General features: G+C 34.1%; 1 protein-coding gene across 1 annotated transcript; it reads left to right on the forward strand.

Annotated features, from left to right (window-relative positions):
• The first annotated feature begins 17,876 nt into the window (after nt 1–17,876).
• Nucleotides 17,877–33,951, forward strand: LOC112693015 (protein yellow-like). The gene is made up of 2 exons (XM_025567883.1): nt 17,877–18,386; nt 32,152–33,951. The coding sequence occupies exons 1-2, from the start codon at nt 17,895–17,897 to the stop codon at nt 32,800–32,802; spliced, it is 1,143 nt and encodes a 380-aa protein (XP_025423668.1). The 5' UTR covers nt 17,877–17,894; the 3' UTR covers nt 32,803–33,951.
• Nucleotides 33,952–72,089: the final 38,138 nt, after the last annotated feature.

Raw genomic sequence — 72,089 nt, forward strand, 5'->3', positions numbered from 1 at the left:
ACTAATCGTTTCGAAACACTACGTATCCGATACTTTTGTCTTATTCGATTTATCACTACCGACGAAGATAATGGTCGTATTATTTTCCTATCCCGTCACGGTTCACGGTTATTTACTGTTATAATATTTGGCTCGTAAGCGGTGCTCGCTGGAATAAATGATGTACATTGTTCAATCTAGTGCGTTTCACATTAAACGTTCGGCAGTACGGGTTTTTTTCGTTTATTTTTTCTTGTCATCGCGTATTGAATCATCGTCGACGACCGGCTTGAAATGTATTACGAATCATTTCAGCTGGATCTTCGTGAACGATCCGTCGTGTTCTATCGTTAATGAGATCTACGACGTCTGAATATCTTTACCGCAGTCTAACCATCGGTTATAATAAATTAATAGCGACTTAACTGTAATGGGCCGATCCAGTATGAATATTGCCGTCTGCAGCGTTGTACGGTTTAAAAAAGAAAACACTATTATACGGAAAAGACAAAAGACGTTTCCATCAATAATATGTCTATTGAATTTTAAAATTTTCTAATTCTTTCGAGTTATTGTTCGAAATAGGACAAATACCGTTTATTCGTTAAATCAATTTAGCTGTGTACAAAGAGGTTCATCGTGATATCCCAACGGTGATATCTCCGTAGAAATTAATTTTTTTGATTTCAGTACTGTTCAAATATAATCGGTTTACATTGAACACTTGTAGTCAAATTTATATTCTTATTCCTTGATGGACTGAGAAAAATAACTTTTCGCTGTCCGTCGCGTGCTTCGCGGTTCAAACATTTTGAATTTTTTAAACTTTTTTTTTTTTTGTAATCAAATCCCGAGGCTATTTAAATTCGTTCATTTTACTGATGATTTCATGCGTACGCGCGTTCGACTTCGGTTAAGCCCCATTGTTATCTGAAACGACAGGCAGGTTCTCTATGCAACCAACCAATAACAATTTTAACAAAATCTTAAGTCGAATAAAAAAAAAAACAAAACTGTTATTTTCCATTCATAAACGTAGGATTTTCATTGCTTAACAATTATTACGTGACAGAAGTTAATCGCTAGTTATACACCGTGTTTTCGTCCGGGCCTTTTTTAGGTAATCGTGGACGGACGCTTGCCCGCGTTCTACGCGTCTTTCCGATCGATTAAAACGTACACACGGTCTGTTATTATAGCAACTGCACAATGACGTTAATTTGAACAACGGACCGTATCGGTATTTATTCATGTTGATAAATCGTAACCATCGAAAACGCGGTGCGTTTCGTTCGGGAAATAGTCCTGTACAAACACGCATGTGGACGCTGAACAATAAAAATAATATATTTTTCGTACAGCGTTCAAATGAGCAGCGCCGCCGAGTTGTTTGCGACGTGTTAAATGGAATTGTTCAGACCAATTATTAACGATTTACCGTTTGAATGCTTAACATCGCGTCACGAATCAATTAGGTAATTGTTCGCAAATCTTGTTATAGCGTTAACAGTTTTCGTAGGTTTTCTCGTTTCGTCGAGGTTCGTCCGACTCGGCGTTTCCACATGCACGTAACACTAGTTGCCTAACCGTGTCCCCGTGTCTCGCGCTCTGAACTGGTCGAAAGAGTGTGCGAGTTGTTTTACTCCCAAGACTATTTCACCATACCAACAAGTCGACGTTTGTGGTAAAAGTGTTAACAAACACTCGCGTCGGCCGGTGTCCACTTGCAACATCGAATCGTTAGCCAAATCCGTCAGTGCCGAGACATCGATTTACTTGGTCGAGACTGTTCTTTTTCCGCAGGTCGTTTTTCACGAGCATTTGTATCCAAGAGTCGATTCGAGGGAAGAACATTTCTGTTGCGGTACAAACTACGATTGATTTCAATACATTCGATCAAATTTGAAATTGTTTAACTTTTACAATTGTGACGAAACGATTTCTGTACCATTCCAGTAATGAATAATTTTTCTAGATGTGAATGAGGATCGACGACAAACCATTCACATGCTATTTAAATCACGGTTCGATGATTATTATTATTATTTTTTTTTTTTATCATTTATTGCCTAATTCCGAAACGAGTCGATTAAATAAATCAAATTCTAAATTTTCCCGCCATCATCCATTTTTTTTCGAGTACCCACAAGGGTGCGCGCGTACCGCAGGGTAGGATATGCTGGAACAGAGGATAACTACATCTATATTGCATAACGCAGTGCTTCTCAAACCGAGAACCGCTACTCTTTAGGAGGCCGTGACTATAATACCGGAGGACCGTAACTATTTTCATTAGGCTTTAATATTTTATTTGTGTTTATACGTATATAAAGCTTAATATTATAATACAATTTTTTCAAAACCTATATTAAAAAACATTACTTCGACATACATGTTAATAGTTATACTGTGTAAAATAGTATGGGAATTTGAATTTATAATTAAGAAAAAATTATTTATTATTTTGATTAAAGGAGCCTTGACAGTTTTACAATAAATTTAGGGGGCCTCATGACAAAAAAGTTTGAGAAGCACTGCCATAACCGATCAGTATCAGTTCGCTACCTTACTCGTTGTCGTCCAAACGTGTCACGCTGTTTTTCCTCAAAACCGCCTGCACTCCGCTCGTCTATCTATTTCTAGTGATAATCATGGGTAGGCAATAACTTGTACACTTTTGAACCGGTTCATTTTCTCACGCGTCACGTCCCTGCCGGTGAGATAATTATCTATAACTCGTCCTCTTTCTTCGAGTAGTACACGTAACGGGAAAATTGCAATGTTGACCAAATCTATACTAACATAATAACAAACCTAATCCGTTGCCTTTGCAATCATTTTTCGATAAGCGTTAACACTTGGCAGCGTTTGTAATTTCGTTGCGCCCCGATGTTCATCGAGTTTTCGTCGTTCACTTCAAATCGGCGACAACGGTAACAGCGTAATTTTTTCGCTGTGCTACGATGCCCGAAACGAATGTTACGACCACAGTAAATTTCTCGGCAACTCGTCCACCCCTAGACGGGACAACGCGTTGTACAGCGTCAGTTCGACACCCCTATATTCCAGACGAACGCGGCAATCGGTATACAACCAAGTACCGTTCCGACTGGTTCGACAACGACCTAGTCGGACATCCTGCGCAGGTTAAGTTGAAGGTACCCGGTGCGCACGGCGAACGCGTTACCTTCTAACAGGTACGTGACGATTAGTGTCGAGTTAGTATGCACTTTGTCCGGACCGGCGCCACGCAGACATAGACGCAACTAGGTGGGCGCAATAGGATTTTTAGCAACCCTGAGCTCAAATGTAGTACTCCTGTTTTTTTTTTTTTAAGATCTTCATAATTTTTAATAGTTACAGTTAAATACCATTTAGTTTTATTTTCAGTAATTTCAGCTCCCTCGATAATTGAGCTCTAGTTGCATGCAGAGCACGTTTCGCCCGCCGCAAACGCTTTCGGCAACAGCACCCGCACGTCCTTGGGCCCAACCTCGTCGTCCGCAATCCGCACCAGTTTGGCCGCGTACTACCACGCGCGGTCGCCGTCCATCACCGTGTCGCGGTCCACGTTCGGGTGGTCGGCCACAACAGGTCGACCGGTCTTCTTTTTCTAGTCAAAACAATACCGGTCGTTATGGAATAGTTTGACGGTACGTATCATCTCGTCTGTGGAAACAATGCCGCACCGAATGGATGTCTATAGAAACGCTTCAACGCGCAGCCGAAAAATACTTGAAAAATTCAATTTTTCTACGATAATTTTACGATAAATCCGAAACCGTAGTTACTTGATCTTAATCGTCCAGTCATTCGAATAATTAGTACGAAAATATTTGAATCAAATAGAACATTTATAATAGTCTTATCCGTACAGTGTAACACTGCACTGTGTATAGAAAATATAATTTCGTTACGAATACAATCTAAATAAATAAAAACTAAATTTAACTGGTAAATGGATAGATTAACTTGGAAATTATATATTATTATATAAACATATATTTTTAAAAAAAATTCTAATTCTAAAAACACCGCCACAAGCTGTGATGTGTAATAGTTTTTACTTATCGTTAATATTTAATAAGCACGTTTTTAATTAATTTTATATAATCAAATGTTAATGTATGAACAATTTTATTTATTAATTCAATTTATACTGTCCACTTCTAGTCCCGGTCTCTAATTAGTATATTTAATTTCAATATGAATAAATGCGTATCGTAATTTCAAATATTAAATAAATAATAAGGACTTTATTGATGTTTTTGCTGTGAATATCGATGGTGTTTTGTTAAAAGGGCGTATACCACAGAAAATCGAAAAATTAGTTTTTGGTATTTAAATTTTCAGAAAAAATAGCCGTATAATCTATAAAAATGGTGATTACAAATATTGAGGATTATTCACTGTATATCAGTAATGAGAAATCCAAAAGCTCTAAAATAAAAAAAAATATTCATACAGAAAATGTTAAAATGGCGTTTGTCACAGGAACTAATGGTGATTTTCTCAAATATTTCTTGGATAATATACTTGAATTTCCGTGTTTTTTAAAATTTAAAATTGTTTTTTATTATTAAATATATTATTAAGTAACAGTTAACTAAACGGCAGTTGATCGATATTTGATAAAAGTTCGTTTCATTATTTAATTGATAATTTAAGTTATTATTATAATAATATAATATATATAATATTAATTTGGATATTTGGAACGAAAATCATACAAAATAATCACTGTTAATCATTATCAATAATACATTGCTTTTAAATAATAATTATGATACTACCGATTATGTAAATATTAATATAATATTATTTATTTATTGAAATGATATACGGGTTATGACCCAATTACATGAATTAAATTTAAATAGCATTCGAAAATATTATTATTATACTTGTATTTTGTTTAAGTTTTTAGATTTTAACATACTAAACTGGTAAATGGGAGTATAGGTACCACACGAGTAAACATTCGCTAAAGTAAAGGGCGCATACCACGGCTATTATTGGCTAGAACCTATTTGTGCCTCAGAGTAGTACATTTGCAGGGATGTGGATAGATGCGCCTGAAAGATAAGGTACTACCTGCCGATTTATAGCCCATATGCGCTCATTTCACTTACAACGTTGTCATTGTGATTCATATTATAGATTATTTTTATCTTGATAAATACTTAAATTAAGTAGATTAGTATATTATACTACTATAGTAATTATTAGTAGGCATTTAGCTGTACTCGTATAGTTAAATATTATTAAATTATTTAAGATTAAACTGTTATAAGTAATCATAGAACGTACATTTTCTGGGATCAAGTTTATACGTAGTGACCTAAGATCATTATTGCCATCTGATTTACACAATGAAATTATTATTATTTTATTATTATTATTATTATGAAATTATTATATGAGCATATAAGATGGGTACGAAAATTTAATATTTTTATAAGTATACAATGTATACTTATACACTTATATAATATACAGTGAAAATTATGGAATTCACAGATTAAATTTTTTGTTAATTATTTTAAGTTTTTCAAGTTTTAAATTTGAACTCTGATTAGTATAGAGTGTTTTGTATTTAAATTTTTTTCATGTTAATCAAACTATTATCATTTATTTAATATTTTTAAAATTTTTTATCTATTTTAAAGAAAAAAAAAGATATAAGTATACTTACTTATGTAGTTATGCAGTATTTTATTTTTTTTTGTGTCTATTCTTACCTAAAGTCACATCACAACAACATGCATAAATGGTTTGTTAAGAGTACTTAAGATTTAAGTTCAATAAAAGAAAATCGAGTGTTGAAAAAGAAACGAAAACCCGATTTAAAAGTGATTATCGGTAAGTTTGATGATTTAAAACCGCTTCTAAAAAGATAATCGGTAGCCTCATTTGTTATAGTTATTTTGGTAACCGGGAATCGATTACCGCTATTTCTACAAACCACAGAGACCGGCAACTGGTAACCAATTTTTCCGAGAGCGGTTTCAAAACCTGATTTATTATATTAAAATCCATTTTTACACACTCGCAACTCACGTATCATATTCTAGTTAAGGATTTGTAGTTTGTATAAAGTTGCAATACGCATACAAGAGAGTGTGACGTAAAAATTAAAAATAGTTAAAACTGATAAATAATATGTACAATAGTATTAACTTTAAAAGGTATTGCTTGTATTCCAGAGTACAGTTTAGTAACGTTGTACGGGTTTAATACATTTGTATTGAAAATATTTCGAGTGCAAATGCGTTATAAAAAAGGTGCGATGGGTGCTAATGGTTTGCACCGCTACTATCACTTAGAATAATAACGAATATAATTCATGTACATATCTTCAAAAATTGAAATGATAAACTTAATCAAATTATTAACATACATGTCTTCTATACGAACGTAGGTCCGAGATTTGTCCGATGATTTCAACGACAACATTTTTAAAAATTCTATTTCGTTTCTCCTGAACAATTTCAATTATGCGGTATAGGCACGGTCTTCTAACAAAACATCATCGATATGTATAAATTCCTATTGTGCGAACCCTGTCGTCGGAGTTAACATAATGTATAAATATATTGTGATACGTATAATAATGATAAAAGGGTCGGTTTTTCGTCCGAGTACACGGTACGTACATCCTTTGTCCAACGTAAGTCGCTTACTATTCATATAAGTCCAGATTATACGATATAAAAATATAATATTTATGAAGTTTATATTGTCTTCATCGAGAATATAATATGCATAGAAAGAGCCTGATTTCGCGAAATATGTTCGTACGGGGGACAAAGTCAATATGATCATCACTTTTCCACTCCGTTGATCACAATACAATCAATATACACGCGCGTCTCCGGTAATGTATTTACAAGGGAATAGGTATTATGTTCCGGGGTATTATCTCTCCCAAGAGCCGACATATATCTATAAACAAAATTTACAATATATTTATTCTCCACGTGAGACAAAAATACATTTTTGAAACGACTGCCAGACTAACCTTGCCTTGAAAAATAATTGACACTCTTATTTCGATTTTCTCCCTTTCGGATAACCGTGGACATTTTTTTTTTTTCGCGAAAGAGATATCGTTTATATGTATGGGATTGGCAAACTTTAATTTATTTACAGCTCGGCTCGGAAAGCAAGCCGACAAGTATACGTCGTGATATCAGACGTATCGAAGCAATTTTCGACACTAAACACCATTCCGCCATTTTGTCCCGTCGACTTATCCGATAAATAATAATACGGGTTGTTGGACGTGCGAGGGAACGATTCGCCGATCGATGAGTTGCAGGTGAACCCTCCCTCGCCCCAAAACCAAAAACGTGTTGATGTACACGTATGACGTTCTATCGGCTTTATTATTATTGTTTATTATATATAACGCGCAGATCCGATTATAGGGCAAAATGTCGTTTGTTTTTCGTCTTAACATCACCTATAGCTCCGCATTGACGGATGATTATCGCATCACTCGGTTTTGCTGTCGTGCGCGTGAGACGATAATATAAACGTGCCAAAAATATCGGTGGTTTCGATTATCACGTCACTGCCATCGCTGTCGATATCGACCCTCGATCGATCTACTTTCATATATAGAAAGCTTATATCGCCGGTGTATATAAATATGTTTATTTTTTTTATATTAGTGAGCTTCACATTTAAATATACATAATTTAGAGCGTTAGAATCAAAAACCCGGCGAGAAGCATTAGTTTTGGGCGAGATACTTCTTACCACCAAAAGAAGCGTGTTTTGGGCGAATGAAAATGAATGTTTACGCCAGTGAGGCATGAACGACAGACCACCAGCTCAACATCAAATCCGGACGGATTATGGTTTACGGACGTGTCTGCAAAAAAAAAAAAAATGTCCGATGAATTATTAATAAGTATTCAAGAAAATGTTTAGTTGTAATCGATAAATGTTAATAAATGTTCCTTTTGCGTAGAACTTCCGATTGGATTTTACAAAGATATAAAATATTAATTTTCTTATTATTGACGAGATTGTTCTAAATCTAAAATTAGTTATTGTTTAACAGGATGGTCAGTTAACATTTAAAATATACATGCCGTATTTATTACTTGCTGACTACCATATAATTTTTCTTGCGAATTGTGTTTCGTATAGAAATATTTTAATGATAAAAATTGAATTCGTATTGATAGTTGAATATAGGCAATTGTAGTTGCGAAATCACGCTTCCCGAACAACTGAAATTGTAGTGACTAGAAAAAAACACACGTTTCGCATGCTAGATTAAAATAAATCGAGAAAGAAATTATATCGATTAAGATAAAACCCGCCCAAGTATATGTACGCCATGTAACATTGGGACTACCTGAACACCACGAGTGGTATCGCGTGGACGGTTACTGTTTACAGTAATTAAGTTTAAGGGTTAAGCGTTTTGTAGACGATTTTTCACAAAAAAAGGCTCTTGAAATATAAATGCCAATTTTTACCTATATAATTATAATATTTAAAAAAGTTAGTTTATAGAATTATTTTTAATCTTATGAAATTATTAACGACGGAATGATTTTGATCATCTCATAGGAAGGGAGGAAGCGTTGTACTGTGAATTGTTTGAGACCATTTACATTTTTGGTAACTGGGCTTAATTTTATATTTGTCTTTAGGGTCCCAAGTGTGTAGTTGCGCCACTGCCCGCTCGGTCGTCGGCTCGCGCTGCCCTGCGCCCGGACCGAGTGGTGCACGTCTCCGGGCGCGAGTCTGTCCCACGTTCTATCCGCGAACCGTGAGGCGCGGACAGGAGGGCGTCATCGGCGTCTCGTAAGTTCGGTGTGGTCGACTTGTGGCCACCGTGGTCGGTGTGCACGATGACTTGCTATTCGTTAACACGGAACCCGTCAGTTGTGTGGTCGCAAACGAAACCTGTCTTGGGACGAACTCCCCGTGTTCGGTCTCGCAGTGCCCATTCGTTTTGCACTACAGAACGCTCACCGCGTTTGCTCCGTTAATCTGCATCGATCATTGTCAATATACACGTATAAATATTTCACTAACGTTTACGGAAGTAGAGAAAAATAAGGAATAATTTTTCGAACAACGTTTTCTTTTTCGTGCTCCTTGATCGTTCTGCACTTAACAATCGTTAAGAAACCGTGTCAATACGAATGAAATATATACCCGCTATAGGTGCAAGATTTGTGTGGCTGTAGCCGTAAAATCATCATCTCTAACGCGCTCATTTTTATAGTGTAGCACAGCGCTTCCCAACTTTTTCCACGAGATAAGCCACGAATCAATTTTTTATCGGCTTGGTGACCGCCAAAATTAGATACGTCGGACAATGAATTGGTAAACGCCGTGCGTCGGTTAAAAAAATATTTTTTTTTTCGTACTTTTACGCTGTGTTACGGACGTAATATGTTATTTTAAAATATGTAGGTACCAGTCAGCGTTTCGCAGCAATCACTGGCGGAAAAACGTTCGACCGATTACGATCGAGTCCGTTTAAACTGTTCCGGACGTGTGCTTTAACGGGGCACGTTAGTCTACACAAAACGTACGATTTTCTCAAAACGTGTTATTCGCTCGTATGTACGTTCACATATCGTACTATTATTGTGCCGAATCGAATATGTGTTTACAATTTTTTTTGCGTCCGTCCTTCGTTGCAAAATCAATGAAAATAAGAAAACCATAGAAAAACGAAATTGCACATTTTTCAATAGACCTTCGACTAAACGACCTTTTTGCAACGCATAAGTTGAATTTTCAACACACGTAAAACAGAATTTATTCTTGATAAATATTTAGTCGAATTTTCGTTTCATTTCTATTTGAAAATAAGAAATTTGCGAACTGAAAATTTTTTTTTTTTTTTTTAATAGTACAACGAAATTATGTTTATTATTAAAACTTTTCGCAACACTGCATATATTTTTTAACTCGAACTACGTGTGTTTTTCTTGATTTCTCAGGTCATTTTATTTGCATACCCGAGAAAGGTCAATATCGTCTACAACACGAACTATTTGCAATATGTAAAATTATAGTTTGCTTAACACTCAAAGCCTGAAACTTATACGTAATATTTCACGTGTGGGTGGGTCCTTTGATCATCAGATTACAAACGTCTGGTGCACAGGAGGTATTGTAGCTATATTTCCTAGTCACACGAATATGGATAACTATCAATGGTAAACACGCTATTACCTCGATTAAAGAAACGAGCGATATTTCTAAACGGGTCGGGTGACGGTATGCGGGGAAGGAGAAGTAATGGTAACATTTTTACATGGTCACTATGTAGTGCACACGTGTCCATGTCAATAACGTACCTCATTAAACAGGTAGATAAAAGGATAAATGGGTATGGAGTGCAATGGGATCCAAGCTCGGCGATTCAGGTACAATGCCATGTAATATTGTATGCATAATAAATAACATGTTGAACAATTATGATAATAGCAATAAATAAATTATACCTACGCGCGTGGCTATTATTATTAACAATACGTTTATTATTGCGATTATTATTATTTATACATGTAAAAAAAACCACATTCGCTTTCTTTATCGAGCGCACTTATGTAAATTGTCTAGCACTACGTTTTATTATACCAAACGTAGAGTAATACGCACGTGCCCGAGGGTCAGTTATGAAATGAAACGTTTATCCCGAGCGAAGAGTTATCGGAGATGACACGTGGCAAGTAATAGCGAAAGTTAGTAGTGTCTCTACAACGTTACTAGTGATCTTTATTTGCACATGCATCCGGGTGTTAGGCAATCGGACGGTTGCAGCGGTTATGGAATCGCGAAACCGGTTTCCGAACGGTAACCGAGTGCGGTACACTTATCAAGGTGTCGGGTTAACGTGGTGCCTACGTTTGAACACATGACGTGCAGGACAATAGACGCGAGGATATTGCACTGGGTAAGAGGTCCCACGCGAGAAACGCGTACGCAAAAACTGTTCGAAAACAATAAAATATTACACAATTACACAGATATGTTGACCGTCGGTTTAAAACCTTAGTCGACTTAGATTGGATTCAATTTACGATTTAAAAATTTCGATTTACTAAAAACCGGTCACGTACTACGCGTCTTAGACGCTGGCGTGCGCGTTTTAAAAACGTAACGTTCGAACGCCGAAAAATAATACCGTACCTACGGTTTGAATATAGGCGTATACCGAACCGTACGACGGCGGTCTGCGCTTCTAGATGCTCGTTTTTAATTCTACGCGGTTGAACGCTGCGCTTTAAAAACTCTTACATTAGTGATAGGTTAGGTTAAAACGCTTAGTGTGTAACCAGCTTTGGGAAAATTGTAAGAACCACGGCGGAATTCAATTTGATACGATATTTTTAATATTTTACGGAGTCGAGAAGAAACAGTTTTGTTAGGGGTTTTTTTTTTTTATTATTATTATTTCATTTTTACGTGAAGATTGCTTTTAAACGTTTGTTTGATTTATAGCCCATGGAATAAAACGAAAATCGTGTTCTGACCAAAATAAGTGTAACGTTAAATTTTATTTGTTTCACTGGTATTAATAACAGAAACAATTTCCCGTACACACACACACACACACACGAGTTAGTTTTGATAAAGAACACTGAATTATTTTATCGTTCCTTACGGCTTCGAGGAACAAACATAACGTCCGGTAGAAAACGATCAATGTTGTCACTCTCTTTCACGTTATTTTCTCAGTCCTACAGTACTTATGGATATGATTTTTATTCCACGTAATTAAATATTTATAAAATATTATGTTTATGCACTACACCTATACTAGCGATAGGAGAAATCCGGATTCTTGGAATAAAAAATTCTTATCTTGATTTTACTCTAAATTCAGATTTCAGAGTTTGGAAAAATGAATTAGTATTATTTTATGTAGGACTCATAATAAAATTTTGATAACTACACATATTTTGTAATATATTGATTTTTTATTAAAATACAGAATTCCACAATGTTTATCCACAAATTCGGATATAAGAATTCGGAATAGGGAATCAAGATTAATGAATCAAAATCAACTCGTTGCACTTTCACACAATGACCAAGAAACTTCACAACCACAACCCTTAATCTACCCAACACAAACAATTTGCTATCTAGGTCTCCATCTGGACCGACGGCTGACCCGGGCTCACCATGTCCTTGCCAAACGAATTAATCTTAACAACCGATCCTGATAGGTGCGATTCCTTCTAACTTCCAATGACATAAATTTTAACAATAAAATACTCCTTTATAAACTTGTCTTGAAACATATATGGTCATGTAGTAAATGGGGTTCAATCAAACCTTCGAATATAAACAAAATGCATAAGTTCCAATTTAAATTCCTCCGTAAAATTACAAGTTCCTTTCTTTGTCTCAAATGACACACTCCACAATGACCTCTCCGTTCCAACGGTAAAAGAAGTAACTAAAACTTCTATAAACGCTTCTATTTAGGCCCGTCCAATCACCTCTTATTTCAAATTTATATATGTTCTCAACGTATCAGGTGATCCCAGAAAGCGTTTGACACGCAAATGGTGCCGGGACCTTTTAAATGATTAAAAATTTTCTGCTGTCATGAAGTTCCATCACCGGATGGATTTTTTAATCAAAACTATAATTCGACCACCACTTCCACAACAATTATTGTCATTGTGAAAAATAAATAATTTATAAAAAAGAAGAAAAACCATGTACAATTTGGATTTTTAATTTTGCTTTTTTATATTATCAAGTGTAGAAAAATTGAGAACTGTTGAAAAAATGAAAATAATGGTAAGAATTGTCTGTATTTAAATTTTAATCGAACCTTTCGTTTTAGAGGTGTGCCGTGGCCCAAATACGCTTACGATTTCGCAATAACATTGTGTATATCTGTAGCATTACGATGTTATTAATAAATTCAATTTTTGACAGGCTTGCCGCCACGAGGAATGTTTAGTTTAAATATTTGGAACAATCGTTTTTTCGTAATTGGACATGGTTCGTAACCAAAAGCTATGTACGAAAAATAACTATACGGTACTCGTGATTATAATTACAACCGTATATTTCATTAAAACGCTATCTAATAATTGATAATTTTTATATTCATCGGTTTACATTAGCTTAAGTTTTGATTCTTTCGATGGCTGACTACCGCGGTTTTAGTTGTACATAATACAATAATAAAGTAATTTGTATAATTTGTAGCGGATTCTTGCGCACAAGGTTTATTTAAAACTCGTTGGCCCGTATTGTCGCAGACGCATAGTGACGGATGATAAGCAATCCTTTAGGACCTACGTGGAAGGCATTGCGGCTATCACCACCAAGATTCAGATCTATAGCATTTGCGAATAATAACCGAATACCGATAAAAATTGACAGAGTTAGCTATATATTTATCCTACAGGTCTAGCATTTCAATTCTAAAATTTGATTCTGTTAATTTTTGCATACTCTTAGAAATTCAACAAACTTCAGTTATGTTCTTCTTCCATCTATTAAATTTAGTTTATTTCGTATTTTTCAAAAACCTTGTGAGTAATTTAAATTAATATTATAGAAAACAGTATAGTGACTGGAATAGAAGAATCCTATTTCTTTTTAAAATTTTTATGAATAGATTTCTTTTTAAATCGTTGAAACAGAAGAAGAAAAAAAGTATTTTTTTCGCTATTTTTCATATTTTTTTTTATGGCAATTGATGGCGTTTGTTTTTAAAACAATCTAGGCTCTAAAACATTGCATATTTCGGTACTTTTTAGTGATTTATAAATCCGAGTTCTGATCATCATGGTACGGTATTCATATTTTGCTAATAAATCGTTTGAAGTCAAAAGTGCGCGCAAGGGACCTGGTAATACGCGTTACACGCATACATCAAGTCGTACAAGTTCGTGCGTGCGGTGGTCGACGCGGAACATCGTTGCAGTCCCGTTGAGATTTTACAATCCTTTTTATGGCTTTTAAACGTATCGATAAACAACATATGTGTAATACTTAAAGTATGCCAGTTGCGTGTCGGATGGTCGCGGTCGTAACTTTCGCTGCAGTCGTAGTGGTTACCGACGATTCTCGTTCTAAATGTGCATTGGTGTTTAACATTTACACGGCGTTATGCATTTTTTCGCTTTTTACTTCGAGTTCACACTTACACCGTGTCCGTGTTTCGTGTACTTTTTAAAACAAGCGATATCATCATTACGTTCCACTGAAGTCATGGACTTTATCTGCCGCTAAAAAAAAAAAAAAAAACTAATCCCATTACCAAACATGTTGAACATAGGTTACATCACGGACACGTTTCTCGCGCAGGGAGTAAAAAACGTTGTATTTTCCGCCATGAAAACGCATAAAACGCATTCGCGAATAGTTCGATTGGTCTACGTACGTAATTTATACCAAATATAATCATTTATACGTATTAGTAATTGAACTATAACGTGCACGCCCAATGGATGATTGAATATATCTTCGTGCGCTCACAGTAATTGCATTATTCTTTTTTCGTTATCCTCCCCATTAATAACCCCGTTCTTTAACCGTACGTATGATATGTAAATTATATTTTCCTAACCTATCTAATGTTCGTATAATGTTTCTTCGCTACGTGTATGATTTATTTTTATCAAAGGACTATACGAGGTTGCGCAGATCGGCCAATAGGAAAATGTGGAAAACAGATATTTGTTTAAACGCTTATCACGTCATAACGTTGTCGTTTAACACTCATTAATGATTTTATTTTTAAATTTCGTATAAATTGGAGGCTTTGATCGTCATGGTTTCAGGGCATTTCGATTAATTGTTTTCCTCTTATTGTTAATAATTATAGAATGTAACGATATTGAATTTCTTGAAATCATCAATACCGTTTTAAACGATTCAAACATTCTCCTGTAATTTTAAGCACGAACACGTTTGAAGGCTAAAAGATTGAATACTCGAATACACATGAGCTGCTTTAAATTATCTGAATAGATCGGAGTTTAACAAAACCGTGTTTGGTCGTAATCAAGCATTACAAAAAACTTTGAGTACACGTATAGGTGTATAGGTATGTAGAATGTATAATGATTTGAATAATAATTTTTTTGATTACATTTTTATACATGCTATTTTAAATGCTCGATGGTGTGTACCGAGGGTAATTAATTTTAATGATTAATAAGTAATTAATATTTTCATTCGTTTATATTCATTATACGAACGATGTGAATTCGACAGCCATGCTTTCGAGGGCATTAGTAAAAGCTGGATCGTCTGCGTCCATCTGGTTTCCTTCACGCGTTTTGACCGATTGTTACGTCGAAACGAACTCAGTCGTCATTTCCACAGTCATTAGTCATGTGAGTGTAGTAACAGCGATTGCTACGGAGCTCGTTGGTGTACGTTTCGTGTGTTTTTTAAGTCGCGCGTTTTTTAATATTATACAAGCGAAGGAACCAATATAATAGATTTATCGGTCGACTCTCGTCGAATACGTCATCAAAGTATAACGATATTAAAACATAAAAATACCTGTAGGGCGTGTCCGCGAGGTAACAATAACAGGTGCATTGTTGTTGCGTAAACCAGTCCACGCGCGTGCTCCAAACGCAACGCAATAATATGTCAAACATGGAAAAGTTCAAGAAATGTAAATTTTTAGCGGCTTTGTAAACGGTTTTGCTCGTTCAACACCGCAATCGTTTGATACAGGGGCCTTGCCTTCCAGATACGTACACATACCGATGCACTAATAAGCACGCGCGGTACTTATTATCCATTACCAGTGTCGTGTCGCCGCCGTGAGCTTGACACGATCCACAACACTGATCGAAAACGGTTTCGAGACTCGGTCGCGTATTACACACAGTCGCATATTAGGCGAACGGCTGTCCAAAAATAATATTTTTTACGCGATTTAGATTTATATTTCCCGGGCGACGTGAATTCTCATTATTGTTCTACATGTGTTGTAACAATACGAGTTTGCAACGCCGCGCTAAATTATATATTATTAAATTAATTATACTCCCAGTAGTTTTGCAGCACAATGTCGAACCGGCATCGATCGTACTCTAAAGAATTGTTATGCCGTTGATCTTGCGTAAAAGGAAACAACCGTTCCGATCTGCACGTTTAACTACGTGTAAACTAACCGTGTACCACACAACCGTACGTTTAACTAATGAAGATCGCTATTCGATCGTCATGTCTTACTTGGATAAGATTATACGAATGTTTCGTGTGTACGAACCGCTGCTGTCAACTCGAGCAAAAATGTATGCACACTTCATTTTTATCGAGTTTAATCGTCGCAACGGTCGTGCACTGAAAATTTCGTTTCGTTTTTGCGATTGCAAAAATCGTACGTACATTAATAATACGCTCACGCGTGTGTCCGAAAAATAATATTAAAAAAAAAAAAAAAAAAAAAACAAGGCACTTTTCGAAAGTACGGTTTTCGTCGTGTTATATTGTTTATATTGTTATTGTTCGCGAGAACGTGCAACACACATATAAATATACGCGCACTAGTTGTCATATCCGACTGACTGGTTTAGCCCTTTTCCGTGCGAACGAATGTGTGAAAAACGGTAAAATCGGCGTGTGTGCTTGGTGTGTGTTTGTCGGTGCGTTTATGAAAGTGACAGCGGCGCCAATGGAAAACGGTATGACCGCGGGCATTTATTATTTTATTATTGCGGTTTATATAGTATATCATAACGTGTTCGGCCGGGGTTCGCAACCGCCCTACAAAACATACATATATTATAGCGCAAAAGCTTTATCCTCCGGCGGGGTCGACCGCGGGACACGATACGGCACCGTTTCGGTTTTTCGTCAGCCAACGAGATGTAAACGAGAACGCAACACTTCGGGGGTGTATAACTGAAAATCCTTAAGGCCTACACGTAGACAAAGGACGGTGTACCGGAACGGCTAGGACGTTTAGCGGTCTCGACCGAACTCTCAGAGCGCCTCTGCGTCCTTTGCGTCCCGACAAACACGCGTTATCGGTACCGGTGAAACGACTGTAGCAAGTGAAACGTGGACGATAAGTTAAAGATGAGAAAAATAAAATGCTTTAAAGCGTGGTGATGTAGGATGATTCTTAAAATAAGATGGGTAGATCGTATAACAGATGAGGAAGTTTTTCGTGGAGTAAGAGACTTCTCAAAGCTCTGAAGATTAAACGGAGAGTTAAGCTTATTGGACGTACACTGCCGCGTTATAATCTAGAACAACAGAAGGATCGATAGAAGTGAAGAACGGGGGAGGAAGGCCACCCCACTCGAACCCATAAGTGAAGTGGCTACGGATCTAGGGCGTGAAACATACTACGATCGAAAGCGGAAAGCAGAGAAGCGCGAAGATCGGTGGAACGGTGCCGATCAGCCGGTGGCCGGAGAAAAAGGAACAATAACGATAACGCTTAGGAGGTCCGAACGGAAAAATCCGCTTACACACGTCGAGACCTTGGCCTTCGGTCGACGAGAGGTGTGCGCGCGCGACCGACGGTGTAGTCAATGTCACTGGCGGCCGACGAAATATTTACAAACAGCGGTCGGGCGCGACGAGAGAAAACAACGGAGAAACCAAAACAAAACGCGCGCGCGGAGGGAAAAACCAACAAAAACACGAAACTTCGCGAGACGTACGAGAAAGAAAAAACACATACGTCGACACGTATGTAGCGATAACGGCGTAGCAATGTTTACATACGTTTATCTGTCGTTTGAGTGTCGACGGAGAGCCGTTGCGAAGTTTCGGCATAACGCGAAGCGGTGCCGACACGACCGGACGCGACCGCATAGCCCCGTGGTCGTACGGTGCGGTTCCCGTAGCCGTGCAGCGCCGCGTTCGCGGACGGCTCGGTCGCCGCCGTCTAAGCCCGTTCGAACGCACCGTTGCGCCCGATGTCCGGGTTCACCGCGGCCGCGGCCGTCGCGCTGACCGTGGCCGCGGTGGTCGTGTACGCGGGTGTCGCGAGGCGGGCCGACAGCGGCGCCGACGCCGTGCACATCCTCAACGGCCGGAACGTCGAGTGGCCGTGCGCCGCTGCCGAGAACGTGCACGTGGCCGGCAACGTGATCGGCACGCGGGCCCAGGTGTGGGGCGACCGGGCGTTCGTGCTGACGCCGCGGTTCCGGCCCGGCGTGCCGTTCACCGTGTCCGCGGTACGGTTGGGCTGCGGCGGCGCGGACAGGTGTTGGCCCGCGCTGGTGCCGTACCCGCGCTGGTCGACGCACGTCGAGGGCGACCCGGACGCCGTGCAGAACGCCGTCGACATGCACCTGGACCCGACTGGCGTGCTGTGGCTGCTCGACTCCGGGCTGGTCAACACCATGGAGCGGCCGGTGCGCCGAGCGCGGCCCAGGATCTTCGCCGTGGACGTCAAGACGGACGAGGTACGTGAAGCGCGCGCGATCCGTGTCGGACGTCGGCGTCCCCGGGTGTGTCCCGAACGGAACGTATTTTAAGTAGTTTGCGCTAGAGGTGGAACTTCAGTGGAATCGTCTACCGACGTGGTGGTGTTTTTCTGCGGAGGAACATACAGGGAAAATCGACTCCTGTCACTCCGGTCGTTATCAGAATGTGTTGGTCGGTGATCACCCGCCGCCACTGGGTAGCATTCAATTAGCACTGGGGTCAACTAGCACCACGTATTTTGTATGTTAAAATATGCTCTGTTCCCGAACCTAACGAGCCGCGTGGTGTCCGCGTCCTATCCTCGCCGTATATCCCATACTAGGGTGCGCTGGATATCGGGTGGTGGGTTACCGCAGACGGTTTTCAGCGGTGTTAAAAAATTTTGCTTTCCGTACGGTATCTACTGCAATGCGCACCAAACGCCGAGATCCTCTTTTATGCGCTACTTAGCTTCGGATTGCGTCGTCTAATATTATATTATTTCGCTGGTCAAAACTTTTCAAATTCGTTCCTCACGCAGACACTCGGTGTTGATTTATTCCCTTGCGGGATTTCAATTTTCCAGAAATCAACCGTTTTGGATTTATCCGCGCTCCAACAACGTTTTGCTAGGGATCCACATCCCTTACTTCCGCGAAATAGTTTCGCATTTCGGCTTTCACCCTACCTTCGTTCGGATTAATGTACTCCGGATTGTATTACCCCTTGTACAATTGTATCCATCTGCTACTCCTTCGTTCGGAATTATTCCCGTTTCAATGGGTTTAGTCGTCCATTCGTTAAGACGGCTTTTCGTGTGCAGGACCCTCGAGGGTCTTATACATAGTTCTTGCCATGAACTAAAAGTTTACCCTTATGCTTGGCTATATCGACATTATAAGTATTTGTAACTGTTATACGCACGTGAGCCTGTTGTCGGAAAAAAGGTTATCGAGTTTTTTCTTCTTTTCTTCGCAGTATTTCATTGTCAAGAGATTTTTGAATTATCTTTAGTGTACGGAAAATTTCGAAAGCTCGAACATGATATATTTTCGTGGTCGTATAACTAATTGATCGGGTAATGTAAGTAGCAGAGTTATACAAATGGCTAAGTTAAAAATCAATTGTGTGTATTTTCGATAAAATCGGTAGTTTTAAAAATGTTCTCAATAATTAGTAAATCAAATTTTCAAAAAATTTATGTTGCACAATTTTGGTAATCAGGCAGTACTTTTTTAATGATTCTCCAAAAAAATCATCGAAAATGAAATTTAAATGACATTTTTCGCTTCATTGCCAAGTATTGTTTTTTAAATGAATCGCATACTACAATTTAATGATGTTAGGATAAATTCCCGAGACTTGAGTGGGAAATATTTTGAAACCCATTGAAAATGGAAGATTGCCATTTATAACTTATAAATATGAGAAGCATATCGCAATTGAATCTTGTTAGTTAGCCGGTTGATCGAAATTACATCCCTTCCATCCTTTCAAGAGTACATAATCTGTACAGCTCCAAAAATGATTTTCAGAACCCTTCTCTTTGTCCACAACACCCTCGAGCACGTTCATTGACCTCCCGTCAAGTTCAGACTAACCACGTACGACAATCATGATATCTGCCGCGTCGCCACCCCTGCTGAGTGTTGGAAATTGCATTATTACTAAAGGACACGTATGGCTGGCGCACAAGGGATGGACCCACGAAACTTATGTTATTGTAATTTAGCTCATAATTCTCTCCTTCCATTCTCTCTCTCTCTCTATATATATATATATATATATATATATATAAAATTATGATATTAAACGGAATAACTTAATCGTAGGGGAGTAGGAACAGATTATAAAGGGACTTGTGCCGAATTGTTCTTTGAAAGGTTTAACTGCGTTGATATTCCAATTTCTAAAGCGGTATACATTCGATGGGCACTGACAGATTATAAGGTAACCGTAGTTAACTAAACTACATTCCTATCAATATTTGTGATTATAATCATTTAATAACGGAAGTTAGTTATGACTTATACACGTATCCAATACGATTTAGACAAAAAACAAAAAAAATTAACAACTGATGTTAATTACACTTGCGCATACAAGGTATTTTTCTCTAAAAGTCACGATCAATAATGTAATATTATGCGCTTACATTGAACAGAATATAAATTATTATCTTATAGAAATCTATAAGTATTAATTCCAAATAAACATTATGCAATTCCTGTTATGATTAACGATCACAATTACACATTAGATTGTCTGCAACGTCTTGAAATAATTCAATCGTGCATGTGTGTTAAAAAAATCCGGGTATTTTGACCTTCACAGTAGCAAAATATATTATGAAATAATTTTTAAATTCCGCATATGTAGACTTCTACATAAATATTTGGAAACTAATGTCCATCAAATTATTTTTGATAACTTCGTGATTTTACTATACAAGTAGATTAAACAATATTTATCCATCTGTTAGATCTTATCAGCTACGGTTAAAATAACTGTTAGAGATAACGATTCTGGTAAACAATACTCGTCGTGAATAATAATTTATTCTAAACAAAACTTTTTGTTTTCTATTCGTTTATGGACTGTGTAACAACAGATATTAAATTTTTCTTAATGTTTTTACTAATATAACCGGACTTCTAGAAAAGTAATAGATCCAGAATTCGCCTGAAATAATTATCTAAATGCTTTTTAGGTTTCAAATAGTTTCAACTGCAATATCATTTAATCGATATTCGATTTGGTTTTGTATGTTTTAGTTTCTCTGCTTATACTACCTGATGTTATGGTACAACATAAAACCACATTTTCTCTTTCGTAGATCAAATAAAAATTAACTGTTTAGATAATGTGAGTTGTCTTTTATATATTTTTTTTTTGTACTTGAAACTTTCTTAAAATTGAATTGTTATAATTAAAACAATATATCTATAGATTGTTGCATCAGATTTTACTGGTTTTCTTTAATATAATATTCATGCATGTTATTTAAAAACTTTATATAAAAAAAAAAAAATGTATAAAAATAAAAAAATAAATAAATCGTCTCTATGTTGTATAAGTTATAACCACGGGACCTGATTTATCATTTAAAATAGGGTTGCCATACATCCCGGAAAACCGGGATTATCACCGGTCTTGGACTTCGTATCTTGGTGTCCCGAAAAATGTTTGTGGATGTTTATATGTCCCGGCTTGAATGTTTAGAGGAAATGTTGAATTGTTTAATTTTTAATTTCGATGATTTTATCTCAAAGTACGTTTTTAATAGTAATCGATTAACAGTACATAATAAAACATAATATGTAATTTAGACATAGAAATATATAACTAATATATTTTATTTTACATAAATATTTTTAAATATTATATTGCCGGACATTAATGGTGTCCTCTCAGTATATTAAAAATAATTAAAGCAATAATAATTATATTATTCAATAATGTGTTTGTTTCGTCCCGATTTCGCCATATAAATGTACGGCGACTCTACTCTAAGGCGTGAATAAATTGTTCGTTGAGATTCGAAGTCGGTTGGTCCAATGACGAACATTTTTAATATCAAAAATAATCATATCCCATTGTCCTTGACTATCGATTCTTCGAGCAAACTCAACAACTCCGGAACTTGTATTAAAATATCACATTTTTATCAGTGTAAAATACGAATAATAATACCGACTTGTCGAAAGAAATTAAATATTTTATTCTCAGTTTCTCCTTTCGTTGCGAGAAACTGCTGATAAAAATCAATGCAGTATCTTCGGCGTTTCATTTCCAATACAACGAGATGCGCCTGATGAAAATGTTGGTTTAATTTCACAACACAAAAAAAATCCAGGGAAAAAACATCATTGTTGTCCGTAATAATCATGACTTCTTTAAAGAAAAAAAAAAATAATAATATTAATTCACATTGTTAAAGATCTTTTAGTAACTGTTATTAATCGTTTTGGTTTTTTCGTCGAGGCACGTATGTATAGTTAAGCGTATAGTTACACGCATAAACAGATCGTACGTCCTCGGTTTATTTGATCCGCTAGCCATGACCTATAATGTGGTCACAACAAAAAGCTTAAGGCGATGCACAGATATCCCATGGAAATAATCAACTAATCTATATTTATTCGTAGCCCTGTAACTCCATAAACTATAATAATGTACTTGGTTTACCCACCAAATTTCCTTTTACTTAATTCAATTCAAAACTAAAAATTGGCCAACACACATTATAAATAATTGTACCTATAATAATAATAATAATTATTATTATTACAATAATTGCATTCTAGCTAATAAATTTCCGAATAATTAAATTCATTTCTAAAATTTTATCACAACAACACAGTATTCATTGGGATTTAATTACGTAGTCCATTCCACTTTTTCTTATTTATATAAATACCGTGTTGAAATTTTACTTCAGGTTAAGTATGTTAATATAATAATATGCTTATTTTTTTTTTTTTTTTTTTTTTTTTTTTTTAATTTGTTGTATTAGCTAAGTAGTTTCTATAAATTTCTAAACATAACTATAAATTGTCGTATTTGAAAAAGATTTCGATCGAATATGGACAAAAATAAATATAGCTAGGTGTCCTTTATCATTTAGTAAATAACTCGAAAAATCAATTGGTCTTATCGTATTTTGGTATATAAAATCTTAATAAAAAATTTAACACATTCCATCGATTTCTATTTATTTTTGCGTTTAGTAGGACTACTGAAAAAAATCGAAAAATATCTGTTTCGTATATCATAACGTGTAATTCGTTATTTTTCCGGTTGAAACTTTTGAGTATAAATTTACACATAAGAAAAGAGTGAATTGAAAAAAAAATAAATCAATAAAAAAATATAGGAATATTCAGTTGTGATCTGAATACATAATTCAAATTTTCATGAAAAATATATCTTATGCAAATATTTGGTGTGTGTATCCCAACGGGCCTGATCTAGTTAGTAATAGAATTAATAATATTTTAAGAATTTTTTAAATTCTTTGTTCTTGTTAAAGTATTGTAAGTATTATTCTCCACACGATTTCATTTTCAGTGAGGTCTGGTAAATTATTTTTGATATTAATATAAGAAAATAAAAATAAAAATAAAATATTTTCATTAATTTCATTAGTTTTATATCACAGAATGGTGGTACCCGTTTGCTATGAAATATTTAAATATTAACTTATAACACTGTAAAAAGAAATATTTCTAAAAAAAGTAACATTCTTGTATCATCTAAATCAGTATTTCCCAACCTGGATGGCAAAAGCAATAATCACGAAGTAAATAAATACATTAATCATTAATAATAATAATAATAATAATAATAAAAAAAAATTAGTATTCATTACGTGTTTTGTGTAATTCATTCGCAATGTTTATTTACAAAAAAAATGTCATCAAGCAGTTCAATTTATGATGAGTGAGAGATAGATTGAGATTTTTAAGAATCTACAACATTGTTGTAGAAAGAAAAAAATGTTAAACCCCATTGATTTTAATGGTTTTAAATTTGGCGGGCTTTTATTTAGTTTCAATACATACAAGTAGCTTTAATTCGGTTTTTAACATCGTTTCAACAACTAGAATATCATATGTAAACTATTTACAAAATATCGCTTTATTGTCTATGAATAAAATAAATCCCCCGTTCTTTACCCTGCAGCACTGTAGGCGTTGTCCGATAGAGATATTTTATTATACTTCACCCGTAAGGTCAAAACGTTTTTTAGATCGAAACGCACGTTTTTCGGTCGTGAACGCGTTTATATTTATACTAGACATTAATTTTCCCACATTTTCGTCTAAATATAATTTAACACCAAGCTATGCAATCGGTTAACTTTAAGTGTCTTCAACTAGGTAAGGCTAGACACATAAAGTTCCAGTATCCGTGAATTTGTGGCCGAATAATTTTCTATTACTCGTGGTAATAGTGTGTAGTAAGTTGTGCGGTTGGGATAAATATTGTTAACTTAATATCATTAACTTTTTATTCGAACAAAGTTGAAATGTTTGAAAACTGGAAACTATTAGGACGCACGCGTGTAATAAAATATTTAAGATACAACACAAACGTAAAAAATGAGAATACGACCGAAGAGGAGAATAGCAGTTCACAGACGATGATTTTAATGTTAAACGAACGTTGTACCAGAGAAAAAAATTGTCCGCTGCGAACACGGTCTTGTTGCTCGAGAAAAAAAAAAAAAATTGTGTACGATCTTGTGCAGCGCCGCGTACGTCGATGTAAAATCGTTACGTATCGCTAATAATCCAAACATTGGTGTAGGAAGCGGACAATCAAAGTTAAGAGTTTTGTCCATCGAAATTAATGCGCGGTCAAAGTTGGCGTAACAATACAACGATCGGCGAACGAATAACAAAATAACAAAGTAGCGGTATGTAAATGCGCGTTGGCAATTTCATTGTGGCAAGACCTCGAGCGCACATCGGCATAAATGAACTCGTTGGTGCGCGCGCGTGTATGTGATCCACTTCAACTGGCACTGATTTATCTGTTGGATACGCCACGGTGTCATAGAGCACTCGATTTGAAAGCATATTAATGTCCAACATGATCAAGTAGTTTTTTTTTTTTTTAAACTCGGAACACCAATTAAAAAAATCTCCGAGCGTGACCCGAGTCAAACAGCTCACGCGGAATTATTCTACTGCAGTAATGTACGTTACTCGTTTGTTTGTACGTATTATCGTTTACCATAAATATAATGTATCGAGTGATATATAATATTAATATTAATATTATATATTTCAAAATCGAATAATGTATTATAATTATTTAAGCAAATATTATATTATATTTGATTTTGAAATGTAAAAAATTGATAATTTTTTTTTTTTTCTGTAACTCATTGAATATTGGTCATTGCTAACGTCTGTACAATGCTGTTCAAGACTTTCTGCATGGTATGAGTTGTTGCTGTGATTGTGTTTAGAAAAATTCCGTTACGAGTCGGAGAACGGACGAATATTTTGACATCATTTTTGGTTCACGTTTATCTGAAAATTTTTTGCGCCGTTTATTAACCTTGTGATTAATATTTCTATGTGTGTAATATTGAACTGTTTATTAGGTCTGACGTATAGGGTACGCCGAAATTATAAAGAACAAGAAAATAGTCTAATTCACCAACTACGAACAGGGTATACTGAATTCGAATTCACCCGCATTCAGATATGATGTACCGACACGGTAAAAGGAACCAGTCGGTCTTAATATCCGGTCGGTGCACTAAAAGCCGTCGCAAGAAGGTAGGGGGTAACGGGACCGTTTTCCCCAGGTCCCCGTATAAGAAAATTTAAATGGGACTCCCATAAATTAATTTTCTTTATAAAATATTTAATCGAATTGAATTAAATAAAATTAATTTTTTCTATATAGTTACAACTGTGATTTATTATAGTTATTGCCGGAATGCGAAAAATGACATAATTTTATCCGGATTCACATAGAGATTCGTTATCGCAAGTATCGACGCGACAGAATCCTAGTTCTAATTTTCTATGGCTGTTCAAAAATGATCTAGGAATAAATTAAACTGGTAAAACATTGTTGAGAAGTTATTAAAAATATGATTAACTGTATCGACGCATTTGAACGACCTTGATCGGTCGAGGTTCGGAAAACTACGCTCACCAACACATTTTGCAAACTCGGAGTGGTTTTTCGTTTTCTATGCTCGTACATTATTGTAACGATTGAGGGGCGCCCGGACTGATCCGCCTCGTGCCCTAAACATCCTTAGTACGGCTGCACTATTCCGACTTACGCAACGTCGTAAGTATTGCAAGACATCGTATTCGTATTGCAAGACACGGCGGTGCAGTGAGCGCGCTCGTCCGATGCACGGGGATGGGGAGGGATTCGAAAACGGTGACTGGTAAACGACGACGGGAAAAAAAACAACAATAATGAAGTGTCCAAGCGCAATTATGTGCGCATAAACGCCTCTACGCGGACATCAAACCCGAGGACGGTAGACAATAGCGTACCGCGATTCGGCGACCGTTATCGTCGACGTATCCGTACGATATTGTTTCACGTTGCCGATTGTTGTCGATCACCGGACTTCGAGGGGCCCAACGAAACGGAAGGTTGTTACCGCAATCCGTTGTATCCGGACGCCGAAAACATTACGCCCGCGTGAGTTATAAAACCGACCACGGCCGGGAATCGTGTTCCATCCGGAATATCGTTGTGTACGGCATCGCAACAAGCGCATTCCGCTGTATTATACAATTATTATTCAACGTAACGTTCCGACGGCCTAGATGAACGCGATGTACGTTTTCATACTGTAAATATACACGAGAAACACGGCTGGACAGCTAACGCACCGTTATGGCGGTTTGATCAACGTAACGATATCGACCGCCATCGTTGCGCGGCATCGTTGTCGATCGTCGTCGGGGTCAGCACGTTCTATCCGTCGTCTGCTAAGCTCGTGGAACGGTTTTTCAGCTTTTCAATTTCCTCTCGACCGAACCTTTCACGTACGTTTCGGATTGAATTCGAATCCGTACGGTTCAAACGGTTTTGAATCGTGTCGTGCAACACGCCCGCTTAACGGTTCCGATTGTCACGCGAATCACGTGTTGATCTGGAAACGCTGACTGCTGTGGGGCGCCGGTTTCGGAAAACGACGGTGGTCAGCTGCGTCGCTATAATACGGTTATCATTTTTAGATTGAATTACGAATTCGGAACAACGTTATAATAACAAATAAGTGTTAATATTTATTGCATTAAAATTGTTTTCAAGAAAACTGTTTACTTGTTTTCACATTTTCAAATTAACATTATAAAAATTAACGTTTTACAAAAGTGTATGAAAAAAAAAAAAAAAAAAAAAAACTAGTTATAAAATAAAGTTCATTATTTTTCATAACGATGCAAAGTTTGTTACAATTACAACTGGATCAAATGGTATGTTGTAATGAATCGAAAGGAGAGCTAAATCGAGTAGCCGGGTTTCACTTGTTGTTGACCTCAAGTATGTTTTAATGTTTGTGGCGTAGACTTGAAAAAGTTCGTTCTGCTGTCACAGTTGACACTGGAAGGGCAATCCAAATGTCTAGCATTTTTCTTTTTCGTGTTCGGATAAAATATACCATTACATCAAGAATGCAGCTGTAATGTATTTGATGGTTTTATATTTATATCTAGTTTTGACCAAGTGGTTTTCCAAAGTAAAAATTATTTTTTAACGCACTAGTGTCCGACAAAACAGAACTATAAAAAGTTAAGCATTCTTCCGGCGTTCCTTTGAAACACTTTAAAATGCGATTTAGAATAAGGGTTTCTAAGGAAGACATTATTTCCGTATGATTTATGAATTGTTCTGTTGAGGAGGTAGTTTTTTTGTGTTTCAAAAATGTTATGAATAAGACATTAAATAATACCCCTGAGAAGAAGAAGAATTTGATTTCTATAAATTTGTTATTTAATTCAACTACCTATATTGATGTCACATTCTAGATCGTTAAGTATTTTCAAATCTTTTTTCAAAAATTATGTTGGATTCTTTATGTGAATTTATGCGAATTTCGTTTAAAACGCATATTAAATTTTCAATACGTTCAATTGCCTCCGATTAATCAGAATTAACGAGTATACTTTGTAATTGGTTACAAAGAAGAAGTATGAGTGATCATTCTTTTTCAAATATTTTTAAAGAAACAAAAAATTTACCATTCAAATAAATCGTAAGAGTTAATGAGCCGTAGTTGATGATTTTTATTCATCGATTTTTCTAAGTCTTCTAACAATTGGAATAATCATTTCTTTAAATCTTTTATACTGTTAAGTTTTATAACCTATCGAATTGCACAAATTAATCACATTAAAATTGTTCGATAGTATAGTTTGTGCTTGTATAAATTTGTTCAAACTTCAGTTTGCCGAGCTGAACCCCGAAAAAAGTGCAAACACTCGAAGTACTTCTAATGCAATTTTCAATCGCAGTTCTTTTACACACATCGCTAATCGCTAAATTTAATGAAAGCGTTCCTGAAGTCGATGTCAATGTGTGAGAATATCAATCGTCGGATGTGTATAATAGAGGTGGCCAAATGGTCGATCGCGGATGATTTCAAAGTCGATCATGTTAGAATTTTATTTTTAGGCCACGGGCACTTCAACAATGCCCAGATCATCAAAATAAATATTAATATGTCAATTAGATTTAAGTATTTAGATTTTAGAAATTATTGTATTATTTTTAGTAATTAGTAATTAGTTTATAATACTTTATATATGTTTATATACACTTTAAGCAGGTATGTTTCTTAATAATTATAATTATTTAATAATAAAAATATTTTTCCAAGAAAGTCGATCTTCAAAGGTGAAGTATATTTTTAGTAGATCGTGGCCGAAAAAAGTTTGGCCGCCTCTGGTGTATAACAATACGAAATACGAATATAAATATTTAGGTGTAGTGACATTTGTACTTGGTAATTTGGACTTAGGGGCATTTTAGGACGTCAAAAAAATAAAAATATCCAATAATAAAATACTGAAATTAATGTTAACTATACATAAAACAAATATGATAAAGTATTCTGTCAAATGAAGGGTTTTGACAAATGCGATAAACGGTGAACGATGCGACATTATACGATATATTCGTAGTATACGATTCGATGTAATACCAATAGCATATACAAGGAGGTGATGTGGGGGTTAGACCCTCCCCACCTAGGCCTTTTTTTAAATGTTATAATCTTTTTAATGCGAGGGCGTTAGAAATGTAAAAAAAAAAATGATGATAAAACAAAAATAATGATTTGTTTGCAAATGATCCCCCCCCTGTACAGAAGTAATATATACGTCATTGTGTAATACTATATTTGTTTTTTAACGTCCAAATGACCACGTTCAAATTAGGGATTGGAAATATAATTCAGTTTTTCAAATCGATTCTCCTAATTCGATATAGTTAATTGAATCGACTCAATGATTCACTTCGAATCATTTAAATATAATTTTAATTCAATTGAAATCCTTGTCTTACTGATAATAATACCTACTGATTTAGATTGTTTGCGTGTACACAAGATATATCTTCTATCAAATTTTCTAACGATTTATTTTAAATGTATACATTTTATAAACTTATAAATGTAGGCTCGGTGGTGTATTTAACAGAGGCCTCCAAGGTTGTTAAATCTTCTTGGATTTTTGGTTCTGTAAAATAATCAACGTTACTACCAATTCATTCTTCAACGTTAAATCAACTCAATCGGTTCTAACTGTATCGAATCATTCGTAAATCGCGAACGCACATTCACGTTCGCGGATCTTAACATGGTACGTGATGAGTCGTCGTACACCCCGTCCCCGTCCGCGTGCTACGGTCGCGAAGTGTGTTTAAAATATAATTACGCGCGTTCTCGCTATGGATACGTTAACTTTCCGAACACGTTTAACAATAATAACGACTGTTGTCCACAAACCGATGCTGTAACGTTTCCCGGCGGAGTTTAAGATTTTCGTGTAACGGCAAAGACCCAATTAGTTTCAAAAAATGCCTGAGAAGTAAACCAATATGTAATATGTTCGGGACGTTGAGAAATTAGACCAGTTGCGGTGGATTGTTCGTTATTGTTGTTACGCATGCTGTAGACGGGTGGTACGCGTTGAATAATAGTTATTCACAAGACCCTTGACGTAAACGAAATTTCAAATTTTTAATTGGTTTCGTTTTTTTTTTTTTCTTTTCCACAGCCTACCGGAAAAAAGAATCCTTTTGTTTCTCATGACGCGCGTACCGAAGTTACGAAACGGTATATTTCTCTCTCCGCACGCGCATACCTTAGCGTGCCAGCGTTTCCTGCCTCTCTTTGTCCACGCGCGCATTTCTCCCACTCCGCGCGAACGAAACGCGCGCGCCCTTCGATCGACACCACGTTGTATCGTCTTGATAAAATTATGTCAACGCGCGGCAATGTCCGCGAGAAAAGCGCACCGACGGATCGCCACAGACGCGACTAGCGTAATGTATAATATATAAGGCGGCCGGTTCGACACGCCGAAACGTTGCCAAGATGAAGCCGATGGTTTACCGAAGTTGTACCGATCGATTAAAATTGAGTTCCGTTGTGCGCGCGTACAGGTGAAAGCGATTTTCAACATTTTTTCGTTACCGACGCGTACGCTGATACATACCGTATTTACGAGGGATCGTTATAATACGATGCACAATCGGAATACGCCGTGGGCTGCGTGGCGCACGGCAGTCGTTTCGTGTTCACTCTCCGGTCGGTCGGTTGCACCGCATTAACAACGCACGTGGGCGTCTCATTCGTGGCGTATGTAGGTACGTAGTCCGTCGACCGCGGGTCCGCTTACACCGAACCGTAACCGTAGCGGTGCGGTCGATATTCCGTTTCGAAAACCTAATTTTGAAAAATCGTCGTCACCGTTTCGCGGCAGATTACGCTGAGCGATCGTCGTCGACTAATCAAAACTTCGATCACGTCATAGATACATCATCCCGTTCCCGTGCATGTGCGTGGCCGTGCGCATACGGTATATTTACGACAATCGGCGCAACGGGGGGGGTTGCGCAGAAGGCACCCCCGAAAATATTAAGTCGCGCCTGTACGCACACGACGTGTACGTGTAAAAAATGTTTGTTCCGGACGTAGCGTATTGAATAGGACGCGGAGTCGGCCCGGTGGTGAGCGCGTGCTACTTGCTAACCGCGCGGCGAAGCAATCAACGGAAAAAAAAAAAAAAGAGAGCACTCGTAACCCGGGGTCATAATATTGGATCGTGAGTTGCGGAATCGGTGCACCGCTCGGGAAAAATGAGAGACAATAATCTGCGGCGGGGCATGAGTGTAAGGTGTACGTGCGCGCGTATTGATTGCACTCGAACGGATATTATGTTGTCGGCGGTGGAAACCGAACGAAAAGAAATTTACGTGAAAGTTTCGATACTACTAGAAATTGACGGGCGGGCGCGGCGGGTGGGGTGTGGGCTAGAGGACGAAGCGCCAAGAGCTCTCCGTGCTCGTGAATAGAACTGTGTATAGTGGTTGTACCGTTGTAAAACGTATCGAAAGCCGGATGATCTGAACAAACAGTACACATATGTGCGTGCTTGTGTGTAAAACCGCGTCGCGAGGGAAATGATAATAACGGAAACAATAACAGTTACATAACGTTTCGTGAAATCAGGATCGGTGCGCGTCTTAAAGTTATTCGCGCTATTCAGCGGTGTGCTCACGGGCGCGCGGGGAGGTGGACCGGGGAGGAAGTCGCTATTGTGTGCGGACGGATTTACCGAGCCTCGGGGAACATCTGCGCATGACGAATCGTTAGAAGTCGTAAAATCCGACCGTGTGATTTTATTTGGTTCACGTGTACTTTGATGTTTATCTCTTGTCCAACACGGAGCGATCGTTGAAAACGTTACTGTCGCGTACAGCGTAACACGTGGCAATCGGCTCGTCCGCGAACCGTAAGGATCTCCATGGCCAACAGACCTAACATTTGTATCGCGCTCCCGGATCGTAGTGTTGTTAATAACTTATCGGCGTGAGAAAACCGAAATAGTTGAACGCGTCTTGAATACGACGCGAAACAATCACTAGGTTTTAAGTCCACCGGCACTGCATGCACCCGTCCCTCGCCGACCGTCCGAAATGGTTCCGCGGAAAATGACGTTTCATACGCGTTTGCGTTTTTTTTTTTTTTTTTTTTTCCATCCGCAGGTGGTGAAACGGATCGACCTGTCGGGTCTGGCGTGCCCGGCCAGCCGGCTCGGTTACATCGCGGCCGACTACGGGGACGACGGGCGAGCTTTCGTGTACGTGTCGGACGCGGCCACCCGGGCGGTGATCGTGTGGGACGTGGCGGCCGACTGCGGTTACCGGGCGGTGCTGCCCGAGGCCGTGGCCCGCGACCGCACAGGGCCCGGGGACGCGATGTACGTGGCGCTGGCGCGACCGTCGACGGGCAAGAACGTGCTGTACCTGACGTACCTGACCAGCGACCGGATGTACGCGATCGACACGCGCCACTTGCGGCGGGAACGTCAGCGCGGCAACGTGACCGTAGTGGGCCGCAAGCCCGACAACGTGGTGCTGCTGGGCACGGACGGCCGGACCACGTTGTACTTCCGGTACGGCGGCCGGGGCGACGTGTACGCGTGGGACACGGACCGCGGCGGCTTCGGCCCCGACCGGTTCGCGCTGGTCCGGAAATCCGACGGCCGCGGCCGGCTGGCCACGCAAGTGGCGCCAGGCCACCGGGGCGGCGTGCCGTGGCTGCTGGAGAGCAACTTTCCAGATTACGTTTCCGGCACGGTCGGTTGCCTGGGCGCCGACGTCCGCTTGCAGCCCCTCGTCGAACAACGTCGGTGAACCAACGACACATGAACCGCTGTTGGCCGCGCGCAAATTGGAACCGCGCGTCGCGTTACGGTTTTCCTCTGGCTGTACGCACCCTTCGTCGAACGTTTCACGCTTTACCGCGCGTTGACATTTATCGGAACAACGTTATGCTATGTAACAATTATAAACATACACGTATATTTATAATAAATGCGCTATTTCTGAAGACTGACGACGGGAGCGGGATTTTCCAAAAAGCCGTTCGTACGGTGAATTCGAATCGGGACTCCGTGTTGTGCAGTCGAATTCGAAATGTATAGTTAAAACGTACTAGTGATGGGCGATTCTTGAAGTTAATCGATCTTTTGAATCTGTTTAAATCTGAATGATTAGATCGATCAAAAAAAAAAAAAAAAAAAGACCAATCCACTTTAAATGCTGTTTTTATTTTTAAATCAATACATGACACTTCTTACTGATTTGCTAGTGATCTAGATTATATGAAAATATGAAATGTGTAGTAATTTTTAGTGATTCTTGTAAGCGAATCGATTTTAATCAGAATGAATAGTTCGTGATAAAAGCAAATGGTAGTGTCAGCATTATGAAAATATCAGAAATTGGATCAACGATGATTCGATTCCCATACAATGTCGTATCAACGATTTGAATCGATATTTACAAAAATGATTAGATCTCTTAAAACAGCGGTTTAAATTAGAGGGACGCGCTCCCTTAGAGGCGTGTGATTGAATTTCAGGGGAGGCATGAAAATGTTTAAAATGCAACGAAACATGAAAACGTTATTTTTTATTACAATAAAACCCCATTAAGATGCTCCCTCTTAATACGTGCATTTTTTCCGATGCCTAGTACATGTAGGTCTTTTAGCATTGAAAAAACACGCTTAAAAGGCTCCCGCTTAATACGCAACCCCGCATAATCCGCTCTATTTTCTGGACACTCAGACCTTTTATACATTGAAAAATACCCTATTAATACATCGATAATAAACAATCAATATCTTCATTGAGACAGGCACTTATTTCGATTGATAACTTCGAAAATATGCTTTTATACTTGGGTTGGATGGAAGCGTTATTATTAAATTATTATAGAACAAACTCATTGTAATAACAAACTATTACCACATACATAGTATACCTAATACAAAACCATTACCTCTATTTTTCAAAAAATAATACATAGTATAAATATTATAACTTAACTTAATTTGTATATTTAATGTATATAATACAATATAACAACCTTGTAAATTCTAAATATGTATCATTTTATATTTATATATTCATTTTTATGTTCATTATATGTAATAAATAAAATGTAATACCATTAATTATTATATCTAATTTATTTTGTCTAGTATCCCGTTTAAAATGCTTTAAAAATGTATCAAACGGGATCCCACATAGCACGCGCAAAGAGCGTATTATGCTGGATACCACCTGGGTTATCATACGCGGTTTTACGACTTCCCCTTCGAGAGCGGCTATAGGTGAGTTGCGGCCCGAAATGTCATTAACGTGTTGGAAACTGGTGAATTGTTGCCCGGTCATGTTTTATCACTAATTACGGCCCGGGGTTAATTCGCCATTCCATGTCCATTGGTTTAACGTGCTCTCCTACTGAAGTTGTTTTTAAATTTTGAACAAGCTATCCACAGTGCTGTGGCAGAAGTCTTCCCTAATGCAAAAATAAGAGGATGTCGATTTCACTTAGGGCAAAGTTGGTGGAGGAAAATTCAAAGTTTTGGACTCACGAAAATGTATAACACAAATACAGATAAAAGTTATTATTTCAAATTTTTTTTTTAATTTGCCATTTTTGGGTTCTGACAACGTCATTGATTGTTTCAAGGATGAATTTTTAGCAATACGGCTTGCTAAAGATGATCGGGTTGTACAATTTACCGACTATGTTTTTCGAAAACTATATATCCCCGGACGCCATGTGTCCCCCAAATTCATCGTTCTACTTTAGTCATCCTAATATCTATAATTTTATTGATGTGTTAGTAGAAATGCAATCAAAAACGTATATCAAATGTAGAAGCAATGGAATAAAAACGAAGAAAATATGTGAAAAAGAAGCATTTATAAAACAACAGATGACAAAGTTAGCACAAAAAGAAATATAACGGTTTCATTTCGTTTGATCGTTAAGTTTTAAGCTTTTGCTCAATCAATAATCTAAAAAAATTAATTTTACCATAAATTACTATACATTTCGCCATTTTACATAAATATTAATAAAAAGTAAAAAAAAAAAAAATTTTTGGGTGACGAATCAGCCAACCTCCTTGTGATGTCTTCTGAGTAACGCTGATAAGCTGATATGAAGTGATAAATAAAATGTGGACGCACCTCGTACGTCTGTTTTATAAATACTGTCCGCAACTCGTACTTAATTTAGAGATTGTGCCGCAACTCACCAACACCGTTGAGAGCGTCTTAACGAGGTAATACTGTATTTATATTTAATCGAGACATTAAGTCACAATTGGAACTGACCAGTGCCAACCCTCTCATTCATTTTTATCTACTTAATAATAAATTAAAAACATAGTATTTAAGTAAGTGAATATAACATAATATAATTTTATAATTATAATATTTTAAAATTAAAATAATATTTTTTTCCTAAAAAAGTACATTTATTAAATATTCAAAACAACTTCATTGATTTTCATATTAACATTTATCCAATAACCAATAATGAAGGATTTAAATCGCTAAAAATTAGACCGAATCTGTAGGATTAATATCCAAGCAGGAGATCGGCTGCTTGAAAAAGTGGAATATTTTAAATAATTAAGCAGCTCAATTAACCAAGTCGGTGGCATCATGGAAATAAGATGTAGAATTGCACAGGTAAATTAAGTTTTCTTGAACAAGAAAAATAACGTATGCTTCAACAGTATGGGTATGAGTATTTGGGTGAGGAAACGCTTCATAAAATTATATGTATGGAATGTGGTGCTATACGACTGCCTAAACCTATATACTGAATAAGGCACAATGAAAGCTCCGAGTTGTGGTGCCGGAGAATAATGTTGCAAGTGAGTTGGGTAGAACCAACGGAAGCACAATAAGTGGAATAAATGAACGCGGAGAATGAACTCAGACGATGGAACATAATTGGTCATATATCGAGGCACTAAAAGGAAATCGTTTATAGAAAAATAGAAGGTAAATTTCGAAGGTAAAAGAGACCAAGGACGTCCGAGAACTGCATTTGTCGGCATTGATGCCGGACTGTCAAGCTGAAAACGGGGAAGAGCGGAGAGGGCGTGTCCGACAACAAAACCAACCAGCGTAGGGTGGAATACAAGAAGAATACAAGAATACAAGAATATGTGGACATGTTGCGTTGAGCGTAAACAGTTAAACATGATCATGGTGATCGGGACATTATAAGAAAGGGAGCGTTTAGACCGTTGTTTTGAAAGATTGGACGGGCGGAGATCGGTTCGAATCGTCCACCACCAGTACGTGTGCACGCGCGCAACCGTTGAGCGTTTCGTCGATTGTTTTACCACCCCCGACTTTGTACGCAGTCGTGCCGCGTTGTGCTGCGTTTTGCCGAGATCTCGCAACGGGTCGCGTCGGTTGGAGCGCGGATCGCGTACGGGCGCGGAGTGCGTTTCGATCGTACCGCGAAACAGAACGTTGTTGGTACGCGAAAAACGAACGTACCGCATAACGTCACCGCGCCCCCGAGGCGTTCGGTACGCGCGGCGCACACGGGCGGCGTACGTTTTGTTGTGCCGCCGTCGGCAAATACCGGACCGCGGAGCGTTGAATACGTCCGCGGAGCACGCGGTACCGGTACCGGTCGGGCGCGCGCGTTTATAAGTAAACGAAAAACAAATTAATTATTGATTTGCCCGTGGACGAAATGGGTTGCGGAGCCGCGCGCGTAAGGTCGGAAAACGGGAGGAGCGGCACGACGACAGTTCATTGCCGAACCCGACGCACGTGTACCACGGCTACGGCTGTTACACACCGATGCGGTGCACCACGTTCGCTTTTTGGTCGTCTCGCCCGTTTCTCGGTGCGCGAGCTCGCGTCGTTTTGCAATCGCGGTTTTTTTTTTCTCCCCCTCCCCCTCCCCCGTTTCGACGCAACCCCCGATCGGCGCAATGGGGGCGGGCGTGGGTCGCGCGCGAAGAGTCGTGCGGTTCGCGTCGGCGGCGGTGGCAAAGTCGCCGAAGTCGTTGCGCAGCTCGTCGGGCGGCGCACACGTGCCCCATATACCGTTTTATACGACCGAAGCTCCTCGGGCAAGCTGCGCGTGTGTACGAATCCGTAAGTTACGACCGTAACAGTTTTCAACGGGAAGGCAACGGCGAGGAGCCGTGCAGATCGCCTTGGACCACACACGTATCGTGTGCGTTCAGAAATTCCATACGACCCATATAAATGAACAACGACAACAACAACGATTGACGAAAGCGCTCTATTGGATTCGCACGCGTTCGTCAACGGCCGGTACTCCTTTCGCCCAAAAATGACCTTCCTCTTTTCGACCAAAAATGAAAAAAAACAGTTTCCTCTTTTCGCCCATGGTTTCACGTTTTACATCTTGGAAACCACTGTCTCAAAATTAATAATTTTTAAAAAAATCATATAATAATCAAATAAAAAAATAGAAAAATATATAATTATTAATAATAATTAATAACAATTTAATAAGTGTTAAAAATAAGTATTTAAAATAGTGTTATCGACGTAATATAACTAATAAGTAATTTGATCAGGTTACTACTTAAATAAATAGTGTGTTTTGTAAAAACAAATATTCATATTAATTATGATTTTTTAGTAATTATAACGTTTGTTAAAGTGTTTTAAACTATATATTTCGATAGAAGAGTCGGCACCTTTATACACTTTTCTCGACTGACTATATTAATAACAATAAAAAACGTGATTTTATCGAATATCAAATATGATTTTTTAAAAATTATTAATTTTGAGAAAGTGGTTTCCAAAATGTAAAACGTGAAACCATGGGCGAAAAGAATACAATTATTTTTGGGCGAAGAGAGGAGACTGTTTTTTCATTTTTGGTCTAAAAGAGGACGTGGGCAAAAAGAGGAAGGTCATTTTTGGGCGAAAAGAGTTCCGCCCTCGTCAACAATCATTCATTCGTCCGTTTACCATTCGTTGTTTATCCGTCCGCGTTCGTTTTGTTCCCTCGGCCGTCCCCCCCCCCCACGGCCCAGGAAACGGACCGCGTCGCCCGACAATTATCGTAATTGCCACCGGTGGACACGTTTTATTCGAATCACGCAGGCCCGCCGCTCGACGCGCACGTGCACATTGACTCGACGGCGTGTTTTATTTGGTTTCCGTTTTTTCGGGTCAGTCGATTTTAATTGCACCCTATCGGTACGCAAAGCAGTGCGCCGTTCGCAAAATAATACCGTAACCACTGCGCGTGCAGCAGCATTGTCCGCAAACAATCGGTTGGACGTTTGTACAGCGGTCGGGTTTTTATTTTTTATTTTTATTTTATTCCCCCCCCCCTTCCAGTCGACGAATGACCACTGCAACGGTACACCAACGTTGAGCGGACACCACTCGACGCGTGGGCGTACTGTCGAATCGGTCGTTCTACTAACCGAACCGTCGAAGGATCATGCGATTTTTGCTATCCGCTTGGCCAAATATCTCTATTACGGGCCACTAGACGAACAAAAATAATAAAAAAAAAAAAAACCCTCAAATTTCTTGTGATTTTTTTTTTTTACTTTTATTTACTGTCGGTGGCCGCTGAGTTTATCGATTCATTTCTTACCGTCACGCGTATAAAACAATCCCTTGGATTAAAAGTGCGTTTTATTACAGTATACCATTTTCTGTAAAATGCGTATTCGGAAAATGTTTGCAATTATTATTATTATTTTGTTAATAAAATGCTAAAATGCCGTAAGAGCCAATCGGGATTTTCGCTCTACCTAATATTCGGTCACACGTTTTGCAAAATCAACTACATATGATGTAATCTGATCACTATACAATAATGAACTTCAATGCATCGTATAAGATATAGTTTGGGAATATACTTAATATCAAACATTTCTACGTCTTCGTTTCTATATAGTGCCACAATATTTGAATAGTTTCAGAAGTTCCGCAAAAAATGTGTGTTTCATGAAATCGACGAAAAGCTAAAATGTAAAAAAGTAGTGCTTACACGGTTGTATTACGGCGCATAGTATCCAACTAACCATTATTATGTGGTTAAAATATGAGTTCGCTTATCTGCAATAATAACAAATGAAGTCATTTCGTACAAAATTCAAACTATTTTGTACCCCGTACGGAAATACGTATCATTTTAACATGTAAATGATTTTTTTATTTTATCGACTTGGAGTGTGAAACTTATTCAGATGTAAGACTTGAAAAACTCGACTTAGAATGCTTGAATTCATTCGCATTCGACGAGAGAATGGTTTGTTTCTATATTATAATATTGTTGGTACCTATTATGTCGTAACATGAATGAATTACACGACCAAATAATAAATATTTACTTTTAGAATTTATAAACTCTCGTAGTACTTCGAGTTCGATTATGATCTACATACTATTGTTCGTCACTTGAACTATTCATTTAGATATTTATTTCATAATTTAAGATGACATACATAATATTGATGTTATTGCTAGTCTATCTATATTCAAATACGATTACAGTATATTAATGATTGGTGACAAATATTTTATTCAATATACTCACATGTCTTACTTGAGTTATAAACTACGTTAGGCATATTGCATTGCATCAGATATGTTTGATCGTTAATTGACATATAATATTATTATCTGTGTTCATCTCAATTATATTATTATATTATATTGTTATGAAACAATTGAATGGCTTTCAACGAACAAACTTTTAAGTTATTTAGAAGTTCTACAAACCATTAGAAAAAACTGTGAACATGGCTATAGTTGCATCGTGACGAGCATTTTAACACTTCAACAGGAATTTGAAGAGTAAGTTTTTTTTCTCAACGATTTCGTTCTAATTTTTTATTTATTTACTAATTTATATATTTTTTACCTTCAAAATTAAATAAAATAAAGAAATATTTTTATTTTTTTTGGTATAATTCTCGATCAAAATAATCTATACAAATTACATACCAATATATTATATTTTTCATCTAAACTATTATTTGAAATAATTTCAGGTCGTATAAAGATTCATTTAATAATCGAATTGAAAGTTTTTCTGAATTTTGTCAGAATAACATGGCGTGGTGCTCGAATATTATTATTTTTAACTCCACAAATTCTCAAGTATTTTTTGTTTAGAAAGAACCTGTTGTTCGATATGGGAATTTAACTTGAGTTTTTGCATTTATTCATACGTTTGTATGATGGTCATAATTAGAGTTAAGATTTATAGATCATAAATAACGATAAACATATTATGTTCATTTAGTTTATTAAAAATAAGCAATAAATATAACATTTTTCCAATAATAGGATTAAATATACATAAAAACAATAAAAACGTTTTAAAATTAAAAAAATAGTATTCTAAACTATTAATGGTATTCAAATGTATTACATAAAATTATTACACGGGGTTCTATATTTTTATAAATGTTGATTAATATTAACCCGTCGTTGGTGACGCTAATATTTTGACATCGTTAGTGACGTGTTATCGTTTTGCTCACATATTAAATTAGACCATCTTGAGTGAAATAAAAACTGTTTTGTTGCTTTATTTATAAATATTAATGCTTTGTATGCTTCTAACAAATAATATAACACAAAATACTTATATTTAGATGGTTACTGCGTAAAAATCCAGCAAGATATAAAAGACCAAAAAGCGCGTCGATTTCGTCTTTATCAGTATCTGGTATGATATTTTGTCGTTGATATTTTTTACGTATTTTATCTAAATATTTGTTTGTATATACTACTATTTCATTTATTACGGAATCGGGAAAAAACAACTTCCAACAGTCTATCATACTAACAGCATGTTTCGCTATTGAATTTACACCTGAACGCTGAGTAATTATATTATGGGTTCGTTTTTTGGTATTATTGGCAAGTCGATTTTTTAGCCATTTTGTTTTGTTGTCTTTGCCCAAATAAAAATCAGTTTCAGATGTAGCAACATAATTATCATCAGTATCGTATGAATCATCATCATTTTCTAAATCACTAAGTTGATGGTCACTAGTATGGTCCAGATGTTCAATAAAGTCAGGGTCGTTGACGGAATCATCACTATCACTCAAAATTATATCGTCGTCGAATTCTTCTAACCAAGCATTTACTTGGTTTTTATTAGCCATTTGTATGTCCGAAATCGAAATAACTCGGATAAATGAATAATAATTCAAAAAAATACTGTCTAACTTCCACCACACGACAAAAAAGAAAAAAATGTATGGAGAAAAATAAATACACCAACCGTGACGTGCGAGCGCGACGCTAACAAATACGGTACTGTCAACATTGGACGAAAATATCATGGACAGTTTATTTATAGATTAGCTAATGTTTACGTTATTATCTTCATTAGTAACTTGTATAAGCATATTTATAACATCGATATGATCAAACTAATTTTAAGCCAATGGTTCCCAAAATAACAATAATGTGAGCGAAATGCTCATAGCGTCACCAACGACGGGTTAAAAAGACCTTACTTGATGAAATTGCTAGGTTATAAATATTACAAAATAGTGTTTTTCAATCGGATTTAAAAACTACAGTAACAATTTCCCTGAAAATTTTTCGAAGTTTAGTAATGGTACTTTCAATTATTGTCATTTTATAACAGGACAACGTACACACCACGCACGTAAATTACTAACGACATGATGTCGAAACGCGTCCTAACTTTTATCTAGTAAATTCATTAATCATACAATAGGTAATCTTCAGTTGTATGAATATGCAATAATAAGATAAAAATTATATTTGGAAATGTTTGTACAACATGGCATCTGTAATACTCGTTACGCGATGAAATGTCGTGTAACGAAATATACCATAAAATTTGTGTATTTTTTACGTTTTGCATTTGAAAAATGCCATTATATTCGTGTTATTCAAGATATGCAGAAATATGCATTGTTAATGTTTACCTCATATTGTTCAATATATATTTGGCAAGATTATATGGTTGTTAATATTGAATTATTTTACGTTACTGATTGTATTGGTTTGATTGAATCGTATCCCGAAATTTATCAACTCGACGTATACTAAGTCATAAACATCAATCAAAGGCAATAAGTTGAAATCCGAGGTTTGGAAGAACATTAAGATAAGAAATCCGAGGATCTTGCCTCCCTCGTATTTTCGAATCAAGGTGGGGACGATTTTGCCAATGCAATACATCTAATTCTATTTAGTTACTGAGCAGTCGGTTGGATATTTTCTACTACACTACTCTTTTGGGTTAATTCCTGATATTTTAAGTGATATGGATAAAGGTTTTTAAATTGGCTTATTATCTGATCCTATGAAAAATATGTCATTATAGATTCACTTTGATGCAAATGGATGCAAGTTATATGCAATCCAATTTTATTTATAAAGAAAAATCAAAAATAACTAACTGCCAAGTACCACTATTATATAAGATAAGTATCCTTTTTTTAAGTAAATTGAACTATGCAAACGTATAGAATATATTTAAGAGTGATCGCGAATATAGGTTAAAGTTGAACAAATTCAGTAGTAAACGATTTTTTTGTGACATTCAATTTTAAGAATTATTCCTTCAAAATAACAATATATTTTTTAAATATCTAATAGTCAAAAATAAATGAATAGACATATATTATACAAAAATTTAATTTCTCCAAGTATCTTACTAGACTAACTACCATATACACATACGTTACTAAAAACACCACGATGGCCGATAAGAAACATATTGGTATTAAATAGGGCTGTGAATTTAATGCATTAAAAAAACTATTAAATATGCATCAAAATTTGACGGAATGGACATAGAAATATTGACAATTTTAAATCCTTTATTTTTATTGAGAACGGTTTGTCATTTGCTTTTAATAGCAGTTCCAGTGGTGCTTGAGTTACTTAAGTTCACCGAAATATCTTATATAGATTCAATAGCTTCAGATAATACGTTGAAGTTGTAAGCGTTTTATAGCTATAGGATGATTTGCAAAATTAAAACGAATAAAAGCCAAATTTCCTTTCAAATGAATAATTTTAAAATATTTTTGAGCGTTTTTGATCGAAAGTGTAACATTTTCAACAAAATATTCGACGATTTGTTTTATATTTTCAAAGTTTTCACTATAACATATTATGACAGTTGTTCATATACCCCAATGCGTAACTCTTTTTTTTTTTTACTATTTTTATTACTATTTATTTGTGTGTAGTTCATATTCAATTATTTGACCATGGCGTTAGAGGAATAAAAATTTTTTTTTAACTTTACAATTATTATTCAACCCAAAAAGATATAATATGAAAGTCATTTTTTTAAAACTACAGAAAATTTACATATATTTTACACAGACAGTATTCGTATTATACGGAAACATTCGTATGACGTTTCAAAATACCATTTATACGAATGATTGGTATACAAACGATTCTAATGTACGGAAATCGTTCGTACGCCGTTCAGAATGGGGCCCCTGGAGACTACTACAATGATGTAAGGTAAAGCAATATTACAATAACAACTCATAGTTATATATCTTATAGCCTCGTCCAACTTAATCTAACTTAAAAATAAAAATAAATATATAAAACCTTACAAACAAATTTTTAAGACTCATCAGGTATTTGTCATTCTTTGTTTTTCTACCAGAACATAATAATTGCGAATGGCGTTTTAGAAGTGAAATAAATTGTAATTCGAATTTCTTACAGTTTATTGAGAAGGGTGTGTAATAGTCATATTATTAATGCAAATTTAAAAGTAGTTATAAAGTCTTGCATTTAAAAAGAGAAGGCCAAAGTAAAATGTAAGTATTAAATATTTTAACATAAAATATTAAATTGCTACTCAAGTTTTTAACTTCAATCAAGAAAATTACTTTTCAAAAATAACTTCCGTATTCAGTTTATTGAGATGAAGCTTGTAATTTCTGATTCTATTTTATTGCTTACACAAAATAATATTTCAAAAATCACTCTAAGACTATGTTCATATGAATTCTTAAAATATAAAGTAAAATGATAGCACAATATTAATTATTAAACTATAAGTTTTAAAAATTTCAGTTTTTAATTATTAATATATTTTCGTATTATTTAAAAGTTTTGATTATTACGCTTAAATAAAGACTCGAAAAATCATGAACAATGAATTCCTACAGTATTTGAAACAACATACGAGTATGATGTATTGTTTTTTTGTCAATGTTAACAAAGTTTTATTCTGTTATAGTTCTTAAAAACTCTGGGTATACATTTTTATCATTAATATACCTCTTGAGTATTTATTTCTGTATATCATTGTTGTTAATAATTACTACGCATTAATAAAGTGCAGCATTGAGCGGTTGAGTCCTAACTTAGAAGAGTATCATGAATTCATGACATACTACTTTAGAATTTAGATCATATACTTTTGTACGTTAACTTATATAAATTGTAGGTAGCTGAATGCAGACTTAAGTAAAATACATATTAAAAGTATTTTGAGTACATACTCCAATACTCTATGATGATAGTATTCCACAAGTATTTGGAACACTTCACTTAAAGTGTTCCACATATATTTAGAATTTATAATTTTTTTTTAGTAGATTTTTATAGCAAAAATAGTACTTGAAATTTAATTTAATTATTTTTGCAATTCAATATTTATAAATGAACATAATAATATAATTGATAATATACATGTACTTAATATAAGTTATAAATTATATGAATTTAAATTGTAATATTTTAATTCATTTAATTATTAAGTTTGGCATGCAGGTACATTTTTTTATAAAAAAAATAATGAAGAATAATACTCACAATAAATATTAACATTATTGATTTTTAATACTGTATTTGTATACAGTTATAATACTAACAAATTTTTTAGTATTTGTATGCTTGTATACAAGAAGTAACCGAAAGAACTAATAGATGTTTAACATAAATATGTGATCATTTGTATTTTTATCAAAAATTATAATTTTTATTCTAAATTTAAAATTTAAAAAAAAATCATACAATATCTGAATAAAAAATAAAAATAATCAGAAATATACAAGAATAAAAGTTATTAAATATATATATATATAACTTAACTATGGTTAATTAAAATTATACTTAATTTAAATTATATCGGTCAGATATTTTTGTTATACCATGTATAAAAAACATAAAAAATAATTAAATAGTAGATTTATTTATTTAACGACTTTAATATTAATACATTTAAAATTGTTATCATTCATCATATCTTTTTTTTAAAAAAAAACAGTTTCATCAATGCTAAATATGCATTGAAAAGCAGAACTGCTAGGAAGTGGTGTGTTAAATTTTAAAAATACTTTTTTTAATTTTCATTGTTTTAAATAATGTATTTAGATTTTTTATATAACTTTTTGACAACAAGTAAGAAATGTTTTGCCCTAAGGAGAAATTTACTTCCGATCTGTTTTTAGACAAGCCAAACAAATTACTTGTATCATTATTCATACCTAATACCTCAGTTTCGGCCATATTTTATTGTTCAAACATTTCTAAGCCAGAATCGCTAAAAAATTATAATGCTTTATATTTTTTATCATCATTGGATAATCAGATAGTTTTAAAAAAAAGTTAAAAAACCGTTGAAAACAATAAAAACGGATCAGTCGAAAAGTATTAAAACGTTTTTCCACACTTATTGATTTTTCAAAATTGATCCACAAACATTATTCACCTTAATGTAACTTTAAATGCTTCACCGTTTAAAAATAGTAGAAAAAAAATAATATAATATTACTATAATATAAAGTATTAATAAAATATTTTAGTACTAATATGACTCATACGGCAAAATAAAGAAATTATTTAGGAAATGTGATTGAACATTAAAAAAGTATTCGGAATTCTGTACTTGGACTACTTATAAAATGTATTCAAAATACTGTACTAAATATTTTGAAAAAAAAAATAGTAATAAAATATAATAATAATAATATAAAATTATTCGGAACATTAACCAAGTTTGTCTAAATGCAATGCACTACTATTAACTAGTTAACTAGTATTAATGACCTTGATATCAACTTTTCGTTTGCTGTCTTCTATGGTTACAAAATGTATATCACAGTAAATAGGTCTTAGAAGTCCTTGCGTTCATGTCATTATATTATGCTTATTTAACTAGTTTAATGCCTCTATGCTTTTGTTTTTTTTCTTTACTTTTATTTATTTAATATATACGGAGAAATAGTTGGTAACTTTATTCAAATTGGTGACAAATTATGTATGTATGTATGTATGTGCACAACGAACTTGTGAGTTATATTGCCTTTATTTAGAAAATACATTATTTACCTGGTCTATCAACCTAAGTACCTAATCTAACTTATCTATATATGCCAAGTCATACAACGATAAATTTTCTTAGCAATTGGAAGCAAAAACTAATATAATTTCAGCTTTTCTAAATGAATCTCGGTGCTAATAATTTCCATGCAGTCATTAAATTTTTTCATTTTTGTAATCATCTTCAAATTGTTGTTTTCCAAAATATTTACGAATTGTGCGACGGCTTATCATACACGAACTAATCTATATGATTCGAACTGTTTTTTTTTTTGAAATATAAAAGTTTTACTGACGATGATGTCATCTAAACTTAACGATAATTATAATGTAGTTTAACATTTATAATATTTGCAGCTGTTTATAAAAAAAAAAATAATAAAAGTTAACCAATATTAACATAGTGTAAGTTAACAACTAAACGATCTATTATTAATAACTATTTATTTATTTTTTTACAATTTGTTATAATTATTATTTGATTTTTTTTCACTATCCTCGTATTAAATAAATACAAGTTTATTTTAAATGCTTTTTAGGCATTAATTATATTTTTACAACGCTAATTATTGTTTGTGGAAATTCAGATAAGATTGTTTATTAAAAATATTATTATAACCTTGTCTAAATTCTCTATTTGTTTATTAAATCAAATAGTACAAAATTACAATATATAGATTGTTACAAGGTAAAATTAGTTCATTCCAATAATATATTTACTTTCAAGTCTTTAATCTACAAATTTAACATACACAAAATGGAATACGTGATGCCATTCGGCGATTATAAATATTATAAATTTATTGTAATCAGTTGTGTGCAATGATCGAAAATTGCACTTTTAATAACACTATAATCTTATACTTATGAAAAAAAATGTCTTCAACATTAAACTTGATCATCTCAGTTATCAGTACTGTTGACAGTATGCTATTATAAACTTAAAAAAAAAAAAAAAAAACATAAAACATTCATTGTACGTGTATTATAGAGGCTATAATACCGGATTCATAATTATATATTTAATAGTATGTTTTATGTTAATTTTAAAAGCATTTTTTATTGATTTGGAAATAGTATTCCAATTGTCACTTGTTAACGATTAAGTTAGTATCGTGAATTTAAAATTAATTTCACAATATCGATATCGATATTCTTGCATTTATTTATGATACAAATTTAAAATGCAGTTTTATTACATTAATAATTAGTATTTATCAATCCTTATAGGTTTTAATCTTTAGAGTAAATGTTCAGTAATTTTAATCGATTATACAGGTTAATTTCAATAATGACTCCTTCGCTGTGGTATACTATACATCCACGTGCGATCTTTAAACTTAAATCCAATGTAGGTTGATAGATTTAAATGTTCATAATATATTATTATTCAAATATGATTTAATCGTATTGTGACCCATTTATATTCATCTTACACAACGTCCAGAGATCGTTTAATACCTAGCCTTCTAATACAGTATTATTAGTATTGTTAAAAGTATCATTATTAATCAACGGTAAACATAAGTAACACTTTTGTGTATACTTATCTACATTTAAAAATTACATCTAAAGAACTTAGAAGTAATCTATTATTGTGAAAATAATAAACAACTACTATAATATGCTAAATAAAATCTAAAACAACGGGAATATTTATTTGATTTTGCATGAAAAATAATAACGAATTAATAATAAGATTGTCAAAGTACTTCCATTCTGGATTGTCCATTATGTCATAATATTGTTCACTGGTGCGCCCAAACTTGAGTATTGTGCGATTGTATGGGATCCTCGTACTGCAGACGACTCCCTGCAGCTTGAAAGGGTACAACAATGATTTTTGAGGTTTGCCAGTCATTTGTTACAGATCCCATGTGAACCACGTGTTTACACCCCTGTGCTTAATTTACTTAATTTAACATCGTTGACTGAGCGTAGATGAATAGCGGATATACATTTCATTAAAGGTCTATTGATTAATAAAGTTGATTCGTCTGTCCTCATCTCCTTATTTCGCTCCAAGGTTTCTCAGCGTACATCTAGGTCAGCCGTTCCCTCCTGTATTTCTCAACCTACCACCAACTCCATGTACAATGAGCCCATTAGACGGTCGAACGTCTTCCGCCAATGGGTATCCTTCTTTTATCATGTCTGTTCATGAAATTTAATGATTTTTCCGTACGTACTTATTGTAAACTTTATTTTGTATTTCTTTCCCTATTGCTGTATAATATTATATCTAATCTATTTTCAATGTATTAATTCAAACAAAGGCTTCACCCGTGTATCATTAAATAAATAAATAAATAATCTAGTTCGTACATGAAATGGCTACGCCGAAACGTTAAAATGCCGAATAATAAATTAGGACAGTATTTACTTATACTACTCACAGATGTAACGCATATAGGCTGTGTAACGCTATAGTTTCGAAAACAAAATTCTTGTGCAGTCATAATTCGATTTTTACACTAGTAGAAAGGTGATTTAAGATTTGTGGTAATTTCGATTATGACAAAACCAGTTAAAGCGAAAGCGATGTCTATTCATCTACCACTTACTATACTACTATACTTTATATGACCCGTTATGGCTTACCGATAATAGTTTTACTTGCACTGGAAATCTAACATAGTCAACCCATGCGTACACGCGCATTCGAATACCATTTTATTGATAATGTTAGCCGCTGACATATTTCGCCTAAGAAGATATATTACCCGTAGTCAGTTTACGATATTTATTCGAGTGTTCACGTAAGAACATTTGATGTACACTTTTTTTTTTTTACTTTCGTATAATATAATATGCGTTTGCCGTTAACGGTTGGACATTTTTAACAATTTTCATCTCATCAGAACTATTGACTTATTGAATCGGAAAATATAATGATTTCAGCTGAAGTATATAAGCGAAACGCAGAATCTCAAGTAAAGTCGCAAACATCAGTGTTTGTATAAACTATAATACCCACATGTATCAACTGTTTGTTCTACTCTATTATTATTCTATTCTGTCCAAGTATAATGTTGTATTCACTTTTACTATAATTTCACTCGTGCAAATGTGTATTCCAGAGATTAGTTATATATTACAGTGTTGTATGTTTGTTTATCTATCACATGCAACGAATGTAATTTTGACTCCTATATTGTTGAACGCGTTATTATGTATTATTTTCTTACAGAAACCTTCAAGGTCGTTGGAGTCCATTAATGTTAGATGACGCTCGTTATTTTTTAGTTTATTCCGATTCGAACGACAACATCAATTTCGTATAGCAAATTTGGTCTAATAACGATTCTAATTTTTTTTCTTGCGGTTTTAACGTGAGGAGGATGACTTTGCAACATAAAGTATGATAAGTTCCTCATTCGAATAAAAAATTAATACTGATCTAAAGTTTAGGTTTTTTCCCCCATTTCACACAACAACAAAAGAGTTTATCAACTTTTAAATATTTTTTGAATATTATACTAATTAAATGCATTATGTTTCCACACAAATTTTAAACAGAACTTATGGTCTTTAGGGACAATACAATTATCCAATTCAATCAAAATTCGTCCACGTATTTTAAAACGTTTCAATGTGACGCAGAACTACATAAATGCAAAATATACTTCAGTCAACAATCGAAATTATTATGTGTAGGGACGATGAAGCACTTTCACATGAGAAAATAACGATATTTATTTTTATTGGAAGAGGTTCATTTAATTGTCGTAGTAATTTGGCATGTTATTGATATAGCTGGAGAAAGAAATAATTTCGAACAATTCTGCTTGCGCAATTTTCGAATTCTGTTCATGTAGAGGTTTTCGGGTGAATTAATTCCATTATTCTACTGTATTTGTACAGACTTTTTAATTGTACCTGTACAAGTATACTTAATAAGACCTGCTCGACCGAAAAAAATCGTGTGCTTTATATAGGTAGGTACATACGTGTAGTTGACATTTCCCGTGTACTCTAATTATTACTTTAAATAAGCTTCTTTGTATATCAAAACTCCTCAAGGTTTGAAAAATTATAATAACATACCTAATTTATACTGCGGAAACCCGTATTATTATAATATAGGAATTAAAATTAAATACCCAATTTTACAATTGTCCGATACATGTCGAGAGTAAACTTTTTCTATGTTTTATTTTAAAATTATAAAATTGAACATGAGAATTGAGAGCATTTTTTTCTGGGTTCAAACAAACGCGGATTTAATGATTATTCGTGTTTTTAGATTTCTAAATTGTCCATAAAAATGACCTTACATCTTAACTATACATACTTCCATTTCTCCTTTGTTGATACATTAACTTAATTCGCTGTCGATTTATATATTAGTAAATAATTATACCTAAATGAGTAACACATAATAGTCATTTTATTATAATTTATGAGAACCTGGTTTGCTTTTTCAAATTATTGAAGTTTTTCTGTATTTTATATTAATGGACTTAGAAATATTTAAATGAATCAAAAAACAAATACTAGGATTTTTGTTTTTATGCATAAAAAATCAATACAGTTTATTGGATTTCTAAGCACATGTTAATATATTCTTATATTTATTTTCAGTATATTAAATAATGCGTTCAATAATGCAATAGGTATGTATTTATGAATATTAAAATCTGTTTACCTATTGGCTTTAATCATTAACATATATTTTTTTATTTTTTTTTTTTTTACGAAGTAAAATGCTGCTTGACCTCGCTTCACACTTATGTTATAAAGAGGGATGATTGATTTAAATATGCTTATGTAGTTATCACTGCACTAAAAATACTATTTTATAAAAAAAAAAAAATCACCATATTAATAAAATAGTAGAATACAATAATCATGTTAAGCTGTGTTTGAATTATAGCAATGCAATAGGGTTTTAATTATGTAACATACAACTGGTTGCATTTAAGTTTAAAAATGTTCAAATTGAGTGGAGAAACTAGTAAACTGTCATGCTCAAATGAGCATTTCTCATTTGACTAAGAAAAAAAAAAATTGTTATTAAAAACATGTTTGGGTCATTAAACCTGTATCACGTGTTTCTATATTCTATTTATATTTACTCGCTTGTATATTATATCTCCATCGTATCAGTTGGTTGCGATCTCAGTTGCCATGGTTATTATACACCGACAACATTGTTGGTTTACTAGAAAAAAAATTATATTGATTCCGAACACAATTTTAAGCACCGGACTCTGATGTACAAGCGGATCTTGTCGATGTTGTTTCGTTTAAACGTCGATTTTATTCCTACCATCGTTTCGCAATTAACGTACACTGAAACCGTTCGCGTACAGACGGCACGTGACGTTGGTTAAACGGCGTAGCTGCTGTTCGAAACTTTTATGCGAACATCAAATTCGGTTGTAATTCGAATATCGATTGTACGAAACAACACGACGTGCTTGATAATTATCGTGTCACATGTGCGTATAATGGCGTGTAAAAATTAAAAAAAAATTAAACCGAAAATTACGTCCACGGTGTTCCCCGCGCGCACCTTTTTTAATAATTCGTTTGTGTGCGATTTGTCCGCGATAAATCATTCGTAAATTATTTGTCCCGAGGCGATCGATCGTTTGTAAATCGCTGTGATCGTCGACGCAATAACGGTACGCAGGGCCATTCAGAGGGAGAGTTCAACGGGACTATTTTGCCCCGGGCCCCATTGTTGGAATATTTTTTAGGGGCCCCCATAAATTCTTGATGTTTAATAATTAATAATAAAGCCTCGATTACACTGTGCAATTTTACATGGTGAGTGTCGGCGATCAAAGTCGCGCGCGTGTGAGCGTGTAGCGACTTGTCCGATTACGTTGAGCGGTTAAATTATAAATCATATTAAATTCTATTATGTAAGTATGTAATGCAGTACATGAATTTAAATGAGCTTGATTGATTAAGGTTTGGAAAAATACGTTTACGAGAATTTTGTTATTCTCACTGAGTATTTATTGGTTTATCTTATCTTATTATTATGATCGAAGAGCCCCAAAATTAATTTGCTCCTGGCCCCGAAAAAACACCTTGGAATGGCCCTGACGGTACGTTATCGCAACAACTTCGTACGGTGTAAATGTTATGCGGTCGACACGAGCTCTTCGGTCAACTGTGTGACACTTGACGTTTTGTGCCCGGTGACTGCGGCTAGAAAACCTTAGCGCCCTAACCCCACACGTAGAGAATCTTATCGAAGGGAGTTAATTTATAAAAAAAAATGGCGTGCGAAAAAATCGTACCGCGACCGGCACGAAACGGGCGCATAAAGTTTTTGTTGTACTGCGCGTAAAAGCGAATGTTGTTTTCGCATCCTCCGTGCAACGAAGGGTTGTATCGCATATCGTCCCTCTTGCCCCCGAGGTGTTATTGCTCGCGAACAAACTTGTCGCCGAGAACAGAACCTCGCGCGTCACGAAGTGATGGAAGCAATAAAATCGAGAATCTTGAACGATGCAATCGGATTCATGGTCTCGGCGGTACCTACTTAGATATTTCATCAGGATTTCGGATGTGTATAAATTATTGAAACCCGTTATGTCGCATACGCGCCAACTATGCGTTGCCGAGGAAAACATTTTCCACGTTAGAAATAATGGAATAAAACCTCAAGAGCTCGTTGACAGGCGTAACAATACTATCGTACACTTAAATTTGATCAGATTGAATGGTATTCGGTACGTTGTTTGTCACTTGTTTCCCGTTGGTTAATACACTTCGAGCTTGAAATATTCAGTTTTCAATTGGATCAAACGGCTGCGAGCAACAATGATAACCCGCAGTCAATTTTCTGTGCTAAATCACACAGACGTTAAGCTCGTGTTGGTACGGAAAATCTTCTTTTGCGCGCACTCTGTAATCTGCAGATGTAATTCTCAAAGCAAACCGAACGACTATGTTGATGTTGTGTCATCTACGGCCGGGTTAGGTGATGTATATGTATTAATTGTCTAACTAACGGGTAAGTTGACGAAGTAAAATTTTGGAGTCCTTGATTTGTCGGGGATCGACTATTATGCCAGTGGCTGCTCGGCGGACAAATTAAAAAAAATTGGTTTTTTTTCTCTATATTTTATTATAAACATCAACGTATAGCTTAGAATGAGATATTTTTGCTATAATCGTACCACTATTGTTATTGTTATTGTTACTATCCTACGTAGTACGTTGTACTACGAATTATTGATTTAATAATATTATAAAATCATTACCATGACCGAATAATAAATGGAGGCCAAGAATAGTGTTTTAAATATCCGATTTTATCCCAATTAATAGAAATTCGTAATCGCAACTCTACGAGCTACAGCCGATGGGCGAGAAAGTGGTGTCGCGGGGACGGTTTCTGTTTACAGTAATTAAGTTAAAGGGTTAAGCGTTTTGTAGACGATTTTTTACAAAAAAAAGCTCTTGAAATATAAATTCCGATTTTTACCTATAAATTTATAATATTTTAAAAAGTTAGTATATAGAATTAGTTTTAAGACCATTTACATTTTTGGCTACTGGGCCTCATTTTCGACTTTAGGGCCCCTCTCCAAGTGTCTAGTTGCGCCACTACTCGTGGGCTACATTGAGTGCGACAAGCGATGTAAACGGAATTCATCGCACGTTACCGAGGTGACCATGGGCTACCGCGAAGTTGATTTCGTCAGATCTCTGAATACACACGGTCACCGATTCGAGTACACCACGGATATCGTGGTACGACGTTACCAGTGTCGGATAAGCGGTAGTGAACGCGTTGAAAAAAAAAAAAAAAAGAAAAAGAAAAAGATCCGGCCACGCTTCTCAAAGTTCGGTAACCGCGGTAGTGGGTTGTAAAACGGTCGTCGCAGCGCATCGCGCATGAATTACCGACCGTAAACGCGTCCGAAACCGAGAACCGAGTGCGCGCACACGTTATTATGCGCCCATATGATTCGGCGATATGTTACCGTGCTTATATTGTTGCTATTGGGAGCGCGAGGCCGTTGTTTGCGGTGACTTGGCGTTTTCGGTTGAACACAAATCGCGCGCAACAGTATTACAATCGTTGCCGTTATTTCTGCCGAACGATTGTCAACGCCATTATGCCCGTTACGTTGATGACGAGATGTTTTACGAATGCGTATTACATGACGCGCGCATCGATCGAGTCCAACCGAGTTCACCGATTTGTCGCCTTCGAGTCCACGATAACGGTTACCGATCGGGACCGCACGTCTGCGGACCGCGTTGTTTACTCGCTGGCGCACGTGTGTTGTTATAACAAATATCGTCCCTGTCTGTGCCATCGCGATTACGCAACTGATGACGTTTGGTTCCGTTCTTTGCGGCAGACCAAAACGGAAAAAAAAAAAAACACAATAACATCATCATCGTTATCGTGTTCAACGATCAGGGGCACTGAAACCGTACCGGAAAGAACCGGTTTTGGAACCGGAACCTCACCAGAACCATTATAAGAATTTGTTGAAAAACCGGAACCGATACTATTTTGTATAGTTTTTTTTTTTAGAGTTTTATTATTTTTATTTATACGCGTCAATAGTAGATGATAAGAACCAAACAAATACGTAGATATATTGTTATTATTATTAGGACTGGCGGGCCTAACCTCCAGAGTTCAGACGTTTCAGTATTTCTATGTAATAACTGTTAATATTGAAATAGGAGTTGCAACAAAAAAAAAAACATTACCTACGTATACCAAGTGATCAATATCAAATACAGAATGGATCAAACTTTCCTATCTAATAAAATCCCCGATCGCAAGTCTAACCTTGAACAAATGTAGTATGCGGTAATAAAAAAAATATATGATGTTTATTTTAAATATACTGATATAACAAAGTAACAAAGGTTTAATTCGAAAATGATACAAAACAATGTATAAACTATAAAAACAAAAAAGGTTATTTTAAATAAGTTCTTTTATCAAGTGAACGTGATGCCTCATGCGAGTCAAAATGTGAGTATATTTTTTACTTATATAGTTCTCTTCTTTAGTTCTAAGTTATTGGTAGGATATCTGGTTGAAAATCGGTATTGACCGCCATAAATTATGTCAATTAACACTGGTAATATTTTATTATAATTTTTAGAGAATCGAAACCCAACAAAATTTTTTTAAATAAATATAATACGAAAACTTGACACGAAATGTTATTTTTTTAATGAAACGATAGAAATCGAAACCTAAATTAAATTTTTGTTATTTTAAAAACCGAAACCAAAATTTTTTGATTTTCTTTGAAACCGAAATAAAAATTTTAGTTTTTTTAAAAACCAGCATTGAAATCGGAACCAATATATTTTTAGGAACCAGACCATAACCGGAACCGTAAAAAAAAAGTTTCCTGATAACAATGCCATGTACCAGAAATTGATGTCAAATTTTAGACAATTTGTACGAAACAAATTTTTCTATACCGTTAGTAAATAATTACCGGTTTAAAAATTGATCGAAACGTAATAAAAAAAATACAACGAAATCTCGCGTAAATACGATTTCAGATTTCTTTAAAATTTAAAATATAATAACACAATAAATAAATGTCAATCAATAAACGTAATATATACACATAATTTTTCACCTCTCTTCAATTCGAATGAAATTTTTTCCCTCGATTATTGGAACACTCGGTGAACCGAAAACCTCTACGAATCGAATTTTTAGCTCAGCCCCCCGAATGTCGGATTATCGAGTGACCACTGTACTGTAAACAATGTAAACCTAAATGTTATAAAGGAATGTAAGCCAACGCCTTGTCGCGTCGATGCTGAAACAACAAAATAAACGAACAAAAATATTACGTGTACGGATGTCGCGCGATCCGCGAAAAGACGCGTTTGAGAAGGTCGCCAAGGGCAAGGTCATTGCCACGCGAATTCGCAAAATCTCAATTATCCAAACCCGCGTGATCCGAACACGACATTTTTGACCGCACTACGCGCTCCGATACTTTCCCACGTCGACCCGTCCGATTCGCTCGTCTCTCGACTACGGCCCTCCGGGGCAGAGTTTTTCTCGTTGCACGCGTCTTCGTTTTTCCCTTTTCTATTTTTCATCGCGACTTCGATAACTTCGTGATGTACGTCATAATCATGCGAAGTATTCGCGCACGTGACAAAGTCTTTTTTTTTTTCGACCCCGTTTCGCTTGCGCGCACATACGTCGAATCGTCACAGCGTCCAGGTCCATCTCGATGTAATCCACGTACGCGACGAAAATTTAAAAACGCGAAAATCAACACGATTAAGAAAATCCCTTTACGTCTTTCTCACTCCCTCACTCTCAATCGATCGACTCTCTCGATCATCAGCAGCCGTTTACGCGTACACGTGGCTCAACCGTTCAATGCGTCGATTCGAACCGTTTCCACGACCGTATTGTATGCGAGCGTATGCTTTTCGCCTCGGAGTAGGTCACCCTAATGGTTATGGTACGGAATGTTGAATCTACACGTTAATAATACGCGTACGCGCGCCACTACGACGGTGTGCACTACGGGACATTCAGCCAATAAAACGTATCGCACGGATTAGCATTTTGCAATACAGGCCGCCGCGGTAACATTTTTGCGTATAGTTGCCAGGGTCATATTTATCATTAGGCGGGATAGGCAACCGCTTATGGCCTCCGTCGTTAGAGGACTTTTATAAACTTTTTTTTTTTTTTTTTTAGAATACAACTCTCATAGTACAAAATAAATATAAGTATAAGCAAAAGAAATATCTGCGTAAAATGCCACATTTTTATTCTGCCTAAGGACCTCAAATGCCGAAATCGGACCCCGGTAAACGCAATGTTTTCACATCGTTCATTGCATTTCTTCCTTCGATCATTGATTTTTCGTAAAATTCGAATAAAACAACCCGTCCAAGTGGGTACACGTTGATATAATAAATATTGTTGTACACTTCAGAAGAATATTAGTTCCTGTTTGATTAGTTGTTTTTTTGCGCTTCGTTTAAACTCCGTTGAGTATCGAAAATAATTGATTTTAAAATTGTTTTCCTTTACAAAGTTAAAACAAACATACCAACCAATTAGAATTGTTTTCCATACTTATTATGAATTAATGTTGAGAGCTATAATATCAATCAACATAGTGAAGTTTGCATTTGTATTATTTTAGAATGTAAATTTATTCATATTTTTTATGCTTTAGTAAAAATAGTTTTATTATTTCCGTAAAGAAGTCTAATAATTTTTCACATTCTTGTTAGATTTTCAATGATAACACAGTACAAAATTAATGTTTTGTAACTCTTACGATATTTTCTTTCCAATTTATTATTCAGTATTTTTTTTATTTTTTTTTTTTGCTCTATTTAGATCAATTAAATTCAAAATTTTATTCATACATAATTAATAAATAAATAATATATATTAATTATTTTTATTATGTATGACTTAATTCATTTTTTTTTTACATCATTTGAATATTTGATTATATGAATTATTTATAGGAAATTATTAAGCTACCTGAATTAATTTTGTTTTGTTGGCTAAATCACAAAATGGTTTAAAGTTGTATTTTTTTTTTTATTTGATTAATACCAGGCATATTAATACAGCTGCCGATGCTATGGTTATTTACGGTAGATGCAAATAATTATCCACAGGATTGGTCTTTTTTATAATCTTATCCACATCATATCACAACAATATAAATGAGCATTAATTAATTATAATTTTCGGCGAATACTAGTGAAATAAACGAATTGAGAACCGGGGATTGTATTATTATCATATGTATTATTGGTCAAAATTTAAACATACTCATGTAAATTATTATTTTTCTAAGTAGAATATTGCGCTATGAGGAATACTTTATAACCCTCCCAAAGGAACTTCTTAAAACATAAATCAAGAAGCAAGAACTAATGCCGTTTTTGTTTCCACTGAGACCATTTTGACAGTATATAATGATATTCACTTTTGAAAAGAAAAGTGAAAACTGCGATATGTTCTATACATAGGCTTCCAAATTTATTTTACCAAATAACATAATAATAATATCCTTCATATTCTTTAATAGGTTAATAAAAATTAAAATATAATTTTTACACCTTGTCATTAATCATTTTGGGGTTTGAGTGTTTTCCAATAGTACGTAGCTTTATTTTCAGAAAAAGTATTATACATGTCAAAGTAAAAAAGTTCAAAAAGTAACATAAAACACTTCCATAATAATTATAAATTGGACACTTTTTTAATTTTCTATAGTAGTTTTCGGAAAATATTGATAACCACTTAAAACTTATTAAGAAATGGAAAAAAAAATACCCATCATTCTACTAAATCATGACGTATATTTTAAGTCTATGGGTGTGCCAAATTACGCTAAGAACTGTTTTTTTGAATGCGATAATAATAACGTAACGTATAAATTAATAACATATATTGATGTAAGATGAGCATAGTGAACCATAGACATATTAAGACATATTATATATCTTAATATGTCTATGGAACAAACGAATGTCTGACATTGAAATAATTTACCATTGCTTAGAATTGTGTTATCTACAACTTATCAATAATAGTACTCGAAACAGTCTGATATAAAATGATACACCTCAAACAAAACGAACATTAAATTATGGTATTATGTATTATAGGTATTTTTATTTATATTGAATCATAAAAAAAAACACATACTTTACAAAATTAATTAATTATAACTCTTGTTTGATTACTTTTGTAAACATCAGATTATACCCAGTTTATTTTTTAATTAATAACTATTTCATATGATTCGCATAAAAATTAATGACGTATTTAATGATTTTTTTTATAACTATTATCTTATTAATCTGTTTTTTGAGTTTTGAGAAACTGATTCTTGACATTTTTTTTTTAATAAAAGTTGAGTGTACTAACATTTCCCTTTTATATTTTTTATTGAGTAATATTGTAATGAATAAAACATAATACATTATTAATTAGAAGCGAAAGCTACGGTTATGTAAATTTTACCGAACGAATTATTTAAAATTAAAAATTAATTTTAATTATTTTATATTTTAATTATTTAATTTTAATTAATTAAAATTATATAAAATTATTTAAAAAAAAACATAAATATATAATATCATATTATTGACCGTTTTGTTTTATTTCGTGAACTATGAACTTTAAATGTTTGACGAATCAAAATTTAACTGATATTACCGTTTCTAATACTCATTTATATGGTAACTACTAACTAATTATTAAAACTTTTGGTATTGTGCAATTACCACAAAGCGTGACAGTCGTTCTTATACAAGGTTATTATATTAGTATACAGGTACGTCGTACGCTTCATTTCAACATTTTTTCACGCATATATTTCCGAATTACTGGAGTGTACCTATTATAATTACTATTTCACTACCATTTCATTACCGTTCGAGTTCGATGGTACGACATTTTTGATAACGTCAGATATAATATATTACATGATCGTACCTAGTACATTAGTACATTAGTATACATATTGGCATACATTATTTTTAGCGATTACGTGCATATTATAAGTAGCGGTTATAAATAATTTACCAGATACGTTCCGAATAATAACAATCAAATCAAAACGGTAAACATGCGTATCGAAATGCACTATAAAACATCTAATTTTGAACCCTCTTAGTTTGCTAATACTGGAATGGGTTATTAAATTTTAATTTAAATCCATCAACAACTAATATAATACATCATATTGATGTTTTCGCTTCTTTAATTCATTTAGCTTTTATCGACCACACCGTTATGTGTCCATAATATAATAAATTTGATATTGCCTATTTCGTCCAATATTGCTGCGCAATTTTTATTTCCAAAGTTATAGTTTATAACCATTATTATGCACTAATATAATACATGCACAATGATCACTGTAGCGTGTAAGCCAAAATTCACATAGCTATCAGTTTAAGTAGAAACGTGTAGAACTTTACTGAAACTATTTAATCAAATAGTTTAGCCAACTATTAAATTCAAACAAATACTTCGTCATTACACTCCGCACACCGTTGTTGTACATTTCTGGAAACACTGCGGTGAGATTGTTTTTATCTACTGTGCAATCGTAGAAAACTTATACGCTTAAAATATCTTAAAATACTTGCCTGCTGTTCTTTATGTTACGATCGTTAACATTATGCGGGGCTGATCGAGAACCCTTCTCAACCAGAATATTACCTAGTAAATTGTTTAGAGAGTGAGAGAATGAGGCAGAAGCGATAGGTGTATTTATCCGATAACCGCAGGAATATACAACATATTAAGCTCGTTCGTCAAAATCGTCCTATTTCCTCCACTGGCCCCAATAATTTCTAATCGGCACTGTATCATACGTCTCTCACATTTTCTATTTGCACAAAGTTTCAATTTGATACAACCGAATTAAATGCTAATAATATATTATACTGTCGAAACAATAATCCGGCGGTTTCAATTAAATTTATATCATTTCGAACGAACGAACGAACATCTAACCGCGAAATGTACCGTTAGCTATCCTGAAAAAATATATGAAGTATCCATAGTACAGGTTCGATAAATCATCTTTGTCGTGTAACTAAAAACGATTTATCTAAATGTCAAAATCAAAGCACATCTTTCTATTACGATGAAAATATTGCACTTATGTTGATAACTACAAATTACAACATAACTCGTACGTAATAGTGTCAACGCAAATACTAAGTTTTTACAAAAAAAATAAATAGTTTTACATACCGATTGTTTAATTGATCGACTACAGAGAATTTGTATATTTTTATTTATAGGTGAACGTTTTTCTTAACAGTTAACTATTTCAAACACGTGACGATTGAGCGGCTGTAATTTTTCTAAATCTAATTAGAACGTTGTAGTACTACCAACACGACGAATCGACTTTGCACGTAATATATATCATGATAAATGCACACTTTATTTGAATCGCAGAAAGGTGACAAATGAATTTTTCCAAATTTTTCAGGAAATATTGAGGTAAAAATCTTGAAATTTTTCCAGTCTGTATTTAATTCAATCATCTGGAAATTTCATTTAGTTTGTAAAAAAAAAGTTTTAAATTTTTTTTTTTAAATTAATAAATTTAAATTATGGACATATTTCTTTTTTGCAGAAAACATAGTTGTTTTGTCGTATTTATTAATATAGATGGGGGAATAAATATTATCAAAAAGTTCAAAATACAGCTTTTATTCATGCATTTTTAACAAATATAACTTATGTAATTATTAATTATATGTATAAAATAATTTTTTACGTTTTACAATTTTTTTTTTTTTTTTATCTAAAACATACAATTAAGTAAATTTATGAAATTTTAATAAACCTTTGAAATTATATTTTTAGCTTAGAAAATAATTTTATCTCTTTTCGAAGGTTGTTGAATAATTATTTCTAAAACCCATAATACCTTTCCGGGATAAATTTCATTGAGATTTTGTTATCTTCCAATTTTCTTTTCATTTATTGTCAATTTTTCATTATATGCCTTATCGATTGAAAATATCAAGTTCTTTGTAAATTTTCGAAAACGAAACGTATGTTCAACTAACGCATTTATAAATACTCAACATTTAATTTCATTTATATTGGAACATGGAACAGTGAAATGATGATAAGATGATAAACAAATTATGTTTTGTTAGCCATCAGTACATTTTTACCGTATGAAACGTTACTTAAACATGTTTTTTTGTAATACGTTAGCCACATTTCTTCGTTGTTAATTATTAAGTTTTGATAAACTTTTACGGATTTTGTACGTTCTGCTGCGGTTCGATACCACTGATACGGAATCGCTAGTTTGCTGTGCACGTCTTACTCGCAATCAAAACGATTTGTTCCATGTTTACATTTGATATGCTCGCATATACTCGTAAGTACTGCAGCAATGACAATATAAGGTTTTGCGGTCGACACGATACAAGTACACGAGTATGATACAAACGAGTATGAATCGAACAGGGTTTAGTAGAAAATGAATGGTGTACGATGGATGACGATAATCTATACTGTAATTGTGTGATGCTTCGATAAAATCTTATATTCAACGGAGTCGAAAAAAACGGCCGTACTGACAACGAACGTTGTAAAATCGGTTTGTACAATAATTACGGAAAAATAGATGATCATTTCTACGACGCGTTTGTATTAACAAGACTGGCTGATGTACGACGTTCCACGGGCTAACTGACATTTGTTTTAAACGCAGCGCGAAGCAGGAGAAAATGAACATTTCAGGTCCTGGGATCTCTAACACCCGTGCGCCTTGTCCGCACCCACTGCGCACCGCGCACTCCGATGGGAAACAACATCGCAGAAGACAGGTTAACCTGATGTAGCGCGCGTGATGATGATGTGGCGAGTACATAAAACATTGTCGTTGATCCCGTGCACAGTCGTGTGCGGCGGGTACATTACACGTTTGAACCGGGCACGTACGCAAGGGGGATTTCAGGGTTTCGACCCTCCTACAGGAATCCAGGAAAAATATTCAATACGGTTTTGCAGACCGAAATCGGTGTGTACAGATGAAAATGTTATGAGAAGTACGAAAATGTATGATAACGTACGACCATCCCTCTCCCCAAAAAAAAAAAAAAAAATAAAGTATTCATTTTTTCTGTACGCGGCCGGTTCGAACGCATAACAGTACCGTAATACATCCCGTGCGTAACGTGACCGACAACTCGCCCGAATGTGTAACACGTCGCGTCGTTGTCGTATTGCGATGATAGTGTTTGCTGTCGCACGAACAACAATAATAATAATATCGTTCGACAACACTCCGACGAGCACACGCGTAGAGGCATATTACACGACGTTCGTAAAGGTGCGCCGAGCGCACAATAGTGCGTGTTACAAAGCGTGATTACACGATAGTAGTAGTAGTAACGATAATGATATCGTTATAATATGTCTGTCATTGAGATGCGAAACAGAACCGTGGCGATACGCCGTGCGCCGTCGTTGTGAGCCAATTCGACCGCCGCCGCGCAGCGGTCCACAAAATTTAAATCAGGCGGTCTTAATAATTATCCTATTTCAAAATGAGAAAAATTGAATTTTTTTTTTTTTTCAAACATTATGTCTGCCATCCTGTCGAGTTAAGACATGCAACTGGAAAGTTTATAAATGTTTTTGTAACCCAAGTTATAGCTATTTCACCGAGACGTTTTACAATGTATCTGATATTTTATTTTATAATTCAGCGCACGAATCGTTTATTTTTTTTTCGCCACATTAACACTTAAAAAAAAAAAAAAATATTTTTCAAACAATACTATCCGTGTTCTATAAATTGAAATAAATAATAGGAAATATTTTAATTTTTTTTCGCCGTCGCTCGTCTCAGCCGCGGCAGACGAATTCGTTTTCTTTTCAAGACGCCTCTCTCTATACGTTCTTCTTCCTTCTCCTGCCACCTGTATCCTTCGGCGTTGGGATCAGTGATAAATAATACACACCGCCTATTTACACTACACCGTCGCCTTGGCAATCGAAACGTTTTCGAAACGCTCTCGTCACGTAATGATAAAAATCGTATGTTTTTATTATCGTACCGTACGGGTACGTCGTTTACACAGCGTTCGACGATTTTCAATTCTTCTGCCGCGATTGGTTTTCCGGCAATTCCGACGGCGCCTCGGAATACGTACGCCGTTTAATATGCGAATTAATTTTATACAACAACCGCGTTGGCTACGAGCCGTGCACGATCACTTTCATCGTTACATCGTTTCCCGTCCGAAAATTAATACATTTCTATTTATTTTTCTTCTTCTTCTTTTAGCACCACGGTTCACACCACATCTCCGGAGTACCAAGAAACGCGGTATGTTCGCCACCTATGTAACAGCACTCGTGTACACGAGATTCGATTACGTTTTTGTCATTATATTATCGTCGTACGATACACATTACGTTTTATTGTGTTCTTATGAAGAAATCGGCACGGGACATTGCATTAAATTAGTAATTATCGTACATTGTAACGCCGCGTATTGATCGTGTTCACCGTCACCGTTAGAATATCAAAACGTATTTTATACCTTTTACTTTTATGCTGTGCACACTCGAAGAGAATCTCGACACTTGAAACGCACGTTTGTTTTTACGCGTTCAACTAATATTAACTCTGTGCATATGCTACGTACTAACTAGAAACTGTGTTTCGATTAAATTTAAAAACAAATTTCCAACCTTTCGATTAAGGTAATAATGGTTTAATTTAGATATTTTCCGATAGTCCGATCAATATATATATATATATATATATATATATATATATATATTATTATTGTACACTAAAAAATTAACGAGCGTTTAACTATTAAATGTTGAGGAAATAATAAAAATCATGAAAATCCATTAAATTTTTGCAGTAAAATATTCGTATGGTTTTCAATTTTTATACTTAAATCTTGAAAATTAGATATAAAATTGTACATATGATTTTATTTGTAGCAAAAAAAAAAAAAATAATAATAATAATAATAAATATAAATAAATAACTAGTACAAAAAAATCCCAGAAAGTCCCAGAAATTTATAAACGTTATCAAATGAAATGTTAAAGAAGTCGGATATTTCAACAAACTCCCATTAAATGATTTTAGTTGCCTATTTAGTTCAAAACTTATTTTAATGGCGTTCATGTTATAGGCACTTGACACTTTAGATTTTCTCAAATTTTTGATGCCTTTTTTATTTTTTCCGAAATTCAGAACATAAAAAGTTTAATTTACCTTATTAAGAATTAAGGTCTTCTACTATATCGACTATCTTTAGAAAAATAAACTAATCCACTCAACCTTTCACTCAGGTTTTTTTTTTGAGAGCAATGGTACATTGGTTTTAAGTTTAAAAGACCAAAACAACAACACTACTCACCTATCCGTGTATCACCCCCGACCGCGGAGTCGTACCCGATCGAGAAGTATTTCCCTTTTTATTACTATTTTATTTCTCATTTTATTATCATATTTAATGGATGCCGCCTGCTGGTATATGACATTTAAAATAGATTTTTCTAACCATACTTGTAGAATTGGAAAGTAAAGAATATTTATTTTTATCATCAATGAATTTAGAGCTTTTCAGATTTTTTACTATAACGTATTTTACATTGTATCATTATATATAATAGTATATACCAGTGGTTCTTAAATTATTTTGTTCGCGGAGCCCTTATATTTCTAAAAAAAATGTCCAAAGCCCCGAAATCAAGAATATCTATTTTAGACACAAATGGGTACAAAAACAATTATATAATAATATTTCATCAAATTCATCAATATTATCATTATATAAATATTTCTTTAAAATGACGAAACTAGAAATTTTATCTCGAGAAAATCACACTGCTCAAAATTGTATTATATTTTTTAAAAAGTTCGGATTTTGTCATTTGCTGTGAAAACTGTGGTAATTTTATATTGTATTGATAAATTAATTAAATTTAGTTCTGTGAAAATATCAGCCAAGTATTGAAGTCAAAATAATAAAAAATTTTCTGTAAGTTTGATTTTAAACTAAATGGATGTTTGGTGAAAAAATGTACAATTCATTGCGAAATTCAAGTAATCGTACAAGTGTTTTTTCTCAATAACTCAAGAATATAATAGTATTTGAATTTAATTAATTCATATATGCCCACGGTGCCATAGAGCCCTTAAATTTTTTTTTTTTTTTTTGATCAAATTGTCACTAAGTCATAAATGTTTTAATTCTAATACCACATTTTATTTTGTAATTGGACCTCGTTCCATAATATATATATACTATATAGTTTCATATTTTGATCTTGATCTTTTTAAGTAAGTATATTAATTGTAAGTAATATTAGATTCATTGTGGAAATATTAAAAATAATATATGAGGTACCGTATTATATAAATACAAGCATACGATTATACACATAAATTATATTTAGAATATATAATATATCTAGATTAAAAACTAGTTTAATCATATATTAATTACAACACTATAAAAAAAAAAAAAAATCTGAATAAGTAATTGCAAATTAAATATTAAAAAGTTGTACTTATTAGCTTTAGTTGCAAAGTTATCAAAATGTCAACTTATATTTTGGAAACTTTTAGATTTAGATATCAAATTAGTAAAATTTTATGAATTGTTAATAATTTTTTTCTTATATATTCTCATAAATACCAATTTCCTAGCTTACATAATTCACATATCTGTGCGTGTGAATAAATGAAAATATATTTTTATTTTTAGGTATAGAGTTCATTTAAGTACAAGCAGTGCCGAATCTAAGCAATTTGATACCCGGGGCTATTAAAAATGTACGGAGTATGTTCATGAATATTTTTATTTATTATATTGTAAAAAAAATAAAATAGGGTGACCATACGTCCCGTTTAAAACAGTATTGTCCCTTTTTTTTTATCATTTTGTCCCGTTGTCCCAACAAACTTTGAACACGAAAATACAATTTATAGAACAAACTGAACAGTTTTATAATACATTTTTGTTGTACATTTAAAAAGAGGGGACCCTTTTGAAAAACTATAAAAATTTCGTTGGACTCAACTAATTAGTTGTCCAGCATAGAATATTGTTAAAAATTGTTGAGAGCTTAAAATTTATTTTGAAAAATAGTAATAATCAAATCAATTTGAATGTGGGTGAAGATAATCTTTTTGGTGAGTATGATCATTTGGTTAATGTTATAAATGAAAATTTAAAAGAATTGAAAATAAATGTATTTGTGTTAAAGAATTATGTTGTGATATTTATACAATTTAAAAAAATAAAAATATGTTGATCAACAATTTTTGGAAAATTATACAATATTCTTAAACTATGCCAGGAACTAATGTATCAATAGAAAGAATATTTTCAATCACAAATATTTTATGGATTGTATTACCACAACCAAAAGTATTAAGTGCAATAAGTTCATAAAAAAATATAATATCAAAAGATGTAATGAAGAAAATTATGAGCAATCAGCATTAACTCAATAAAAATAAAGAATATTTTAAATAATTTTTTTTTCAATCTCACACCAAAAAAAGAATGCAAGTCAATATTTTATTAAAATATTAAACTAATTAAAAATTATTTTTATTGAATATAATATAGAAGTTAAAAAAAATGTGGTCTTTTTTTTAGAGAACATATTTGTCCCGATTTTTTTATAAATATGGTCACTCTAAACTAAAGACTAATTTTTTATTAAAATTCTTGATCACTGCACAAAATTGTTTTAAAATCAAACGTACTTGCGGTAAATATTAAACGTTTATAGTAGATATAATAATTTATCTGTAAGTTCATATTATAATGTAAAACTGATTTTTCTATTTTATTTGTATATACCTAATCTTAAAAACACAATATTTTAAAATAAGAAAGTTAACGAAACTCAGATAAGATTGGATTTTGCGTTGCATATACAACAAAATGATTTATAATCCAAGATTTCTTAATAGTAAAAACTTTTTCGACCGACATCAATGTATTTTCACAGCACAACGGCTGTTCACGATGTTGTGGTGACCCATAGCTTTGACCAAAAGCTTACTTTTCGTCATTTCCAACGGACTTTAGTCAGCCCGACCGAGTGATTGATCGGAGAGCTGAAAATATTTTACTTTTTTTGTGTTTTCGTGCCGTCCATTTCGGCAAGAGCAATACATTAGAATATGGAAAAAGTTAAAAGAAAAAAAAAAACGAAAGCGTATTTTAAATTTACATAAGTTAGGAATCGTAGTCCAGTTCGTAAGCGCAATCGCGCATGTAATATAATGTTGTTTATTTACATTTTTTTTTTATCGGAGCGCCACCGGGCAATGCAAATGATTACGTGTGTCAGCCGAAAATCTCATATACACATATATATATATGTGTGTGTGTGTGTTTGTACATATATATATATATATTATACATAATACACGGGCACTTTACAGACGTACACACACAAATATATATATATATTAAATTCATACTTGTACACACGAACGATGATTACTTTCACCAGGGCTGACAATATTTCATTATTATTATTATTATATTAATAAAACGTTTGTTGATGGCGACAGAGACGACGGCACGTCGTTGTATTATATTAAATATTCGAACGTACAATGTTGAAGTCGAGTTATAGGTGGTACACTTGCGAAACTGTAATTTTTTTTTTTTTTTTAATTTTAATATTCACTTAAATCATTTGATTTTTAATGTAGACTTCAGACGTCGTTTCACGGAGCACGCTTACGACTAGCATGCATTTTTTTTATATTTTAATATTTCCAATATTTCGCTTTACTTTCATTTAGCGTTATATTTAAATTTCTTGTAGAAATTATTAAATTTATTCCATTTTTTTTTTTTTTGAGTTACTTTTATACATACTATTATCATCAAGATACACACGGTACAGGTTGATTATTTAAGTAGGTGTGCACTCGTATATGATTACTTATTGATCTCTCAGACCACATACGATGGGAGACGTTTGATAATTATTTCGTATCGTAGTTTATGATGCAACTGAACGACGGCGATCTCAACCGAAATACTGAATAATGTTGTTCGTAGGTACTAAATACATTTAATGAATTAAATTTTCCAAAAATTATACCAGGTTTCCGTTTAAATCGTACATATCACTGCAGCTATCAACGATTCGTTTACGATGAAAGTTATCGTATTTCAGCGATGACGATATGACCGCCATCGGTAATTAGGTTTTCTGTAAATATTAAGTTTTATATTATCTGTAATGCACTTTAATTTTTTATTAGCTTACATTATTACGTTTCATAAATATTTGTCCGTTATATTGGGTTAGGGGATAAAAATCACTAAATGTAAGAATCGCCCATCGAAATAGACGATTATCGAACCCTCGGATGTATACTACCGGTAGAGAGTAAAAATAATTAAAACGGTGTAATCCCCTGTTACACTTACATGATTCTTACTTCCTCCGGGTAAACATTTGATTGGCAATAATATCTGTGACACCAAGCTTAGTATCCGATAATCCAATTGGATGGATTTGAACACATTTTAGTGTACGAATATGTACACTTCATGTAATTTCTTCAATATTGTTGCTATCCTTGATATCTGAGAGTAAGGAAATTGTTGTTTAATGTAGTTGGAAATACATTTATCCATTTTCGAATTCACCTGAAAATAAGAGACTGATTTAATCGTTGATTTCGATTATTTGAACTTAACCCACACTTGCTTATTAATTATATAGTCGTATGATTTTCTCTTGCGCACCTCCGCGTTGATTTACCCTTTTCCATTACATATTCTTCATTGATATAAAATCTTTTGGTGATAGACTGGTCTAGATCTAACGTAAAAATAAGAACAACTACATACAGTTGTATAGAAGGTGATTTGATTAATGATTAACGATTGCTTTATGATTAATATGCGCATATACTTCATATGATTATATTATTACCAAAGTATGATATACCTAGTCCACTACAATTCACGTACAATTTCTGGCCAATACGTGAGTATTACTAATTTTTAAAAACCAACAATTTTAATCGAAATGTGTATAATAAATAATGATGACTAAGAGTTCAAAATATGCTTGTCTAAATTAAATAAAAACTAAAACACAATTGAGGCTTATTAAGTTGATAAATTAGTTTAACTATACTTTCTCTGCCGGTTTCTACTGTTTAGTAATTAATCCATGCTGTATTTATTATTATTTCTGAAGTGTATTGTATATTTGTTCGGTCAAAACTACATAATAAAAATCTACTTATAATTATATTATTTTTAAAAATTTTAACTCTCGTTTTCAGATTGTATACATCTTGTTGAGTGTGTCTGTGTTGGCTTCAACGTTTACACGAACTATGATTTATAAGTATTTACTATTGAACATTTGTAGAATCAGCATTATGTTCTGTTGCAATTTTGTTATAATACAGTTAACATCGCTTTACTATAAAGCTAAACATTTATTTAGTCGTATACCAATATGTATTATCAAAATATTTATGACAGCTGTGCTAATATTATTAAATGAAATTAATCTAATTATTAGTAATATTTATATCGAAAATCATATTTAAGCATAAAATAAATAAATACCATCCTGATGACATTTAACAGTACTTTGTATTGTTTATAAATCATCGTTCTCATTTTCAGTATAAATGGTATTAATAATATTTTTTTATTTTTATTTATTAAAGATTAAGGCGGTAATTTAAATACAGATAAACAATCTCCTATTGAGATAATAGATTAAGACTTAATAAATTATTATTTATATGTAACTTAAGTATATTCTAATGATATATTATAATATAAAAATGGTAAAACGTCAGCGGTAACTGACATCAATGGAAAACATTATATTATACATTGATATCAGTTCCAATTGGTCATTTATCATAATAAAATTAAAAATACATAATTCCACAAAAAATTACCATTGTCTAAAAATAGTTTTCTTATTGGATTCTGAATTTTATGAATTAGATTTTGGCATTTAATTTTTATTGAAAGTTGTATTGATCGTACGTATACTTACTATGTAATTTTTTGACATTTTACAATTTTTTTTTTTTTTATATTTTTATAAATTAATTGTTTTCGTGTTATAAAAGTGCGATTGAGACACTAGCTTAGTCTACAGTTACAGTTTACATTGCATAAAAATAGGTCTTATTTTTGATTTATGACCATAACTTATTTGAATGTATTATTTTTGTTACATGTTTTGTGATGTGTGAAAAATAATGATAACCTTGGTCTTGTGTTTTTGTAATTTTCTATATATATAATAATAGTATTCTTAAAGACTGTGAGAAATTGAGACTTTAAAACTAGCATTTTATCATTTTGATACAAACATTGAATTTTCACATAAATTTCATATTGTTTAAATGTTATTAAAAAGCAATTGTTGGAAAATAATATTTTTTAATTTTTCGTCTTCTACAATGATTCAATTTTGATAAATACCGTGTACTTATCAAATGGAAGCTTTAATGCCACAGCACTTTCAAAGGTTTTTTTTTATAAAACTTTATTTATCATTGTTAATTTAAATAAAACCATTATTTTAAATTCAAACATAGTTTTAATAATTTCAAATACTTTTATGGTATGTAACTGAAAATAAACTTTTAAGAAACTATTTCAAGAACATTAGTTTAAACTATTATTCCTTTGAATTTGATTGTTTATAGAAGTAATTCAAATACAATTCGAAAATCTCAATAAAAAATCAAAACATAACATATCTTCTATTATACATGTCTGGTAATAAGAACTATAATGATAACTTTTTCCATGTTGGAATGTCAATTTCCATTAAACTTGACCATATAATCACTACTTTTCCATAATGTTTTTCAAATAAAACAAATGATCCAATATCAATCTGTTCAAAAAATATACGTTCATCAATTTCATTTATCTTATCCAAACCTAGAATAGTTAACCAGACCACAAAATTGTGATCTGCAGAGTTCTCAAATATCTTGTTACAACAACTGATATCGAAGCAATATTTATTTTATAGCTTTCCTTATGAAAGTAACGACAGTAATGGCTAAAATAAGTCTACGTTTTGTTTACGAGCAGGACTAAAAAATTACGAAAAAATGTAATTACCTGCACAGGTTTTTTTAGTTAATTAAAAATAGTGTAAATATTTCATAAAAAATATAATACGATAAGTTATACACGGTTCTAATCGGACGCCATACGTAGTAAATAATTTTTACTTTTTAGTTTTTTTATAAA

This window comes from Sipha flava, unplaced genomic scaffold (genome assembly GCF_003268045.1).
Source record: "Sipha flava isolate LNK unplaced genomic scaffold, YSA_version1 80_pilon_pilon, whole genome shotgun sequence".
NCBI lineage: Eukaryota > Metazoa > Arthropoda > Insecta > Hemiptera > Aphididae > Sipha > Sipha flava.

Bases quoted from the DNA above. Each gene is read 5' to 3' on its own strand.
- LOC112693015 (XM_025567883.1), top strand. From the start codon at position 17,895: ATGTCCGGGTTCACCGCGGCCGCGGCCGTCGCGCTGACCGTGGCCGCG. The intron at 18,387-32,151 runs GTACGTGAAGCG...TTCCATCCGCAG, and splicing joins TGGACGTCAAGACGGACGAG to GTGGTGAAACGGATCGACCT.